Raw genomic sequence first — 60,948 nt, 5'->3', positions numbered from 1 at the left:
TTCTCGGTGTTGGCTGTGACCACTGACTGTTTTTCATTCATCTCCATTATTTTGTTAAATGGAGTTTCTAACTTGATTGGAGTTTTTGGTGAGGATGATGATGATGATGTTGTCATCTTTTCTTTAATCCTCTGAATTTTTCCTTTTATGTTCTTTTTTCTTTGTTGAAGAATCTGAATTTCTTCATCTATGTCAATCAATTGTTCTTCTAATTGATTTAATTGCTCCATACTGCACAATAAAACATATATATATATATATATAAATGGTTAGAAATTTAACTCTTTTTCGTGAGTAACTCGGATAGTTTTATTATGCGTATCATTGCATTTATGAAATTCTTTTGCAAGAATTGAATCAATCTTCATAAATGAGATTGATTGTCTTTACTCATAGAGTAATTCATGTTTCTGAATATAAATCTCATTTTCATCAATTTATATTTCCCATACTTTCTGAGGCATATTCGGATGACTGAAAGTCATAAAATAATTCATGTCTCTGAATATAAATCTCATTTCATCAATTTATATTTCCCATGCTTTCTAAGGCATGTTCGGATGACTCGTGGTCATTTTATGGATCACTTAGGATCTCTTTTGTTATTTCGTTACTACGGATAGTATAATTTGGATGAAATTCTCTGGTTAATGCGTTGGATAATGAATTATCCGTTCCTTTGACATGTTGGATCTCGAACTGATAATGGTTCAATTTCAATTGCCATCTTATTAACCTTGCTGCATTTCTCCCTGTATTTCTTGATATTTTTCTTGTCTTGAAATATGTTAAATTCATATTATCCGTTCTTACTAAAAACGGTTTAGAAATAAGATAAATCTCATAATTTCTAATTGTATATATTAAAGCTAATAATTCTTTTTCATTTGAATGATAATTTATTTGTGCACCTTGAAAAGTTCCTGATGTATAATTACATAATTCTTCATTATTCCTAGTAGCTGTTTTAGTAAGTTCTTCTAAATTTCTTTCTCTTGTATAAGCTTTTAAACATGCTCCCCAGTATTCATCTGAGGCGTCTATTTCAATTATTATTATGTCTTTATTTGAAGGAAAATATAATTCGGGAAGATTACTAATTATATTCTTTTTAATAGTGTCAATATAATTAGTATCTTCTTTAGACCATTTCTACTTATATTCTTGTTTAAGTTTTGCCTGAAGAGGTTTTCTGATTTCTGCAAGTTTCTTAATGTAATTTTCAGAATAAGTTAATAATCCTAAAAATCTTCTTAATTGATCTTTATCCTTGATTTCACTAGAAAAATCGTGAATTTTCTTAAGTATATGTTGTTGTAAACAATGTTTTCCATCTTCTATTTGTAATCCTAAATAATTTATTTTTGTTTTAAACAATTGTGCTTTCTTTTCAGAAAATATAATTCCATCTTTATGACAAATATCTAATACTGTCATGAGGTCTTTATAATGTTGATCTAGTGTTTTTGAATAAATTAATATGTCATCTATATTAACACAACAAAAATCTACATATAATTTAAAAGATTCATCCATATATCTTTGAAAGATACCTGGTGCTTGTTTAAGTCCGAAAAATAATACAGTCCATTGATACTGTCCTTTTGAACAACTGAATGATGTAAATAATTATGTTTGTGGTTCTAGCTGAATTTGCCAGAATCCTGATTTACAATCTAAACTAGAGAAATATTTCATTCATCCTATATAAGATAGTAAATCATTCTTGTTTGGGATGTAATATCCATCCATAATTGTTTGCATTATTCAATTTTCGATAATCAATTACCATTCTTTTCTTATCAGTGTCTTTCTTACTGACATAAAAGGCTGGTGAAGAGTGTGGACTCTTGCTTGGGATGATTATCTTAAGTTTTAGTAATTCTTGAACCTCTTTTTCGAATATTTTTACATCATTCATGTTGCATCTTCTTGGTGCTTCACGAATTGTGATATTAGGGTCTTTAAGTTTTATTGAAGCAATGAATTGTTTTCTTTTCTTAATTTTGTCCTGAGGATTTTCAGAACAAATATCATGAAATTTCTTCATGATTTCTTTTTCATGATTAATTGTTAAAATATTTTCTATTTTTAGTTCTATTGGATTTGTATTTCGTTTATGAAAATTCTTTGTAAATCCTTTATTTCCTACACGAAATGCTGTTCGTATTTTAGAATATAAATCATTGATGATCCTTTGTTTAAAGTTATGTGATTTTCAAATTGTGTAAAGGGCAGATATTCTCTTAAAAAGTTATTTTCTATTATAATGTCCATTCCTGATTCTATATAATGGGTATTACAAATTTTGTTTCTTCTATTTCTATTTTTAATTTTTCTGCTACTGTATTAAGCATGATTATTGATCCATCTCCTATTCGAACTTTTAATCATTTGTCGTATTTCTTTCAATAATGAGTTGGGAGTATGTGCTTACTTGCTAGACACATACTTGCTCCTGTATCAACATAAGCATGTATATGATATGGTTTATGTTTTTTGATTTTAATTTGAATTTTTATATAAATACTATTTGGATTTGTTTTGTTTTTAGTAACCATTCTCTCACTTTTTTTTTTCTTAGTGATTTATTAGGATTTTTAATAGATAAGGGTAGAATTGGTATTTTTAAACAAAATTTTCTCTCTCCAGGAAGTAAAAAATACGTTTTAATGGATTAGGTATTAAAATATAAGATAAAAATATGTTTGGGTATGAATTTATAATTTACCCTTTTATAAAAACCCCAACTCATCTACTTGTGTCAGAAGACTCAGAACCAAAAAAGGCCCAAGCTGATCAGACGAAATTAATAATTTAAAATTTGTAAACCTTTTGATTTTAAGGCACAATTCAACTTTTAATATTGATAAAAAAATGATTAAATATATAAAATACATTTTTTAATTTTAAAACAGAAACTAATAAATTAATGTATAGTACTTTCATATATAATCAGATTAATAATAAAATTCATCGGTTGATTTTTCAAAAACAATCAATCGTTCTGTTCCATTGAATTGGAATCCCGGAAAACCAGTATATTATATAAAATGATATATAATATAGTAGATAAAATATTTAAAATTTTAAAGATTATAAATGTGTAAAAATAAAAATATATATTAGTTTAAAAGTTAAGCAACAACAAATAAATCAAAATAAACTAAAATACTATTAAAATAATATTTTAAATCAAAATAATCATATATATACATATATAACTAAAAATATAATTCAAATAAATTAAAATAAATATTTTTTGGAAAAGATATAAGAAAATATCAAATTCTAAAAAAAATTATTTTTTTAAAAAAAAACGTATAGGTCGAATTAACTCCAAATACAACCTGTTTGATAATCGAAATGAAATAAAATTTAAAATCGCTAAATTTCAAACAAGTAAAAAAAATTGATAGAAGAAATTATATAATTTTATATGAAAAATAAATATTATTAGACTCTCAAAGCTGAATTCTCACAAATTATTGTGAGAATTTGGTGTTACACATCCCAAAACTCTGTCAAAATAAAGGTCTTAATTTGAATAATCTTATTATAAAATTATTTAAAATTTTGAAACCATTAATTAAATTTTTCAATAAAATTTTCGTGAACTCTTTGTTGTTAGCAGTTTAAATCAGATCAGACCAACCGATTTTGACTGAAAACCGGTGATAGTCCGGTCCGATCAAGTTAATAAGACATTTTAACAGTCAAACTTAATTGTCTTTAAGAATTTTATTTTTTCTTGTTTTATTTTTTTATTTTTATTTTTTTGAAAAAAAATCATATTTCTTTTATTTAAAATTTTATTTTTGGTTAAATATATTTATAATTATTTAGATTTTAAAATTTTTTAGAAATGTTGTTTTACATTTGAGCATATTTTAATTTATATTTTCTTTCTAAAAAATATATAATATTTCATATTATGAATATATGTATCCTATTGTTTGGATTTTAAACTTGCTAAATATATATTTTTATTATTTATAAACATATTTAAAATTTTAAATATATTTAATATAATATATTAGTTTTCAATCGGACCGTCCAATTGAATCTGTTGAACCGGTTGAACTATTTTTAAAAGATTAACTGAAACGGTTATTGACAGGGATGAAGTTAAGAAATTAAAACAAGAGAGCAAAAATTATATTTTATTCGATTATGGCGGACTACGTTAATAAATCATTTAAAAATGAACTATTATTGCAAATTCGAATAATATAATACTAAAGATTAAACAAAGTTGACTAGTTGAAGGGTGACTGATCCAATTATGAAAACGTAGATTATTAATATATTATATTCTTATTTTAAAATTTAATAATATGATATATATTTATTTATTTTTGCATCGATAATAGTGGCTTTTTTTTGGCAAAGCATTATTTTTTAAAATTCGAATTGTGTCTTCTTTTTTTTTTTTTAAAAGAAATCTTGCAATAATATTAAGAGAGTGAAACATCGTTTAATACAAGATTTATTAATCAGAAAGGAAAATTCCCAGATTCCCAAATACAAAGGGAGGGGAAGAAAGAGCAAATAAAGCAAGTTCATGAACAATTACATTCGCCGAACGAGGAACATAAATTAGTTTTAGTCCCGGAAAGTCATCCAGACGACATCGAATAGTCATTGCAATGGCCCCGTTTGGTTTCAAAAGCCAGACCAAAAAAACATTTTTTTAAGTGCTTTTCAGTTAACAATGTGTTTGGTTGACCAAAAAAGTGCTTAAATAAGCACTTTTTAAGTCAAAATTAGAGCTTTTTTAAAAGCCAAAAATTGTAGCTTTTAAAAGCACTTATTTTAAAAAAATCTCTACAAAATCCAAACGAGCTCAATATCTCCAGTATAGCTAACATCATCTACTGGGTTGGTAACTTCTTGCGCCGCCAGAAGAGAATCAGTTGTGATTTCATGAATTTCCATACCTCTATCTTGCACCAAGCAGATTCCTTTATTAACCGCCGCTAAATCCCCATAGATAATGGACTGAGGTTTTGAGATAATATTTAATTAATGAATTGTGGCTAAATTTGGAGGTGACGAGTAAATCTTTTTATCCAACAAAATATTGTTAATCAAAGAAATATAGGGAGATGCCAAAGTGAAAGCATCACAAACTCAAAGCAGATACAAGATACAGATACTCACAAAATCCTAAAATAAATCAAAAAGTACAAGGAAGACACTTCAATTCTTCAAGGTAAAAATGTAAAAAAATGCACTCAGAACCAACAAATTTCCGGACCAAAGTGTCCAATTAGCAGTGGACAACTCTACACATTGTCGAGAAATAGCAGAATCGAGATTAAAAAAATCAAAAGCATCACATTCTCAACAACTCACGTTGCATCCAAATTACAAAACAAGGAGAAAATAAAAACCCATCAAAGAATATCCGTAAAAATACGAGATCTTTTTGAAAACAAACAAGAAAGACAATACCTGATGGAGAGAAAAAGATGCGTGCACAAACACGGGCTCTTAAAAAACCAACGAGTCGTTTACAACCTGGAAAATTTGTAAAGAAACAAATTACGGTGAAGAAGAAAGATAAGATAAAACGAAAAAATTCAGTCCCGGCAAGAAGGCATAAAATTACACGCCGATTGCGGGCGGGTGAGTGGACGTCGACGGCGAGGAAAGCGGCACGAGGACAAATTATGTTGACGGCGAGGAGAAGCGACGCGAGATAATATGAATCTTGCTTAAGAGTGAAATTTGGCCAAACAACAGAGGTGGGCGAAGAGCAGATGAACGAAGCGGGAAGAAGTTTGTCTTTTGAAATTTTTTCGGGTTAACCATGGTTAGCAATATACAATTTCCTTTTCTAAAAAAAAAATTAAATAACCATTGACACGTGTCAAAAGATGTGTCGTTCAAGGCAGTGCCTTGAACGGCAACATCGAATCAGCCCTTTGGGCTCGTTCTATTTCCTTAAAATTTTTATGTTTGTTATATTTTCTTAAATTATTCTTAAATATATAATAATTATTTAAAAACCCCATTATTGAACGTGTTAGGAATCCACGGTCCTCGTCGTGCGATTATCCAGCCTCAATAGAAACTATCACCAGCAAAACAAGAACACACCGAAAGCAACAGGCAAGAAACCAAAGAAAATAAATTAGCAATAACGTGAATAAACTCAAGGATTTCGGGGCTCAGACGCTAAAACTCTTCAATCTACCGGCAATCCACGACGAATACCACAAAGGCTTCTCCCAATCCAAACTCACGCCTACACACAGTAGGAAATCCCAAAACACTGCCCCACTCTTTCACACAGATCGGCAGCCTCACAAAGAAGCCGATGGATTGAATGCTCACACAAAAACGAGGACGAGAGAGGGCATCAACACTAAGCCTGGCCGCCTCACTCTCTCGCCCCTTAAATCCTCTCAATCTCTCGGCCTCCTCTCATTTTCTCACGGGCGGCTTCCTTTTTCACGGGTTAATCTATGCTACACCGGGATTGTTTCTCCCCCTATTTCATTACCATTAGATCACGTGTGACCCATATATTTTTATGAAAATTGACATATGTTTTGATAATCCAATGATTGATATTTGACCACATCATGGGGGAGAAGTACTCAGGTATAGCATAGAATAATCCCTTTTTCACACAGCAGAAAGCCATCAACACACAGAGGAGGTGCACCCCACTTACTGATTGAGGATAGGGGATTAATATATTTTGGGTAGTGGACTGGGATAATAAGGATAGTTGGGCCAAAGCCCAACATAACGGATCAAAAAAAAAATCAAACCATTCAGACAAAGACTAGAATAAAATGATACGTATTTGACTAAATGAAGCTAATGATTACAAGATAAACTCAAACAAAATACTAATAATAACCATAATAAAAACTAGATAAATTATATTCCACCGCCACAGCACCAACACGGTTTCTATTTCGCCGCCACAGCACCACCAGGACGACGGTAGCGAGAATAAAATTTTGATCTCACCACCAGTAAACATAGAAACAACGAGACCAGTCCAATGAGTACATAAACCATAACCAGAACCCTTTTTTGGTAGGGAAAACGTCGGTACTAAAGAGTCAGCCGGAAGAAAGCTCGCACTCCTCGAAATTGGGGTCGGCGGTGGTGATAAAACATGCACCTTGTTGCATGACTGTGGTAAGTATCGGGGATAAAGCATTTACCACCGGGGCGAATGGAGAAACATTCAACAGTAGTGGCGCACGCCTCGTCTAGCAAAATCTGCAAGGTAGAATCTGGCAGACCCCACTGGCTACGCACCAAGCCTTCAAGTGGTTGGAAAATGATACCCATGTAAAATATCCAGGGTTATCACCAAACCCGAGTGGTTGTCAAAAAGCCGGTGCAGAGTGGTTCCGAGATTGATGGGTAAAAGAAGACCGTGAAGAACTAGAACCCAAGAGAAATAAGGAAGAGGTGTCTTCCTTTGCCTTGCCAAGAGGTGTCTCCCCTTGCCAAGAAGAGGTGTCTTCCCTTGAATTGCCAAGAGGTGTCTTCCCTTGCCTTGCCTTGGCAAGAGGTGTCTCGCCTTGCCTTGTCTTGCCAAAAGTTCTTCCCTTTCCAGAGAGCCCTTCCCGGGCAGAAAGATCTTCCCTTTCCAGAGAACCTTTCCCGGGCTAGAGAGCCCTCCCCAGGCAGAACCAGAACACGGGTCCCACAGCATGGGCACCATCTGAGAGTTACAAAAAATAGTGATGAATAAGTATGGGCTTTATCCAGAAATTACGGGAAACATCTTGTCACATTTAAAGCTGTAAAAAACCCATGCCATACAATCATTAGAATTTCTCCTGAATTCCTATAAATATTAGGCTCATGTGCCTGTCTACGGTACGTTCTTCACGTCTTCTTACGCTTTTTATGTCTTCATACGCACACTCAATTTCTCAATCTCATAAGCTCACTCCACTTCATATATCTTAATCTAACTTAAGCATTAGAGTGGCGACGCCGGACAACCCTTCGGCGCCCCACTGACGAGTTTTCTTGTTTTTTTATGTGTAATTTTCCTTCTCGAGACGACAAGAAGGCTCAATGATTTATAGTCCGGGGTCATACCCACCACCTGAGATATCATTTTATGATCTTCGCATCAAAAGAAAATGCATTTTCGAAAAACAGAAAAATGAGCACCAAATAAATTTGAACGTAAGAGATGATTTACATAAAGATTTAGACCAGTAGTGACAGCCTTATATAAAGACATGGATCAAGGGCGAAAACAGCCAGCAGGCAAGTCTGCAAAGGGGGATGCATGTGCCCGGGGACGAGGATGAGGAAGGGGAAGGCATCCCCATCCCCGACCCGCCCCATTGACACTCTAATAAGAGCATGTTCAATGGTGAGATGATGTTGGTGAGATGAAGTTGGTAAATTCATTGTATGATGATGTCAACGATGAAGACTTCATTGCTTGGTTCTGCGAGGGTGAGATGATGTTGTAGAGAGGATGTTGAAATATTAATTTTTTATTCTATTAAATATATTTTTATTGAAACACAAAATAAATTTGCACAATTAAAAAAAATTAAAATTACACATAATTAAATTTTAAATATTACAAAAAATTAAGAAATACAAAAATAAATTTTTATTTCATTACATATATGGATAATTCAACACAATAAAATTTCATATTTAAAATTTTATATTACACATAATTAAAATTTAAAAGCTTACACTTTAATTTCAAAACATAATTTTAAAAATCACACACGTAATTAAGAGAAAAAAAGATTATTAATTATTTATCTCCATTAAAACTCCAGATATTGAATGCTAAAATAATATTGACCATTGATCTACAATAGGCAAATCATCTCATCCACTCTTTTATATTTAATTTAAAATTATATTATTATAAATTGTATTTTAAAAATATTTTTAAATTATTTTTAATAATTTAAAACGGCCAGATTAATCTGGACCGTTGGATCTCGAATGGCCAGATTAATCTGACCATGCAATTTAAAAAAAATTAAAAAAAATAAAAAAGAAGAAAGTCTCTTGATAAATTTTTACAAAAAAATTTAAAAAAATAAAAGAAAGGGCATCAGGTCTCTGTGCGGATAACATTCTTTACCCTTGAAGGGGGCGAGAGATGATGTGGGCTTGATCGCTCCACATCTTCGGCCATTGTACATGGCCTTAACAAGTAGTAATTCACGTGTGTGTTTTGACTTTTGGCGTCACATGTATGAACTAACATGCAATCACTTTCATTTTCACTTTCGTCATCTATCGACTTTTATTTATATTTAAAATTTACTTTTTGGAATATTTTAAATCTTTTTTCAAAATTAACTTTTACTAATAACAAATTTGATAAAATAGATGTCCAAAAAACTTCACATTACTAAAAAACTTAATAATTTATTTTGGTAATATGAGTTAGAGAGATATGAGGGTCAGCGTTTTGAAGTTCGGACAAATTTGGCACAAAATTCAAGGATAAGTGGGGAAATTAAGCATGATAAAAAAACAAAAAATAATTATAGATTACCAGAGTTAAAAATGCAAATAAATTCCTCTGAACAGTGTGGAGTGCGGACTCAATAATATGTTTACCTTAAAGCTTTTACTAGTAATAAACTGGGCTTAAATACACTACCCTTGCAAACAATAAAAATGGGCTTTATCTTCTATTTAAAGTAGTAAAGATTGATAATTGTTTTTTAAATTTATTCAAATCGATCCATTATTTATAATTTTTATTTTATTTTATACAACATATATATGATTTAGAAATTTTTTCTCCAATTCAGTTTAAATTTGAAAAAAAAATTACTAGTAGTTATTACGTGATGGTTCAATTTGGGGTTTTTTAAATAATTATTATAATTTTAAAATCATTTAAACAAATATAACAAATATAAATTTTTAAAAAATGTATAACTAAGAAAGGTCCTACACCCCATTTTATAAACCCCAACTCATATGCTTGTGTCAGAAGATTCAGAACCAAAAAAGGACCCAAGCTAATCATACGAAATTAATAATTTTTAAATTTATAAACCTTTTGATTTTAAGGCACAATTCAACTATTAATATTGATAAAAAAATGATTAAATATATAAAATACATTTTTAAATTTTAAAACAGAAACTAATAAATTAATTTATAGTACTTTCATATATAATAAGATTAATAATAAAACTCATCGGTTGATTTTTGAAAAAACAGTCAATCGTTCCGTTCGATTGAATTGGAATCCCGGAAAACCACTATATTATATAAAATTATATATATTAGATAAAATATTTAAAATTTTAAAGATTATAAATGTTTAAAAATAAAAATATATATTAGTTTAAAATTTAAGCAACAACAAATAAATCAAAATAAACTAAAATACTATTAAAATAATATTTTAAATCAAAATAATCATATATCTACATATATAACTAAAAATATAATTCAAATAAATTAAAATAAATATTTTTTGGAAAAGATGCAAGAAAATATCACATTCTAAAAAAATTATTATTTTTTAAAAAACGTATAGGTCGAATTAACTCCAAATACAACCTGTTTGATAATCGAAATGAAATAAAATTAAAATCATTAAATTTCAAACAAGTAAAAAAAATTGATAGAAAAAATTAAATAATTTTATATGAAAAATAAATATTATTAGACTCTCAAAGCTGAATTCTCACAAATTATTGTGAGAATTTGGGGTTACACATCCCAAAATTCTGTCAAAATAAAGGTCTTAATTTGAGTAATATTATTATAAAATTATTTAAAATTTTGAAACTATTAATTAAATTTTTCAATAAAATTTTCGTAAACTCTTGGTTGTTATCAATTTAAATCGGATCAGACCAACCAATTTTGACTGAGAACCGGTGATAGTCCGGTCCGATCAAGTCAATAAGATATTTTAACAGTCAAAATTAATTGTCTTTTAGATTTTTATTTTTTCTTGTTTTATTTTTTATTTTATTTTTTTGAAAAAAATCATATTTATTTTATTTAAAATTTTATTTTTGGTTAAATATATATATGATTATTTAGATTTTAAAAATTTTTAGAAATGTTGTTTTACATTTGAGCATATTTTAATTTATATTTTATTTCTAAAAAATATATTATATTTCATATTATGATTATATGTATCATATTATTTGGATTTTAAATATATATTTTTATTATTTATAAACTTATTTAAAATTTTAAATATATTTAATATAATATTGAATATGTTGAACCGGTTGAACTATTTTAAAAGATTAACCGAAACGGTTATTGACAGGGATTGAGTTTAAAAATAAAAACAAGAGAGCAAAAATTATATTTTATTCGATTATGGCGGACTGCGTCAATAAATCATTTAAAATTGAATCACTATTGCAAATTCGAATAATATAATATTATAGATTAAACAAAGTTGACTAGTTGAAGGGTGACTCCATCTTTTATTATTGGTCCAATTATGAAAACCTAGATTATTAATATATTATGGAAAAAATTGCTTTTTTGGTCCTGTATGCTTGTCACTTTGCGATTTCAGTCCTTTATATTTTCAGATTTTAGTTTTGGTCCGCTATCTTTATTTTTTTTTGGCAATTTTAGTCATTTTTCCGACGTGGAGCTGACGTGGCACAAATTCAGTGCTGATGTCGAGCTGACGTCTACGATAAATGACATATTTGGGATTTTTATATTCAAAAGATACCAATCAAAGTATAATTGGTTATGCTGGATACTTATCTGATCCACATAAGACACGTTCCAAAGTCGGATATGTATTTACTCGTGGGAGCACTGCAATTTCTTGGCGTTCACAGAGACAAACACTTGTAATAACATCATCAAATCACGCCGAGATTATTACACTACAGGAAGCAAGCCGTGAATGTGTGTGGCTAAAATCAATGACCCAACATATCCAAATCTTGTACGGGTTATCATTCGACAAGAAGCCTATGACATTATACGAAGATAATGTTGCATGTGTTACTCAAATGAAAGAATGATATATCATAAGCGACATAACTAAACATATTTCCCCTAAGTTCTTCGCATTCACCCAAGAGTTTGAGAAGAATAAAAATATTGATATTCGTTACATTCAATCAAATGAAAACTCATCAGATCTCTTCACAAAGGCACTTCCTATGACAATATTCAGAAAACATATACTCTATCCGTCCCAATTATATTGTCCACGTTTTTTTTTGTTTGTCCCAAATATATAGTCATATACCATATTTAGTAATATTTTTTTACACTTCTTTACTAATATACACTTATTAACTACACCTTGAAAATTGTGCAATCAATTTTTAATACATTGAATAGGGATAAAATAGGAAGTTTATATAAAATTTGATTTTCCAATACATTTTCCTTAATCTGTGTGAAAATCCAAAGAGGACAATATATATGGGATGGAGGGAGTATATCATTTAGATGTCCAATCTACGAAATGTGTGAATAATAGTTCGTGTTAACATGAGGGGAGTTTACGTGACTGCACTCTTTTTTTTTACTATGATTTTTATCCCAATCAGTTTTTTCTAGTTAAATTTTTAATGAAGCAGTATAAAAAACACGTAATGAAGACAATCATTGTATTACGATCACCACCACAGGAGGGAGTGTTGAAAATAAGAGTTGAAAATATTAAAAATAAAACGTGTAAATAGTAAAATTATAAAATGTGTATTTTTGAACTTTTCTCAAATGAAATTATATAAATAGGCATCGTCATTTATGAATAAACACACAATTGAGTGAATTTTTTTTATAAAATGTGAAATTTGATTTATAAATTTAATTTTTTTAAATGTATATATAAAAAAAGTGAACGTTTTTTCTTAAAGAAGAAAGTTTTTTCATATATATATATAAAGTAAATATTATGAATTAGTCCAAATTAAAATTGAGAACAAGTAGTTTTGAAATCCTGTAACAAAACAAAACCATAAAAAGAAAAGAAAAGAAAGAATTAGGCTGACTTTGGTTGACTAACTGCTCACGTTCACCGAACTCAAGTTGCCAAGAACAGGAAATATTTTGAGATAGTACGGTTTTCCTAAAAAACACTTGACGTCAAAGTGTATATTGATTGATTCATGAAAATAGAATAACACTTCGACCGTCGATGTTTTCACACAAAAAGGATCAAGGAATCAACTGAAATAGACAAAGCAACTCATTCACCAACTTATCATCTATGTCGAACCACAACCGCAAGTAAATGCAATACAGCTTGAAATTACTCGAAACGATTCGATGACCCGATAACATACATTAATCAAACTTCTGGACTGCAAAAGACGGTCGACATTTTGTATGATTAAAAGTCTAGTACGCCAATGAATTATCAGTCCTACCCAGACATTAGACTTTTGCCTCCAAGGCAAGAAGAATTTTCTTTCTTGGACCCTGAAAAATCAATAGCAAACCACTAAGTTGGACTACAAATATTCTTCAAGAATAACAATGTTACAGTTGCATTGTTCAGTCCTTGACTAAATCATTTCTGATACATTTATGCAAGAGATGGGTAGAAGGGAGTGGTTTATCATTGTGTTTAGGGAACATGGAAAGATGGAAAAAACACAACAGATGCAGCAACTTTTATACATGAGAATTGTCAACAGAAACTCCTTTCCCATTCTCTGTGAATTCATCACTTATCGTAGAGCTTTTAATTATACCTAAGTATTAATATCATAGCCCTTTATCACCCTCATAAAGGCCAACCCGACAAATTTTTCAACGCTTGAATACATGAAATGAATGCCCTCCCAGGAAAGGAAATATGTGCATACTACGAGATATGTCGAGAAGTCAATCCTGTCAATGGAGCTACAGGTTAACCAACAATTGATCAAAGTTTTATTTCCACAATCCAGCATATTATTTGTCCAATCAAGTGAAGTTCAAAGATTAATTAAAGAGGCTATTTACTCCATGAGGTCAGCTCACGAAAGCTAGAACCTACAATCGACTTGACAATGCATTACTCAAACAGGCATCTATATTCAATTGTCTTCTCAAGTTACTCACAGATTAACCACAGAGTCAATTTACTTCAACGAAACTCGCATGCCGTGCTATTGATTTTACACCATGCGCCACAAGGACCCAGACTCCAACCAGAAACATGAAGTATCGCAATGTCACGACAAGGAATATATATTTCTCTACAGAGATTTTGTTAGCCTTCAGTTAAACTCCTGTCTGGTTCTACATCAGAAAGTATATTTTAGAGCGACAAGATGGTTCTATAATCCGATGTAGATATTGAAAGAACATGGTGCCTATAGCTGGTTCCAAATATAGAGATGAGGTCTGGCTAATTTGGAGTTGGATGACAAAAATTATTTCAGGAAGTTCAGGATATGCCAAACACAAGGTAGATCAAATTTCATGCACACATCTGAAGATGAATTTGTGTATGGTCATTGAATTAATGTCAGTTGGGCAAGGTATGATTGCCACAAATAAGGCTTTAGCACTGATGTCTATGATAAGATAGACAGACAGATGGGAAAAAATGTGTTTAGCATCCTAAGGAAGAAGGAGCTATCTCTTATCAAACTTTAAATTCTACATGAAAAGGAGCTATTCCTTATCTTGCATGGACCTACGGTCCGCTTTTTGTAATTATCCCTCTTTTTTTCACAATCTAATATTATATATCATTATTTCTGATCAGAAGAAAATTCCATAACAAATACATAAAAGACATGAAGTTAATCAACAAAGCAAAATAACCAATGAGTCAGCACCGACCATCGGTATTCCCAAAGCTTTAAGATCTTCATCACTCATATGTGTGAGGGCTGTCATATCAACCTGTCAAAATAAAGCAAACCATGCATAATGGTAACATTCTGAAAACATTATCTACGGAGAATATCAAACTGAAACAATAAGCCAACTTACTTCTTCTGCCTGAAAAGTAATTGAATATTTCTCGAGGCCAAGGGACTGTAGGAAGTTATCCACCGACTCAACCTGCATGCAAATTTAAGGTGGTGAAACACATTGCTGCAGGGGGTTTAATCAGCATTTCCAATATTTCTCCCAGGCGAGAGTGGATGAGGGAAAAGTTTTCATGACAGGAAACATATATCAGAAAAGAGATGATGGTACTTTTCCAACCATTTGTTTTGCCTTCTTCTTGGGTACAGCGCTAGCAACTTTCTTGGCTTCTGAAACAGGGGCAGCTTCAGCAATGGCACTTCTCCTGGTAGGTTTAGCGACTTCAATTGGTTTTGGTCTCACTGGAGGAGGCTCGAGCTCAACAGGCCGAGAATATGATGTACCAGAGAGTTTCTCACGTAAATCCCTTGTGACTCCTGTAATAGATCCCCGCACATTTTGAGTAGCTCGTTCCATATTCTTCCTTTGGAGCTTCAAACGAAGATCTTTATGACCTATCCGGCGATCTATTGAGCCCATAAATGCAAGGGTTGAGTTAATAATATATATTATGAAACATATATGCAAAACATCATATTTAATAGCACTTTACTACAAAGCTCCATACTTGAGACTTGAGGTCCACCACCATCTTCAAAAAGATCATGTTCCCATTTGTCATCATCTTCTCTTTGCCTGCATGAAAATTCAGAGTCTGCTAAAATAAAGGGTCTATATTCTCAAAGAAAGAGAGAGCATTGATTTTGTTATCTTCTGGATACTTCTCCCACATGTAAAAATGTCTGCATTTATCATCAAATGTGAATATACCAGCAGCTCTTTAAATGATAACAAAATGCAACGAAGAAAGGGGTTCCTAAAAAAAACCCATCTTAAGTTTCAACCCCAAAGGCCTGGCAGATAACAATTCTATCGCAGACTACCATTGGTTTCTGTAAACTTTTATACCAACACGGTAGGAAACCAGGGCTTCACATAATTTTCTTCCAACCAAAAAAGAAGCATTCTCAAATTATAACATCTAATAGTCAGTTGCAGTTAAACCAAACGAGTAAAACTAGCTTCACAGCATAAAAATTGGAAATAAAAAAATAGAACAACAAATGAAGCATCAGATCAGCGTATAGAGACACGAAAAGCAATTCATCTCTGTCAAAAGCAGAAGCACACAACATAACCTAGAAAAATAATATAATATTCAGCGAAGCGACGCAAGCAAACGTATCGAACGGGGAGGAGGTTAACCTCTTGCGGGGAACTGGTACCCGACGACCAGAATCTGCGGTGGTAGCTCCGTTAAGTCGCTCTCTAATTGACCTATTGGATTGAGCCTCGACTTGATCAGCGTACATGGTGAGGCTACAGCCCAGTTCGCTGTCGTTATGCCACAGCAAAAGGAACCAAACCCTAACCCTAACCCTAACAAATGATTTCGCGAGCCTGCGGGGAGATTGTAGTCTGTGGTTAATGATTTTGCAGGGAAGAGTGCTGATGTCTCAACTCTGCGTCTCTGCGCTGTAATGTAGAAGGGAAACGGAAACCGGCTCGAACCGGGTTTTATGTTTTTTCTTTTATTTATTTTTTTAAAAAAAAAATAATTGAAATTCATATTATTATTGTTACTATTATTATTGAAAATTTCAATAATGATATTAACTCTCTACATGTTATGAATTATAATTTTTATATTGACGAGATATGTCGCGTCAAATATACAAAATACAGAGAAGACGAATGGAAAATTTTAGATTTTTATATTCTGAAAGGTAAGAAAAATGATTATATTGATGAGTTATGATAATCTGAATAAGAAACTGATTTTAGAACTTGCAAAAAAGTTAACACAAAAGTTCGCGAGAGAGTATACGTATCAATTTGTGATAAGAATTTTTTTTTTTGGATCACATATGAAAGACATTATTTTTTTTATGTCAATAATATTATTTTCTTATTATATCCGTAAAACCATTTCACAAAATATATTTATTCAAAAATTAATGAATGTAATAATAAATCAGATTTAAAAATGAGAATAATATTATGATATTCTTAAATATTTTAATTTCTATCGTAAAAATTATATGCACTTAATAACACATACCGTAGTAATATAGATACTTTCATCTATTGTTCAACTGAATTTAAAATAGATCTTGCTCCCAAGCGTATTGCTTTATTGTAGTAAGAATGGAAAATTGAAAAACAGAGAAGTAATTCTAGTTATCTTCTGCAATGGGTCATATTTTATATACTTTATTTTAAATGTTAAATATTTTTTCTTTTATTGTCCATCTACCAAGCTTTTCATAATTTTCGATTTCTTGAGACTCTCGGCAAGAAGAGAAGAATGTATGAATTACATCAAACAATCTGCAGATTTCATCTGTACACAAGAAACAGTTTCACATTTCAATTGAACAGGAAATCAAGGCGAATCTTATGTAGACAGGAGTCCAAAGAAAGGGTTCGTTAGAGCATTCTGCAACTCGTTCCCAGCTATTTTTAATCTGTCCATGTGAACATTTTCTCGGGCCAGGCACAAAAACTTGCCTCCCTCGACTATCTCAAACCCGCAGAGTTGAAGGAACTTGATACCTTCCTCGAATTTACCAACTCTGTCCTGTTAAAAAGTGAAGAAACGACGCTGATTTAGAGGTCAAGAAACTTGATTCAAGGTTATTACCAGTGGACTCGCGTTGTGCTTTGGATAACTGGATGGCTTGTAAAGTGAAATAATCTGAACATCGTTCTTTTATATGCATGCATGTGTTCGACAGAACACGCCTAACCTGGAATGCTGCGTTCTTGATGCGGATCTTCCTGAACTTTTCTTCATCGGGATTGTTGACAACATTTCTCACGTAAATGAAGAGAGTGTGGAAGGCCTTTATGGCTTTAGCATTATCTTCCTATCATATCATATCAAATGGCTAGGACGTCATATTACATAAAAGACGTTAAGGTAACAAAAGGAGGACACGAGATCGGATATGATATTAGGGGGAGGGGGGGTGGGGTGGGGGAAGGGTACATTATCCACAGACATGACATTTTTTGATGATTTTACAAATAGAGAGGCAAATAAAGTTCACTCTCAACATTAGATCCACCTTATCTTTTCTTCCAATGAAAAAATCCCAGAAGTTTGCAAATACTAAAAGAACAACACCAACGCCGATGAGGCCTTAGCCAATGGCTAAGGTTGAGGCCCTGAGACCCTTTGGTCTCAGGTTCGATTCCTGCTGACCTCGGGCAGATACGTTATATGGTTGTATTTTCCCACCCCCGAAAAAAATAACATTGACCAGCGAGTGAATCAACTATTCAACTCAACAGTATGCATGTAATCCAGAATATTTAAATGTCATAAACATGGAAAGAAATATAAAGAACTTTTAACAAAATTATATAATCAAAGTTGCTAGCACATTTGGTTTATCACTTATTTCGCCTTGCAAATTTCTTGATCACTGACAAAAATCATTATTATCCTGATAGAAAAACGGGGCATGCAGCAACACTTTCCGTGTTATTACATGTCATCATTAAACTAAATAAAACCAGTTGAAGGCATGGAATAAAATGGATGAATCTTTCTTCAAGTGGCATCCTTCTACTGTTCCTGTTTATAAGATAAGAAATCCGGATAAAGTTGGCAAAAATTTCTCGATCATTTGCCGGTCCTTTGAAATGTGTATAATGAGTTGGTTGTAAATTGTAATAGGTGCATATTGTAGTGGTCCAGAATGAAACAGACCAGTCTCTTGCAGATACAAAGATTATAGTCTGAAAATAGGATGTTTTGGCAGAGTCGCCTGAAACTCAATAAATATAGGTGATGAGATGAACTTCACGAGGTTAGAGTAAAAACTGTCGAGGGTTTTAATATTTTTGAGACCATCGTAATTCTATCCAAAAACATCCTCGGGCGCAGAAAAAAACAATTGCAGGACTACTTTGCATCTCTTAAAAGTTAAAAGCTTAAAAGATGATTACAGAAAAATATAAAATGCAAAACTGAGCCGTAACAAATTAATGAGTAAGCTATAGGTTCAGATACCTTGTTTCGAAGCTTGAGATGCCGCAAGCATTCTCTCATGATTTCTCTTTCTGAAGTATGCTTAAAAGGTAATAAAGCAGTGTCACCTATCGACAAGTTTTGTAGTAATGCAGTGGCAGGATTCATTGATGTTGAACCTTCACTAGGCAATCCAAACATACCCCTTCTTTCCAGCTAAAAGAATCAAGGAAATGTTCTATAAAGCAAGGAAATTCTTAGAAAAACAAACACAAACTGTAAACAATCTCAGGACATTGGGACATATTCCAGAGTACAACAAAATATGATGTCAAAAGGGGAAGAAGATCCAGAGAATAAGCAGGATCATGCCGTGATGGAGGAATGTCAAACTGATACTGGAGGGGAATATACAATCAGGATTTTTTCGATAAAATATGCTCCTCTTTGTTTCTTTTAGTTTTACAAGTTGCATCATCCCGAGACATTCATGATCTGCATTGAGAAAACTTGGTAGACAAAATGTACCTTGTCTTGCTGCAGCTTCTGAAGAATTCTCTCCCTTGCTCTTCTCTCTTCCTCTTTCTCTAATTTTCTTTGTGCCGGAAACCTGAGACTTGATCAAAGGGTGCATCATAAGCATAACTAACAGAATATAATGCAGAAAAGTACGTCGAAACAAACAGTGGAATCAAAATCAACACCAAACCGTTTCTTGTCCATTTCTTCCGCCAATCGCTTAGACTCTAAGAGTTCTTTACCTGCTCGAATCCTCTCCTACATTTGACAAAAGACCAAACAGCAGGATATTACTTATATTAATAGATGCAGTACATAACTTTGTTCTTACTTAACTTCTACTAAAAAATACATGGATAAGAATATTCAGAAATGCTAAAATAAAAAGAGGTACTTAACCAACAATCCAATCGCATGTATGATTTCTCATAGTACGTACATATTTACAATCCAAAACCTGTGTGAGTCATTGTCTATCAAACAAAACATTAAATGTTGTTGCTTAGAACAAATCATCAAGGCATAACATCCAGTCCACAGTCACTCACAGGTAATCCAAAAGGTTTGATCCAACCTGATTCCAGATGGTCCTTTATATCAAGTCAATGGTAGATCTTCACGACTATATTCTTTGCCAAATCATACAGACAGGATTACTTCAGCGAAAGACCACAAAAAGCTAATGAAAATTTATTTAAAGGAGTCACATTCAAATTTCAAACTGTACAAAAAATAAAATGCCAAATATGTAGAACACGACACAACCAGTAATAGCCCAATCCTCAGAGGCCCACCAGTACAAGCCCAATCCTCAGATGCTATTAACCAAAAATTAATGAACCACACAGTTATATGGATGAAGAATTCATCACAAGATAATAAAAGTGAAAGAATGTATGGAAAAATAACCTTCTCCCCTTCTCTTTCCAGTTTCCTTCCTTCATCCGATTTCTTTTGATGTGTCAGTTTTCTAAATATATGAACTTATAATATAATTAGCAAGAAGATCAAGAAAATGTGGCAACACGGTCATATTAACTATTTGCTAATGTATCCGTTATGCGATGGTGAAATCTAAAGAAAGAGCAGAAATTTTGGTCATAAAACGTGTCAAAAAGCACCTTAATGCCTGTGCTCTCAGCTTAATTTGTTCAGAAATAAGACTTGAATCAACTGCTTCAATAGGAATGTCAGCTGGAACCTGACACCACTAGCATAGACAGGAGAAAAATGAATTAATGTGACAAATTTTATCTCATTATGAGGTTTAAAATTCCCAGGTCGTTTTAGAGAAGAACTACCTTATTCTAGGAGTAACAAAAGCACATTGCTTACAAACATGACATGGGAATGCCAGGATAAATCTGGAAAGTGAACTTACAATTTTATATTCATGTTTAACTTATCAATGAATAATTTTGACTAAAAAATAAATAAAGAAAGAGGTAGTACATCCATTCGTTTTATACATTAAATTTTTCCTAGGAGCATTAATATCAAGGTACGTAATCCATATTTACTCCATTAATGACTGGATAAAAGATTCAATGTACATGAGTAGGTACAAGAGAAAATTTGACAGTGATATAATGGTGTACCATTCGTCTATAAACAGATTTGCTGTAAGAATTGGTAGCATGAAATAGAGGATGACCCCCGGAAGATGAAGCAACTAACCATTGGCATCTCACTACTGGTAGTATCATTTTCATGATCAATAATCCAATTTATAGCATCCTCAATACTTGAATTACCTGAAGAAATTTAGAAGTCGATGGTAACATGAATAAATCCGTAAGCAACACAAAAGATGAAACTCAAAAGAACAGGTGAAGATTGAACTATTCTTGTATCTGTAATGAACGAAAATCTAGAAAAAGGAAAAAAACTTTCTCCAATTATGTCATTAATCTCCAAAAAATAATCTAATGTCTCCCAGAGATGCAGTGGATAGAGAATTACAGATTTTTTTTAGTGTTTGAACATCAAACAGAATTCAGTACATTCAACTTATTCTTGCCGATGTTTATGTCGTTTCACCGTAAATCAGTTATATTTTAGTCCAAAAAATGCTTAGAATTTGGAACTGAGTAATGTATAAGAGAATTTTGAGAAATGCACAACACCAGCTTTGGTACTTTCTTTCCAATACCATCCCTCAATCTGTAAATCAATCTTACATAAAAGTAAACCAATGAAGAAAAAAACAATCTGGCAACAGAGAAATCATGAATTAGGATTCTCGACGATATCGACAATAAGACACATATTTTTTTTTCATTTTCACAACAACTAGCAAATAGGCATACATGCTGGTACACGTCATAGCAAAAAAGATTTGGACATATGAAAAAAAAAAAATATTGAAAAACAAAAGTTGAAACATATACATGCAGGGAAACTGGATTTCAGTGAAAGTTTTTATCAGGGACTGATATACATTTATCTGTATATGCAACTTCAGCAGAACTGCTTACCAGAGCAAAGAGCTTTTGTGGCTTGAGCCTTTGAGAAACCCAATGCTTCAAGCTCGGTCATCAAATTCAAATCCATTTCCATTTCCATTTCCATTTCTGAGGTAGATTTAAGATCCACATTAACCATGAGAAAATCATGTCAACTAACTCATACACATGACAATCTAAGGAAGGAAGAAACAAACAAACAAAGAAAAACCAAATTGATGGCACAGTTGCAAAATCGAATTTAAAAATGAGAACTTGCATAGCATAGGCAAAAGATCGAGACATTAATGCCAAAATATCACAAGCCATGATGACATAAAACCGAAGCACAGAAATGACATTGTTAGTTTTGGGTACAGAATAAAAAAACTCACAATGGGAAAGACAAAATTGAAACTTTGAGCAGCTGCTCCGGAGATAAAAACGATTGAAGATGGAAGTTCACTTCCGCCATTGGAAGTATGCTGCAGATTCTTTGCCCGCGTAGCTCGTTAACACCTTTCCCTTCTTGTGCTGTTTCACCTTTCGTTGGTTTCCACGCGAAGTCCTATAAAAAAACACTAATAATAATAATAATAATAATAATAATAATAATAATGAGGCGGAAATTGATCTGGTCGTAGGATTTTGTTGTAGGTGAGATTAAATTAAAGATAATTATTGAGATTTTATTGTTGTATTTCGGACTATAATTATTGTACTAAATAGAATTTCATCTAAATACAAGTCATTGCTACGAAGAAATTGTGTTTAAATATGTTTGTTTGTATCCAAATTTGATATGCTATATTATCCCATTTTTGGTATTAGTATAAAAAATTGAGACACAAATAATGCATGCACATGAGTCATGTATCACATAAATTAAAAAAAAGACCCACCTAAATAACAAATTGAAAGAAAAAAAGAACAAGGAATAACAAGGAATAAAGAAATATACAAAGATGTTGATAAATGTTTTTATAGTTTTAAATAAATTATATATGATAATTAATTTTATCAAAGAAATCTTTTGTGAGACGGTTTCATATATTTTTATCTATTAGACAGGTCAACACTTCACATATTTACAATAAAATAATTACATAATTTTGATATAAAAAATAATATATTTTTATGAACCCAAATAAAAGATCGGAAATGTCTCACTTGAGTTTTTGTATTAAAGTGAAAAAAATGTAATTTTGATTTCGATCTCAATCTATTTTCCTTTTTTAATAATAACAATATAAATGAATGAGTATTTTTATATAGCAGATTTATAATTCGACATAGATATCACATTGACTATCTAAATCGGTGGATAAAGAATAGAAACTAGCAGCCGCGCACACAACTTGCGCGTGCAATATAATATATAAATATTGGATATCAATACTTTGACATTAATTTTATTGACATAAAATTCAAATTTGTAAATAATTAAAAAAATTCAAAACTCGTTTATTTTATTCAACAATTAAGTTAATTCTATGCAAAAGCATCCATCAAATTTTAATCTATGAAATACAAATTTTTTAGAAGTTGTTGACTGAAGAAATCTAAAACAAAAAACATATTTAATTGGTTATAATCTTATCGTCCCAAAAACAATAGCATATAGACTTAAAAAAACTGTAAAAACGTTCACCAAACCTTTATATTGAAATCGAAAGTTTTGAATTAACCTGCCAACATATAGATGGAAAACAATCATAAATCAATAACAAACTCATTCATGCATTTCTTCAAATTTTATAATAGTCCAAGACGCAAAACAAACACAGAAGACATATTCAAGTTTCTATCTCAAACAAGTTTGACAGAAAGGGAAACAAGCATTTTGTCAAACATATTGTAGGCGGAAATTAAGTGAAGTGTATATCAAATGTAATATTAAAACAATAGAACTCTTCCACCAAAAAGCGGAAAAAAACATGAATCATACGACATTAACCCATTGTAGTTGGATTTCATGTTTGATTCCTACCGTGAATGGTTGAAATAATTAGAAATAGAGAACATGAAATGCTATGCATAGTCAATTTAAATATTTCTTTTCTGAAATTCGCTCACTAATTATAGTTATCTATACTATATATAAAACAAGATCACCTTAGTGGTTTCTTGGTATGCTCATTTTAATTTTTTTTTTTCCCAAAAACAAAACCCCACAAAATTATCAAATTACCAATATATATATATATAATACTTAAAAAAATTAATTATATTATAAACACTATGAACATAATATTTGTATATAATGTTACACACACAATGCATGTGTGGAGCTGCTAGTTGTTGCATATGAAAAATGAGAAATGTGGAAGGAGAGGAAGTTCCAAACATGTTATTGAATGAACGAAAATAAATTTAAATTCCAAATGAACTAAAATTCCAATATTACTATTACCATTAAACCCTAAACTGAATTTTATATAACAAAAGATTTAAGGGCAAAGTTGGCAAAATATATTTTAGTGTGACTTGACATATCAAAATCAGTTTTTATATAGGCTCAACTTTAATAAAATAGAAATGATGCCTCAAATTCTATGACTATAGATGGTATCTGTTAATTTTCTATTTTATCTTTATTTGGATGCATTAGTATTCATTATTTTAATAACGAGAAATAATAATATTTATTAAAATATTTTTTTGTCGAAATGAGTAGGGTGTCAATTAAGGTGAGTCAGGTGGGTTCAGGTCGGGTTGATAAAAATAATTTTTTTTTTAAAATTCTCGATCCGATCCCGAACAAACCTAAAAATGGCTTACCCAAATCCGAACCCGGATAATCCGATCAATCCGATTTTATTTTTTAACAAAATAATTAAATAAAAATTCAAAACACACAATAATAATAATAATATTTAATTTAATAACATAATAACAAAATCTAAGCTTATATATAATTTAATTTGAAATTTTAGTTGTAGAAAATTTAAAGTATATTTATTACAAAAAAAAAAATTTATTTTGTAAAAATAAAAATTGTACAAAATAAACCTTAAATGACGAAAATCTATTATATCAATATACAATAATTTTTTTTCAAACATACAATATATAAAAATGCAATAAATATTTTAAAATTTTATATAAAAATAATAATAATTAAAAGTTTCGGGTCAACTCGGATTGACTCAAACCCTATTAATTTTTTATGGTTAGTTTTTGGATCAATTTGATTCGACCTAAATCCAAAAATCCCCAACCATAATTTGATATTTTTCGTATGGACTCGTTCGAGGAGCCTAGTTTCAAAGTCTGGCCCCTCGAAAATTAAAATTTGGTATTATTATTATTTACGGTAATTTAAAAACCCCTTTGGAAGTAGGGAACAATGTGTGGATACTACTGGAATCCAGGGGACCGAAAGAGGAAGAAGGAAGACAGAGATAGGAGCTAAAAAATCTCTAAATAATTCCAACTACAAGTGAAACTGCTCGGAGTATCCATGGCAGAAGCGGCGATGGAAGAGAGAAAAAGAACCGTAAAGCTATTTTGCCCATCTGTCCCCAAGATTGTGCAGATTATCGAACCTGAAGATAAGAGGCTGGACCTCGGATTCATTGCCCGGGCTTTCGGGCTCGACCCGAATACCTTGAAGCTCAACGGTCACTTCATCAGTCGAGGAGTTGATTTCATAGCTTCTTCGGTGACCTGGAAGTCTTTGATTGGCTTCTTCTCCGCTCGAGGGTTGTCCACCGGCGGCACTCATTCTGATGCTCTTCTTGTTCATGGCAAACTATCCACAAATGCACCCAAAAGTATGCTTTGTTTTTCCCACTTTAATTGATTAATTAATTAAAGCCATCTGAAGCTAGATTCTTGGTCATCTTTTATGTTTTTTTGGTTTTCACTTTTGTTCAAGTGATTATGCATACAGGGAGCCTTGATGATGGTTCCCAGGAAGCAATATTCTGATTAAAAGATCAAGTTTTTGAGGAGCCAGTTGAGGCATTACTCTAATGCATTCATTTTGGAAAGAAATAGTTCTTTTATAGTGCTATAATATGACTTGAGAGAAGTTTGATGAAGAACTTCATAGTGATTCATTCTATCATGGTCAATAGGGATAAATAATTTCATAGAACTAGTTACACAGCTATTTAATCTAACTCATGACTCTCGTGTTTTGCTACAATTCATTCAATCATATAGATTAAAGTTGGAAAATTTGTATATGTTATACTAGTAAATTTTGAGTGCGCAACACTTTCGATGGGGTTTTTGACATCTCTGTTTGAACAAAAATGTTTTTTTGATTCATCAGGAAAACATGACCTTGAAGATGCCGAAAGCGGGATCCTTGCCACCAACCAACAAGGTTATGTCAGAAATAGTAAAAGGCAACAGCTGGAGTATACTAAAATGGTCAAAAACGACAGTAGGGAGATTAAGTCAGGTGAAATAAAACCTGCACTAGCCTTTCTCTTCAAATTCGTTTATATATAAAAACAAAGAATTGGGATCAAACTCGTTGTTGTCCGGGGAGATTCTTTTTCAGTTCCTTTAAATTGGATCCATTTTGTAGATACTCAAGATGACCTAAGTTTGATCCATTTCTAAAGCAGTTTTGTGCCTTGTAGGAGCAGTAGATTTGAGTATTCAAACAGCTTGGTGTAATGGACCTAATGCTTTCGGTTTGAAGAGGAGGTTATGGTTGGAAGATGATAGTCGCTTGAAGAAATCTAAAACTTATGAAGCCTTTCCAGGTCTGCTGCATATTTTGAGATTTCCATATTTTCCCTCTATACTGTTAGCAGGAGCAATATTCTATAAAAGCGCTAGACGGGCGGACCGCCTTATCGGTTTCTTCTAAGCCTAAATAATAAATAACCTGAGATATTCATAATTTTACTATAAAATATAATTTTGTCTTATTTTTTTGTATAACATTCTTATAAAATTAAAATTGTAATGATGATGATGATGGTAATAATAATATTAATAATTATATATATATATCACTAATATCAATCAACCACCATATCATGCTTACCTGTTACTACAACCTTCGTAACATGAGATTTAAACATCTTCAACATATTTCCAACATTTATGAAATAGATATCAAGTCTAAACTTCTAATTTTTCATGTTTATCATCATATTTTTCCATCACCTCATCTGTATCGGATTTAAACTCAAAGTCCATGATATGTTCCTCTTCTTCATCCAATACAAATTCTTCTTCGTAAAGTTCCATTACATCTTCAACATTTGTTTCAACATCTTCATCTCCACCATCAACAATCCATCCTTGTGCCATAGCTGTTTCACTATCAAGTAGCACATTCATTCCATTTTTCTTCTTTTTAATGATCTTGGCATTGAATTGAACATAGACTAGATTATTTAAACCTTCCTGTATCTGGTCTATTTATTTTCTTTGTATGGATCTACATTAAAGAAAAATATTATATTGAATACACACTTAAAAATTGAATAATTAGATTTTAAAACACAATAAGTAATTAAGTATTTACCTCCTTGAAAGTGCTTCAATTTCTCTCACAACCGGAAGAACTTGTATCAAAAGAAAGGATTCTTCTGAGCATTTTTCGCAATTTAAGTTCACCGTTTCCATAAAAGATGCCTCCATCCAATTAAAAAAGTAAATCAAACAATAACAATTTGTTAATTCAGAAACAAAAAACAACAATAGAAATTACAAGTAAAGTAAGCAATTATTACTTAATGGTTAATATTTAGTTCTTATATGGATTATATTTTTCATCATTTTTTGCGCATCCCGCCTTAGCCAATGCTCTTCTAAATCCATCCTCTTTGTTGATATACTTCACCAACTCCACATTTACCACATCCACTTTGTCTATCAATATCATCGGGAAATAATGATTCAACACATGTGAAAAATCCATCCGTGAGCACTGTCCTTTGCTCCGGTCATTGAAAGAGTGAGTAACAATGGTTCAAGAGGCCGTAGGCGGCCAAATTTAGTAGAGTATCAAACCCGTTACGACTTTTCTCATCAATAATATCAACAATCGTATGATAGTGAGCTCTTGATTTTTTAATGTCACTTTCATCTCGTCTCTCACTCTAAGTAATTCACCATAATGAAAAAAAAAACCATAAATAGTTTCTTATCCTCATCAACAAGACGAATCACCTTAACTGGATCAAACACGGTCAAGCAAAAACTTACCACATTCCAAAAAGAGGCACTCAAAGTGGTATTATATATCATCTTCCTTTTACTCTCTTTGAATGTTTGTATAAATTCCATTATTCATCACTAGCAACCATAACACTCAATTCAGTTTTCTTCTCCACCAAGCTTTGCGAAGTTAGAAAAGCGGCCACAAATATTGTTACTCCGGGCCTCACATGTCTCTTTTTTTGGTGAGCTTCCTCATCATTGACAATGTCTTGTGATGTGCATAAATAAAAATGATGAAGTCTTTTGCCGTCTCAAGCACCCTTTTGAATTTAGGTTGGTTTTCAATTGCTTGAAGCATAAGATTCATGGTGTGAGTTGCATATGAAGTCCAAAATATATGTGACCTCTTCTCCTTCAACAAATCTTTCGCTGTCATATTATTTGAAACATTATCCGTTACCACTTTAACTACATTTTGTGGCTCAACTTCTTCAATACATTTATCCACATATTCAAAAATATAATTCCGGTGTGTGCTTCATCCAATTCTTCTCTAGAAGAAAGGAAAGTCGGTGCCGTCCTTGCAATTGACACAAATTCATGATATTTCTTATTTTCCCATCTGTCCAAGAATCGGACAAAATTGAGCAACCATTCAAAACTCATTCTTCTTCATATTTTTCAATAGAGTTTAGTTCTATCTACCTCTCCCTTCAATAAAGGCTCCCTTGATAGATATTGAGTTGGAGGACATAACCAGAGCCAAATTGACCAACCTCTTCTACAAACATCTTGAAACTATCATTATCAATGATATGAAATGCAATATCGGACCGATACACCCATTGAGATAAATATTGGTGTACGATATGTGTTCTTTGCTTCCGAAGTCCATCAATAATATTTTTTTTGTTGTTTTGTTTTCCCACTCAATGAAGAATTGAGATAAATGGCGGATGTAAATCGGTCCATATGGCCAAGAGTAACTGGGTTCTTCTGGTCCTTACTCCTTAGACTCTCTTTTTTCTTCCTCATATTTTCCAAGAACTTCTCTCACACATTCTCTTTTTTTTTTTTTTTTTTTTTCTTCAATGGCATTCTTAAACTTTTCTTTATCGCCGTCCGATGATTTCGGAGACGGGGCAAGATTTCCCTTGATATGTGCAACATATTGTCTCATCCGATAAATTTCACAACTAGTAATTTTACCACACACAACTTACATTTCAATCTTAGGATCCACCAACTCCGCAAATTCCCATCCAGTAGCTATCAAATTACGCTTCAAAGAGTTATCAATCTCCCGCATTGAATTAGACGCTTCGGAAAAAAATAGTATCCGTCATTTTCCTTCTCAAATATTACTTAAGCCAACCTACAAGATATAATGTTAAAACAATAAATATTGATTATTAGACTAACACAGATTCTAGATTCAAATCCGAAATTTTACGAGATTAAACTCAATCATATGAAACAAATTTGAGATTAATTAAACTATTCAATACAATCAAATTTAGCTTAACAAAAATTTGAAATTCAAGAAATATAGCTGTGACTGGCACTGGCGAGGGATGAAGAGTGAAGCCTGCGTTTTTTTGCGTTCTATTCTTAATGTGTTTTCTGCCTTTTTTTTTTTTTTTTTTCTTTCTGCTTCTAACTTTCTCAATTCTCCCATCTCTCTCTTTTATTTCTGATTTTAATTATTTTTTATTTTTATAATAATAACTGCTTAGGCAGCTTGGGCGCGGCCTAGGCGGACGATTAGTTTGGCGACTCCACTAGCAAGAAAATGGGGCGGTGGGCTAGGCGGTGTCTTTTAGAAAACTGAGCAGGAGTGAGTTCTTGGTATTGTTCTAAAGACTATAGCAGATGATAACTACACCATTCAAATCCGTATAACAATTAAGTGTTACTTTTTTTACCATGCCATATATAGGCAACTACACATAACCGTTAGCATGGTTGAATGTTAATACCTTTTTCATTGGGAAAAAATATTGGATTTTGACTCCCCTTGAAAATACGTTTGTTATGTATATATTTTGGCTTAAATATTAAATTTCAAAAATTACTATTTGGAGGTTAGATTTCATACTATCCCTTAAGATAAATTTAGATACCTAATTCGAGCTTCCAAATGAAAATGACAGAAGTTTGTCATCGACGTCTTCTGGAGACTGGATGGAAATGAGAATACCACATCAAGCAAAAGCTCGCCTTGCCGGTTTTTCGGCAAAAACACGGAAAGGATGTGGGACTAAGAAACCGTCGCTGCCAACCCTTTAAAGAAAATAAGATGACTTTTATTATGACAGAGGAGCGTGATACGATGAATGCTTGTATGGTTTTAGTAGGAGATATTTTTATGATTTTATGGTTACTTTACATATCTACATGGACTTTGGACCACCATGCAAATAGCAACTGTTTATGAACATTGCCTAACTAGTCAAACTCTGATAGTGTTTGGAGGAGTTTTTAAGAAGCATTTGTCAATTTTTCGTTAACAAAATTTTAAAATTTTATTAACGAAAAGCTGAAAAATGCTTCCTAGAAACTCTTCCAAATACTACCTTTGTGTCCTCTGTTTACGGCTAGCTTAGTCAATCATAATAATGTCAATAGCTTGTCGTACGAAAGCTTCTCAGGATGAGTTACTTATATCCCGTTACTATTATCACTCATGCACATTTAATCCATCGTATGCAAATATGTATTTCAAAAACACATATGTCAATATTATTAATTATAATTAAATTCGTATCAATTTGTTAATAAGTCATTTTTTGTTGAAATTGTACACGCGCGTATATATATGTCTGTAAACATAGGCCATATTAATACATTGTAGAATTAATCTCATTTCGATTAAAAAAAACTTAAAATTATTTTGATTCATTAATTTTTTATTAAATTTCTAATGATTTAATTGGTATATTATATACATGTCAAAATAGAGTTTTTTTTTTCGTTTTTATGAAATCCAGTTAAGATCTCTATTTTACCCCTTATCACTTATATTAAATTTTTATTTAGATAATATGTAATGAATCATATATTCGTTACATATTATCTAAATCTAAATAAAAATTTAAATAAATATATTGGATGAATATATAAATAAATTAAAATTTTTTAATCAGTTAAACTTTTTTTTAAAAAAAATAGTTAAAATTTTATTTATGCATAATTTGTAAATTTTTCATGATGTATTTTTTTAAAAATATTTAAATAAATAATAATTTCGATTAAAAAAATTAAATTTTTTATTAATTGAAAATTTCGCTTGATCAAAAGAAAAATTTAGTTAAAAAACCATGTTAAAAATTGAATATTTATTAAAAATATTTTCTATTTTTATCAATTTAGTTAAATATATTTTGTTTGTGTGCATAGTTTGCAAATTTCTCATTTTGTGTTTTTAAAAATCACTCAAATAAATATTTATTTGGTCTCTGTGGAATCTCCGCGCCAGTCTTTACCTAATCCCTCTAAGAGGTGACGGAAAAATCAAAGGTATAGAGGCTATAGGAGTTCAATAAACCAAGCTTCTCCCCTGGGTCACGAAGATTTAATAAATAAATATTTTAGCTAGAAATTTTCATTATCTAACGAAATGTCCAAGTAAAACAATTTTGGTTGACTGAAAGATTAACTTACCCATTAGTTATGTCAAAATATTCTTCCCACCAGGTCATAGTTTATCGAAACAAAATTCTTATTTTAAAATAGGTGTTTTAAATTGAATTATATAAAAATTGAAAGAAAATTAACACACACACATATATACTAATAATTAATTGAGACTTTAATAAAATTCCATGTGTTGATTTGATATTTAATCAAAAAAATCATATACCAAAATGTTTTTTCCTCTTAAAAAATTAATTGTGTTGCAAACTTCACGGGTAAAATGATTTTAGCGAGGGTTCTAAAATCGTAATATAATATAGCGTAATATGATTTATCATATATTATAGTTTCTAAAATCGTAATATGATTTAATTTATTCTAACATATTTTAAAATAAAATCACAAATAAATTTACTCTAATATATATTAGGAATATAATCTTGGTAAAATGAATGCCATGTAAATGAAATTAAAATAGCAACTTACATGATATATTGAATATATTCTTGGTAAAATAAATGTCATGAAAATGGAAATAGCAAATTACATGATATATTTAAAATGAGATGTACATTATGACACATTTGTAAAATAATTGATTGTAACGTTTGACTGTAATATTAGGAATATAATCTTGGTAAATAAATGCCATGCAAATGGAAATAGAAAATAGAAATAGCAAACTAGATGATATACTTAAAATGAGATATAAGTTGTGACACGTTGGGTCATATATGATATTTGAAATATAAAATTTTCATATTCGAAAAAAAAAAAATGTTTAAAACGCATTATTTAATCTAATTCTAATTAATGTGTGATATTCATGATGCACGCACTAATTTTCTTGTGTGTGTGTGTTTTTTTTTTTGGCAAAAGCCTTATGTAGTAGCGGGGGTTAGGAAAACTTCTACACATTTATTAGATATGAAAAAAAATACAAGAGAGGAGAATTAGACCAAAACCTCTCAAGAAAATATTAAGCCAAAAACAACATGAATAATTTTCTTAATAAGAAATCACTAATTTTCTTGATGATGATTTCATAAATTCGAAAGATTATTTATGGCATAATCTCACGGCTATTTAAAGCCAAATAAATTATTTACAAGAGCTATATTGGATAAGAAAAATGACAAAGAAAAATATATATTTACTTATTGTTTTAATTTTTTTCTCGCAATCGTTGCTTCAATATGTCAAGCACAAGGGTCAGTAAGTAGTCATAGTTCGATGATGATTAATGAAGTTAAACTAACTTTATATATATATATATATATATATATATAGGGGCGGAGCCAGGATCACGCAAGAGGGGGGCCAACGAAGAAGGACTGAAAGCGTAAACATGATAGATTTTTGATTTTTTTTAAAAAAATAGAGATATATATTATTAGAAATCAAAAAAAGAAAAACAAGAGAGGGGGAGCAAGCTCAAACCTCTCTCAAGATCTAAACAATTAAATAAGTTTCGAGCGAGTTTTAATATAAAAAAATTGTCGAACATGATCATAATGCTCAACTTGGATTTTTAATTGCAACATCTCATGTTCTGCAAAGTTTTTGGATAAAACTTAGTAAATAAAACGAGATTCATTGCATTCAATTTTCTGCTAGTTTATTTAACACTATCTATTCTATGTTTATCAATTAAATTACAGTATGATTCATGAATATAGTAAAAATACGTTGTTATCCACAAATATTTTCGACCAATTATTCAACATATAAAAATAGTCAAACAAAAATAATCAAAAATGCAAAAATTAACAATGCTAATTTCATTTTTTACAATAAATTTTAGTATTTTTAGCATTGATATCGAATGTGTTGTCCCATAATTAAATGAAACAAAGATTTAAAATAAGAAAAAAAAAATAAATTGAAGAATTAGGAAATATATGCTCTCAAGAAACCAAAACCTAATTTTTTGAGAAAAAAAATGATTTAAAATACATGGTATGAAAAAAAATACACAAAAAAACCTGAAATCATTTACGAAATGCCCTTAAATCTTTTTTTTTTTTAAGGCAAAACGACCTTAAATCTTAATTGAGTGTTGTGTGTCACTGTGTTGGTCGTCCACTCGAAAGAGTCGAATAGAAAAAATAAATCAAATATCCCATAAAAAAAAAAAGTTTGGTCGCAACTTAAAATAAATTACTTTATTTTATTTTGGAAGCCAATTTATTATATATTAAAAAAAATGGGGGACAACCCATTAAAATTTATTAAAAAGAATACCAAACAAAACCAATATATATATATACTATATGTTTTTTTTTTTGGGGGGGGATGATTAATGTCATCCATGGGATGATTGCTACCTCATAGATGAGCATGGAGGTGGGCACGAGAGATGGGCATCATAAAAAAACTCTCTCTATATATATATATATGTTGAGTAAACTAGTATTCGTATAATATTTTCGTGCAAGTAAATAGGAAAAAAATCTTGAACTAGAATAACGTTATGTTCACATTCTTCATAGGTTATTAAATTCCTGTGTAAATCTAAAAACTAGGGTATTTAAGATTTGGGAACACGATTAACACAATTTTTAAAGTAATATTGTATATTTAAATTTAAGTCTTGAAGATGATCTAATTTATTTTTATGTTGATATTTTGCAGCTTATGGTAAATGTCGCTACGCGTAAAAGTGACAAGAATATGCATCGGATGGGACGACAGAGTGCTGAATGGTCAACAAATTATTGTGTGATTGATTGTATGCCATTTAAAAGTCATGAATGAAATATTAATTACTTTAATTTCATTAAACACAAAAGTGAGGTAGTACTTTCAAGAATTAATGTGCACTTTAGGAATGAGATAAATTATAAAGCAAAAAAAAAAAAAAAAAAAGGAGAGATAAAGGGTCGAATAACTAACTAAATGTATATTACAGTGTCTTATTATTGCAAATGTATGTCATATATATAAGATCTCTATTTTACCCCTTATCACTTATATTAAATTTTTATTTAGATAATATGTAATGAATCATATATTCGTTACATATTATCTAAATCTAAATAAAAATTTAAATAAATATATTGGATGAATATATAAATAAATTAAAAATTTTTAATCAGTTAAATTTTTTTTTAAAAAAAAATAGTTAAAATTTTATTTATGCATAATTTGTAAATTTTTCATGATGTATTTTTTTAAAAATATTTAAATAAATAATAATTTCGATTAAAAAAATTAAATTTTTTATTAATTGAAAATTTCGCTTGATCTAAAGAAAAATTTAGTTAAAAAACCATGTTAAAAATTGAATATTTATTAAAAATATTTTCTATTTTTATCAATTTAGTTAAATATATTTTGTTTGTGTGCATAGTTTGCAAATTTCTCATTTTGTGTTTTTAAAAATCACTCAAATAAATATTTATTTGGTCTCTGTGGAATCTCCGCGCCAGTCTTTACCTAATCCCTCTAAGAGGTGACGGAAAAATCAAAGGTATAGAGGCTATAGGAGTTCAATAAACCAAGCTTCTCCCCTGGGTCACGAAGATTTAATAAATAAATATTTTAGCTAGAAATTTTCATTATCTAACGAAATGTCCAAGTAAAACAATTTTGGTTGACTGAAAGATTAACTTACCCATTAGTTATGTCAAAATATTCTTCCCACCAGGTCATAGTTTATCGAAACAAAATTCTTATTTTAAAATAGGTGTTTTAAATTGAATTATATAAAAAATTGAAAGAAAATTAACACACACACATATATACTAATAATTAATTGAGACTTTAATAAAATTCTATGTGTTGATTTGATATTTAATCAAAAAAATCATATACCAAAATGTTTTTTCCTCTTAAAAAATTAATTGTGTTGCAAACTTCACGGGTAAAATGATTTTAGCGAGGGTTCTAAAATCGTAATATAATATAGCGTAATATGATTTATCATATATTATAGTTTCTAAAATCGTAATATGATTTAATTTATTCTAACATATTTTAAAATAAAATCACAAATAAATTTACTCTAATATATATTAGGAATATAATCTTGGTAAAATGAATGCCATGTAAATGAAATTAAAATAGCAACTTACATGATATATTGAATATATTCTTGGTAAAATAAATGTCATGAAAATGGAAATATCAAATTACATGATATATTTAAAATGAGATGTACATTATGACACATTTGTAAAATAATTGATGGTAACGTTTGACTGTAATATTAGGAATATAATCTTGGTAAAATAAATGCCATGCAAATGGAAATAGAAAATAGAAATAGCAAACTAGATGATATACTTAAAATGAAATATAAGTTGTGACACGTTGGGTCATATATGATATTTGAAATATAAAATATTCATATTCAAAAAAAAAAAACTTGTTTAAAAGCGCATTATTTAATCTAATTCTAATTAATGTGTGATATTCATGATGCACGCACTAATTTTCTTGTGTGAGTGTGTTTTTTTTGGCAAAAGCCTTATGTAGTAGCGGGGGTTAGACAGACCTCTACACATTTATTAGAAACGAAAAAAATACAAGAAAGGAGAATTAGACCAAAACCTCTCAAGAAAATATTAAGCCAAAAACAACATGAATAATTTTCTTAATAAGAAATCACTAATTTTCTTGATGATGATTTCATAAATTCGAAAGATTATTTATGGCATAATCTCACGGCTATTTAAATCCAAATAAATTATTTACAAGAGCTATATTGGATAAGAAAAATGACAAAGAAAAATATATATTTACTTATTGTTTTAATTTTTTTTATATATATATATATATATATATATATAGTTTGTTTCAAATGCCCACCACCATGCTCACCAATGATGTGTCACTATTATATTGGACCTACAATTTATCACATCTAATAGAATAGTACCACATCATTGGTGGGCATGGTGGTGAACATGATAAGTGGGCACTTGAAAGAAACTCTCTCTATATATATATATATATATATGTTGAGTAAACTAGTATTCGTATAATATTTTCGTGCAAGTAAATAGGAAAAAATCTTGAACTAGAATAACTTTATGTTCACATTCTTCATAGGTTATTAAATTCTTGTGTAAATCAGTAAACTAGGGTATTTAAGATTTGGGAACACGATTAACACAATTTTTTAAAGTAATATTGTATATTTAAATTTAAGTCTTGAAGATGATCTAATTTATTTTTATGTTGATATTTTGCAGCTTATGGTAAATGTCGCTACGCGTAAAAGTGACAAGAATATGCATCGGATGGGACGACAGAGTGCTGAATGGTCAACAAATTATTGTGTGATTGATTGTATGCCATTTAAAAGTCATGAATGAAATATTAATTACTTTAATTTTATTAACACAAAAGTGAGGTAGTACTTTCAAGAATTAATGTGCACTTTAGGAATGAGATAAATTATAAAGCAAAAAAAAAAAAAAAGGAGAGATAAAGGGTCGAATAACTAACTAAATGTATATTACAGTGTCTTATTATTGCAAATGTATGTCATATATATAAGGATCTATTTATGGTTATAGATGGGGAGGATTGATATTGGGTCATCCAAATTCATGAGTCGGAAATATATATCTGGTCCATCGATAGACTTACTTGATTTTATTAGGAATAGAATCAGGAGGTGTTTTTGTCACTTTTTTTTTTCTTAGTGATTAGAATATAACAAGTATTTGATTAAAGATGTATATTTTGATTTTCTTGAGATGAAGATAATAACTCAATTATTTCTAGCGTCTAAAGATATTTGGGGAATTATACTTCTATCTTTAAAAAAAACGATACTTAAAAGTCATAAATACAATATTACTTAATTTATTAATATTTATAAGAAATAAATAATAATATTTTAATTAGTATTTTATAAATAATAATAATGACAGATAAATGAATAAATAAATCATAATACTAAATGGTAAGACTCTTTTTATTAAATGGTAATGGAGCCAATATGGACTTTGCAGCCATGCAAATAGCAAAGCATATATAGTTCTGGTAGGAGCAGTGCCTAATTAACGTGTAAATCCGGGTACAGCAGCAGCATAAGATATCTGATATTGCAAAGTTGCTAGCGTTTGTTTATCAATTATTCTACAATAAAAAACATATATATTATTACGTAGCATGTTGGTCTATCACATCAAAGCATCATGTGATTCAATGTTACAATATTCCGTACAAGTCTACGTTGAAAAATATATTACATGGCATCATCGATCCATACTAAATACCTTTTTGTTTGCTTTTTTTCAAGTGAAGGATCTCAGCATGGGCGATTTGCTCCTCACGGGACAGTGTAAGAATGACATCTACATTTGGTCACCCTCCACAACCAAAGCCTCATCTCCATCGGCCTTCTCCTCTGCTCTTGAGTCGTTGCCCTTGTGGCACTCTCGCCTGGGTCATCTTTCTTCTAGCATTGTTAGTCATTTAATGTCTTCTAGGATTTTATCAGTGTCTGTAATGCCTCGTTTTTATCTTAATTGATGTTATTTGAGATAATCAGTGATTTCAGAATTCGAGATCGGACTTTTTATTAATCAGGGACCTTTTTGCAATTTTCGGAAATTTCAAGGACTAGAACGCAAAAAGTGGATTTGTTATATATTAGACTTGTTGACTAAGTCTTTCTTCCTTACCTTCATCACCTCCAAGTCACCCCTTCACCATTTTAGGCGATCAAAAAGCTTCCGAGCTTTTGTGATTTCGATTCTAGCTCAATCCGTCCGATAGAATTGAATTCTGACTTGATATCTACGATCACAGCGACGAGTGCTCCGTTTGGAAGTAAGTATATCTTAATTTTGGGAAGTTTGAATTTTTTGATGTTGTTAGAATTTGTTTATAATCGGAGAGGATGATTATGAGTTAGCAGTGATCGTATATCTAAGACGGTTCGAAGGTCTAACGACGATCGGAATTGTTATGATTTTTCTAGTTATTTTCGAAAACCTTGATTTTGTGATGTGTTGGGATTGTGTTGAAATTGAGGTTTGAGGATTGGAATGAGTTTATTGAGTTGTTGTTTTGCTGTCTGCGTTTCCGGTTTGATCAGTTATAGCCGTTATGCCGTCAGTTTGAGATTTAGATATCGGTTTGATGTTTTGAGTTATACCGAGTTTGATATGAGTTTTGATATCAATTTTGATCACTATGACTTCTTCTGATAGATTGATTTGAAGTCCTGGAAGTTGAGAGCCTTATAGCTTTGATCAGTTAGAAGAGTTGAGCCGGCATAGTGTCGATGTTATTTTTTATTTCTCGATGGATTTGGATAGATTTTAATTTTAGGAACTTTGATTGAGAATTGTTGTTTTACAGATCGACGACTGTGAACAACACGAAGAAAAGTATAAGATGACTTTGGAATGGAATAGGACGATTAACTCGAATCCGGATTGATTCGAGTGTCCTAGAAGAAATCACATATTGCATGTTTATGTGCTTATGTGCTTATTTGAATATATGTCTGAATTGTTATTTGAATGCATTAGATTCATGTGCATTCATATTGAGCCGAATTGATTATTCATTTTGAATTAAACAATCTAGAGATTGTAGTCGAGTGACTTGGTAGGCGATTTACTACTTCGTTGTTTAACTCACTATAATGCTCTGGAGTCTAGAGGATTAAAATATGCCTCGTCCACCTCGAGAGGGAAGTCGGTGTGATTGTAGGATGTTTTAACCTCGGGATCCCAAACCGAAGAAAGAAAGAAAGAATAGAAGAATTTCATTCGATTATCTGAGTCTGATAATCCAGAAGTTTTAAAGACATGCATATCATTTTAATTCAGTACTTGATTGGATTAATTGATTATATGAAGAATGAGTTCATATATGACTTGATATGTTTATTTGATAGCATATTAGTCTCTTTTACTAATAATGTCAATTCTCATCGAATTATCCGGCTGTTGTCTTTGTTTGTATGTGTACTTGGCAACAGGTGGGGCAGGTACCAGTCAGAGACCACGTGGATAGAGGATCGAGAGATTAGAAGTGAGGCTTGGTTTTTAGAAGTCGAATGTATTCGAACTTTTGATGTTTTGTAATGCATGCGAATCTAGTTATGTTTTGAAGTAATTACTAGACTCAAACCTTGGTTGTATCTTGTTGTATCGAGTAGTCGAGATTATGTTTGAATTTGGATTGATGCATGTTGTTTGATTATTTTTGGATTGAGTTTGTAAGGAAAGACATTCCATGTTCTGAAATTTTTTGGGCAAGGGGGTGCGCTCGATCCTAGGTTATTGCAGGATCGAGCACGGCCCCTGTGATTCCGAGGCAGAGAGTTTCACAAAATGGTGCGCTCGATCCTGGCTTTTTGCCGGATCGAGCGCGGCACACTGCTTTTTCTCGGCAGAGAGTTTTAAAATTTGGTGCGCTCGATCCTGGACTTTTATAGGATCGAGCGCAGCACTGTTCACCAAAAAAATAAATTTTTTTTTTATTTGTTGCCTTATCTTATAGATGGTGCATGATAATTGTTTATATTATCTTAAGAATAGAAGATTAGAACCGAGGCCTCACATTAAGTGGTATCAGAGCTATAAGTTTCTGAATTTTATTTCTAGAAGTGAGCGGGGTAGATCGAGTCCGCTTGACCTTAATTTCTCGCATGTGCTTGATTAATTCTCTGATTAAAAAATATGCGAGCATGCTTTATTGTTTGAAAATTATTTGAATTACTTGAATCGGTGATTTAAATAATAAAGCATGAGTTAATTGAGATATGAACTGTATTCATGCATTTGATCTGAGTTCCATCTTTGAATCGAATAATAAGATCAGAGGTTTTGAGACACTGAAATGATGAGATGTGAATTGAATTATCCGTGTTCTAACCCTGTCATTTTAGATGGGTACTCGAAGAAGGCTAGACATGAATACTCCACAATTATCCCTATGATAGAAACTCTACCGGTTACGACTCCTCCGTTGGTTCCGGGTAATAGAGCGGTGGTACAGATGGATGATTCGATCACGCCTATGGAAGCCTTACTGAAGAGGGTCCAATCTTTTAGACCGCCGTATTTGAATGGGAAGGAAAATCCGGTCGATTGCGAGAGTTGGTTGGAGGATATTGATCAGCTCTTTGAGTCGCTTGACTACTCGGATGACCGCAGAACTAGACTGGTAATTCATCAACTACAGGGTGTGGCAAAGAGTTGGTGGATGACTACCAAAAGAGCCAAAGAGAATCAAGGTACGACAATTACTTGGGCACTTTTCAGAGCAGAATTCTATAAGAGATTCTTTTCGGTTTCCTATCGAAAGGATAAAGGTGCCGAGTTTGCAAATTTGAGGCAAGGTAGCATGAGTATTGAGGATTATGTTACAAAGTTTGACAGTTTGTTGAGGTTCGCTCCGCATATTGCCGACAACGAGGAGGCTAAAGCAGACCAGTTCATTAATGGTTTGCACCCTGATACCTTTATTCTGGTAAATACAGGGAGGCCAGATAATTTTTCTGATGCGATGGATCAGGCTAAGGGAGAGGAAGCGGGACTGATGAGAAAGAGGGAGAATCAGTACTAGCCTCAACAGCAGCAGCAGAGGTAGTATCAGAATCAACCACAGATGAATGAGGGTGGTAGCAGTAGTGGTAGCAAGAAGAACTATTTCCGTCCCAAGGGGAAGCAGTTCAAGAAGTCGGGAAGCACTTCTTCGAGCTCGAGTGGCTCAAGACAGTTCAGTTCTGGACAGGGTTCAGGATCATCTGGAGCTTTGTGTAGCAAGTGTGGAGGACGGCACTCCAGTGAGCAATGCAGAGGAATTTTTGGGAACTGTTACATTTGTCAACAGACAGGACATTATGCCAGACAGTGTCCTCAGAAAGGTTTTGACCAGACTCAAAGTGGGAATGCCTCTCGACAGTCATCTCAGCCTGGGAGACAGGCTACTGCAGTTCACTCCTTCCAACCACAACAGCAGAACCGTCAGGGAGGTAATCAAAGTTCGAACCAACCTTCCCGACCGCAGGCTAGAGTGTTTGCTCTGAACGAAGATGAGGCTCAAGCTGCACCGAATGATGTGATTACAGGTAACTGTAAGATTTTTGGTTATCCTGCGTTTATTCTGATAGATACAGGTGCATCTCATTCTTTCTTATCTGAGAACTTTATTGTGATGCATGCCTTGCCTGTGGAGCCTATGTCTGCTTTTGTATCTGTTACTTCACCTTTGGATGAAGGTTTTGTGTCGAAGAATTTGGTTAGGAACTGCGAGTTGAGTTTTGATGGGAATTCGATTGAGTGTGACTGTATTGTACTTAGTCTGTCTGATTTTGATTGCATAGTTGGAATAGATGTGTTGACTAAATACAGGGCTACCGTGGACTGTTTTCAGAAAGTAGTTCGGTTCAGACCCGTTATGACAGATGAATGGAGATTCTTCGGTAAGGATTTTCGTTCTAAAATTCCTTTGATATCTGTCTTATCTATGACTAGATTATTACAGAGAGGAGCCGAAGGATTTCTTGTTTATGCGATGATATTCTGAAGTCTAGCCCTAAGCTGAACGATGTACCAGTGGTTAGGGAATTCCCTGACGTGTTTGCAGATGAAATTCCAGGATTGCCACCGATTAGGGAGATTGAATTCGACATTGATTTGACGACAGGTACTCAACCAATTTCGAAAGCTCCGTACCGAATGGCTCCGATCGAATTGAAAGAACTGAAGGAGCAATTGGAAGATTTGATTGCCAAGGGATACATTAGACCGAGTGTGTCGCCTTGGGGTGCTCCTGTTCTATTTGTGAGGAAGAAGGATGGCTCTATGAGACTCTGCATCGACTACCGCCAACTGAATCAAGCGACGGTGAAGAACATGTATCCTTTACCGCATATCGATGACCTTTTTGACCAGTTGCAGGGTTCTTGTATCTATTCAAAGATAGATTTGAGGTCTGGGTATCATCAACTGAGAGTTCGTGAAGAGGATGTTCTTAAGACTGCGTTTCGAACGAGGTATGGTCACTTTGAATTTTTTGTCATGCCATTCGGTTTGACTAACGCCCCAGCAGTCTTTATGGGATTGATGAACCGAATCTTTCAGCGTTTTCTTGATGAGTTTGTGATTATTTTCATTGATGATATCTTAATCTATTCTAAGAGTCGTGCCGAGCATGCAGAGCATCTGAGAACAGTTTTGCAGATTTTGAGGACAGAACAGTTATTCGCCAAGCTTTCGAAGAGTGAGTTTTGGCTTGACAGAGTTGTCTTTCTGGGGCACATTATTTCAGGAGAGGGGATTGCTGTTGATCCCAGCAAGATAGAAGCAGTAATGAACTGGCGAAGGCCGACTTCGGTGCCTGAGATCCGCAGCTTTATGGGTTTAGCAGGGTACTATAGCAGATTTATTCAGGGTTTTTCTTCTATTGCGAAGCCTATTACCCAGCTAACTCAGAAGAATGCTCCTTTTCTATGGACAGATGATTGTGAAGCCAGTTTTGTTGAGTTAAAGAAGAGATTAACCAGTGCTCCGATTCTTTCTATTCCATCTGGTTCTGGAGGTTTCACAGTTTATTGCGATGCTTCTCATCTAGGTCTCTGATGTGTTCTTATGCAGAAGAAGCACGTGATATCATATGCGTCGAGGCAGTTGAAACCGCACGAGACTCGCTATCCAGTTCACGATCTTGAACTTGCTGCTATTGTTTTTGCCTTGAAGATCTGGCGTCACTATTTGTACGGTGAGTCTTTTGAGATATTTTCTGATCATAAGAGTCTTAAGTACTTATTTTCACAGTCTGGGTTGAATATGAAACAGAGGAGATGGCTAGATTTATTGAAGGACTTCGACTGCAAGATTAAGTATTACCCAGGTAAGTCGAATGCAGCTGCCGATGCTTTGAGTCGCAAGCTTTGCTCTTTATCTCTTTCGACGATCGGTGTTTCTCGGTTGATCGATGACTGTTGCACTTCTGGGTTGGAGTTTGAGTCAGATAGAAATACGATCAGAGTTTGTGCGATTCAGGCCGAGCCAGAGTTGTTTGTGTCGATCAGAGAAGCACAGAAATCAGATGAGAGTATTCAGAATTCGATAGAGAAGGTGAGATCAGGACACCAGTCTGAGTTTCAGGTCAGAGATGATGTTTTATTTGTGAATAGCCGTATTGTTGTGCCTGAGATTGATGAGTTAAGACAGCGTATTCTAAGAGAGGCGCATTGTAGTCGGTTCAGTGTTCATCCCGAAGGCCGAAAGATGTATAACGACTTGAAAAGTCAGTTATGGTGGAAGAAGTTAAAGAAGGATGTGGTGAGGTTTGTATCCCATTGTTTGAACTGTCAGCAGGTTAAAGCCGAGAGAAAGAGACCAGGCGGGCTTCTGCACAGTCTGTCTATTCTAGAATGGAAGTGGGATCACATTTCGATGGATTTCGTCACGAAACTACCCCGATCGGTTCGAGGATGCGATGCTATTTGGGTAGTGATTGATAGGTTGACGAAGTCTGCTTGCTTCATTCCTTATCGGATGACGTACCACCATGATCAGATGGCCGATTTGTATGTCAGAGAAATTGTCAGATTGCACAGGGTACCGAGATCGATTGTTTCTGACCGAGATCCTAGGTTTACTTATCATTTTTGGCACAGCCTGCAAGAGGCTCTTGGTACTAAGTTGCATCTGAGTACAGCTTATCATCCTCAGACCGACGGTCAGTCTGAGCGGACGATTCAGACTTTGGAGGATATGTTACGAGCAGTGGTGCTTGACTTTGACACTACTTGGCAAGATTCTTTGCCTCTCGTCGAGTTTTCGTACAACAACAGCTTTCAGACGAGTATAGAAATGACACCCTTTGAAGCGTTGTACGGAAAGAAGTGCAGATCTCCTCTGTACTGGGATAAGATGTCTGAGTCCCCAAACTTGGGACCAGATATGATTCGTGATATGGCTGAGCAGGTGAAGATTATTCGGTTGAGAATGAAGACTGCTCAGGACCGACAAGCGAAGTATGCAAATATCCATCGCAGACCTCTATCTTTTGATCAGGGAGACCGAGTATTCTTGAAGATTTCTCCGTTTAGAGGTACTGTTAGATTTGGGAAGAGAGAAAAGTTGTTACCAAGATTCATCGGTCCGTATGAGATTTTACAGAAGATAGGCGATCTAGCCTACCGATTAGCACTTTCTCCTTCTTAAATTCTTAATTTTCTTCTTATGAGTTGATATTGATGATTTCGAGGACGAAATCTTTTCTTAGAGGGGGAGAATTGTAACGCCCCGTCTTTATCTTAATTGATATTATTTGAGATAATCAGTGATTTCAGAATTCGAGATCGAACTTTTTATTAATCAGGGACCTTTTTGCAATTTTTGGAAATTTTAGGGACTAGAACGCAAAAAGTGGATTTGTTATATATTAGACTTGTTGACTAAGTCTTTCTTCCTTACCTTCATCACCTCCAAGTCGCCCCTTCACCATTTTAGGCGATCAAAAAGCTTTCGAGCTTTTGTGATTTCGATTCTAGATCAATCCGTCCGATAGAATTGAATTCTGACTTGATATCTACGATCACAGCGACGAGTGCTCCGTTTGAAAGTAAGTATATCTTAATTCTGGGAAGTTTGAATTTTTCGATGTTGTTAGAATTTGTTTATAATCGGAGAGGATGATTATGAGTTAGCAGTGATCGTATATCTAAGACGGTTCGAAGGTCTAACGACGATCGGAATTGTTATGACTTTTCTAGTTATTTTCGAAAACCTTGATTTTGTGATGTGTTGGGATTGTGTTGAAATTGAGGTTTGAGGATTGGAATGAGTTTATTGAGTTGTTGTTTTGCTGTCTGCATTTCCGGTTTGATCAGTTATAGCCGTTATGCCGTCAGTTTGAGATTTAGATATCGGTTTGATGTTTTGAGTTATACCGAGTTTGATATGAGTTTTGATATCAATTTTGATCACTATGACTTCTTCTGATAGATTGATTTGAAGTCCTGGAAGTTGAGAGCCTTACAGCTTTGATCAGTTGGAAGAGTTGAGCCGGTATAGTATCGATGTTATTCTTTATTTCTCGATGGATTTGGATAGATTTTGATTGAAGGAACTTTGATTGAGAATTGTTGTTTTACAGATCGACGACTGTGAACAACACGAAGAAAGGTATAAGATGACTTTGGAATGGAATAGGACGATTAACTCGAATCCGAATTGATTCGAGTGTTCTAGAAGAAATCACATATTACATGTTTATGTGCTTATGTGCTTATTTGAATATATGTCTGAATTGTATTTGAATGCTTTAGATTCATGTGCATTCATATTGAGCCGAATTGATTATTCATTTTGAATTAGACGATCTAGAGATAGTAGTCGAGTGACTTGGTAGGCGATTTACTACTTCGTTGTTTAACTCACTATAATGCTCTGGAGTCTAGAGGATTAAAATATGCCTCGTACACCTCGAGAGGAAAGTCAGTGTGATTGTAGGATGTTTTAACCTCGGGATCCCAAACCGTAGAAAGAAAGAAAGAATAAAAGAATTCCATTCGATTATCTAAGTCTGATAATCCAGAAGTTTTAAAGACATGCATATCATTTTAATTCAGTACTTGATTGGATTAATTGATTATATGAAGAATGAGTTCATATATGACTTGATATGTTTATTTGATAGCATGTTAGTCTCTTTTACTGAGAATGTCAATTCTCATCAGATTATCCGGCTGTTGTCTTTGTTTGTATGTGTACTTGGCAACAGGTGGGGCAGGTACCAGTCAGAGACCACGTGGATAGAGGATCGAGAGATTAGAAGTGAGGCTTGGTTTTTAGAAGTCGAATGTATTCGAACTTTTGATGTTTTGTAATGCATGCGAATCTAGTTATGTTTTGAAGTAATTACTAGACTCAAACCTTGGTTGTATCTTGTTGTATCGAGTAGTCGAGATTATGTTTGAATTTGGATTGATGCATGTTGTTTGATTATTGTTGGATTGAGTTTGTAAGGAAAGGCATTCCATGTTCTGAAATTTTTTGGGCAAGGGGGTGCGCTCGATCCTAGGTTATTGCAGGATCGAGCGCGACCCCTATGATTTCGAGGCAGAGAGTTTCACAAAATGGTGCGCTCGATCCTGGATTTTTGTCGGATCGAGCGCGGCACACTGCTTTTTCTCGACAGAGAGTTTTAAAATTTGGTGCGCTCGATCCTGGAATTTTATAGGATCGAGCGCAGCACTGTTCACCAGAAAAATAAATTTTTTTTATTTGTTGCCTTATCTTATAGGTGGTGCATGATAATTGTTTATATTATCTTAAGAATTGAAGATTAGAACCGAGGCCTCACAGTGTCTACTAGCTTGCTAGTTTTCATTGTACTTCTTGCAGTATCAATAAAAATCACAAACTTCCCTTTTCTAACTCCACACCGATGTCCACTGCTCCTCTTGAATTAATTTTCTCTGATGTTTGGACCTCTCCGGTCATTTCTATAGATGGATATAAGTATTGTGTTATTTGTGGATCACTTTACAAAATAAATATGGTTATACCCCCTCCAACGCAAATCCGATGTACTCTCTGTTTTCACGGGCTACAAATCTCTCGTTGAAAATAAGGTCAATCGTAAAATTATTACCCTATATACTGACAATGGTGGCGAATTCATGGCTCTTAAGTCTTTTTTGGTGACTCATGGAATTTTCCATCTAACCACACCTCCACACACCCCTGAACACAATGGTTACTCCGAGCAACGTCATCGACACATTGTCGAAACTGGTCTTACACTTCTTCATCAACCATCCCTTCCTCTCAGCCTTTGGCCATTTGCATTTGCCGCTGCAACCTATCTTATCAACCGTATGCCTAAGAAAAATCTAACCATGATGTCCTCCTTCGAAAATCTCTTCCATCAGCCTCATAATCTTCTTAAGCTCCATATGTTTGGTTGTCTATGTTATCCCTGGTTTCGTCCTTATACTCATATATCTCAAATTAGAGCCTAAATCACAACCTTATATTTTCCTTGGGTATTCACTCACCCAGAGTGCTTACATTTGTCTTGATGTCTCTTCTAACAAGTTGTTCATCTCCCGCCATGTCCTCTTTGTTGAACATGTTTTCCCTCCTTATCCTCCTAGCAACCCATGTCCACCCTCCCCTATTCCCTCATTGGATCCTCCTATATTTCATTTCACATTCCTCAGTCTGTGGATGCCTCCTCTGATACTGTCCTGGTCGACGAACAGCTGATCGCACGTACTGCTCCCTCATCACATGCCTCAATCCAATCCACACACCCCAATATTGCTCACCCCATGGTTACTCGCTCCAAAAATAGGATCTTCAAACCCAATCCCAAATACTCTTTACACACCTCCTCTAATATTTCTATGGATTGTGAGCCCACTTGTGTGACTGTTGCCCTTCGGGATCCGCGCTGGCGTGTCGCGATGTCTGATGAGTTTGATGCGCTCTTGCGCAATGGAACCTGGGATCTTGTCCTTCCTCATCACTCTTAGAATCTTATTGGTTGCAAGTGGGTCTTTCGCATTAAGCGCAAGTCTGATGGATCTGTGAACCATTTCAAAGCCCGTTTGATTTCCAAGGGCTTTCATCAGCGTCCTGACCTTGATTATCACGATACATACAACCATGTTGTCAAGCCTACCACAATTTTTGTCATTCTAAGCCTTGCAATTCATGATGGGTGGTCATTACGACAATTGGACGTCAATAAAGCCTTCCTTTAGGGGACTCTTGACGAGGAGGTTTTTATGGCACAACATCCTGACTTCATTGATCCTAACTTTCCGGATTTTGTCTTCAAACTCCGCAAAGCTAATTATGGCCTCAAACAGGTGCCACGCGATTGGTATCAGGAACTGCGTGCTTATTTGTTTACACTTGGAGTTGTTAATTCTCGGTCTGATGCTTCTCTGTTTATTCTCCGCAGCCATGGTCACACTGTCTATTTTCTGGTGTATGTTGATGACTTAATTATTACTGGTGATAATGTTCTCTTCACTGATTCCATTATTGGGAAACTAACGAACAGGTGATCGGGTCCTCTGTCTTTCTTTCTTGGCGTGGAAGTTATTTCCAGTTCCAATGGAATCATTCTATCTCAACTGCAGTATAACATTGATATTCTAGCTCGCTTCAATATAAAACACTCCAAGCCTGCCCAGACTCCTCTTGCCACCAGCATTACCCTCTCGGTTCATGATGGTGCACCACTTGCCGATGCCACCCTATATTGTCATGTCATTGGGAGTCTTCAGTATTTACTTCTCACCTGTACTAACATTTCCTTCGTTGTCAATCAACTCTCTCAGTTTATGCATGCTTCATCTGACCACCATTAGGGTGCGGTTAAAAGGTTACTTCGATATTTAAATGGGTCTCTCCATTATGGTCTTCACATTCGGTCACATGCCTCTCTCTCCTTGCATGGTTATACTGACTCCGACTAGGCTAGTAATCCGGACGATCGATGTTCCAGTGCTGCTTATGTTATTTTTCTTGGGATGAATCCTATCTCGTGGAGCTCTAAGAAGCAGCGATTGGTTTCTCGTTCATCCACTAAGGCCGAATATCGTGCAATTGCCTTTGGTGCAGCTAAACTCTCTTGGTTAGGCTCCCTTCTTCTTGAGCTTGGAGTTACTATCCCAGGAGTTCAGAGTTCTGGTTCTTTACAGTGATAATATTGGCACCACCATACTTATGTGCGAATACTGTTTTTCATTCTCGTATGAAACATATCGCTTTGTACTACCACTTTGTTCGAGAACTTGTGCAGGCCTCGAAGTTATGAATCTCACATGTCTCTTCTGATGATCAATTAGTTGATGCCCTTACCAAACCATTATCTTGTCTTCTCTCTCTGATTTTCAAGATTGATGTTTCTCCAGAACCTCCATCTTGAGGGGGCATGTTAGAATATTTTGTATTCTTGTAATTATCTATTATGATTTGTTTCCTCCTTTGTAGATTAGATCGTGATCTCTTTCCTTGTATTTTGTTTCTAAGATTAGTCGGTTATTTTGTGTAAATCATTACGATATTCTAGGATTGTAAATTGTATACATACGCTCTTGAGTGATCAATAAATTAAGTCATTCTTTACACAATTCTACAATAAATGTTTTTACGTTCCAGGTTTCATCTCAAATGTTTCTCAAAAGTTTCCGATTTGATCCCTCCATCTACTCGTGGGTTAAAACTAACATAATATATCAGGTGTCATTCACACGTTTTAAAAACCCCAAAACCCCAGATTAAAATCTTTGAATTTCGTTTTATTTGTTCTATAGTTTTGTTTCTTTCTCAAAGAAATCGAAAAATTCCTGGTTACAAATGGCCTCTGGCCTTCCGTCAAATGCCTTCCTGGTTATTGGTGGTCCCTCGGAGACAACGTTCAAGGACTGCAAGCTGAAATCCGTTATTTGGAGAGATAAAGACACGATATGGATCAAAGGCTTGAAGAGGCTCGGCTTCGTGCGAAGAGAGCTATGAACACTGTAGTCGATTGGTCAAATTAAGGAACTCTAAAGCTCAAAGAGGTCATGGGGATCTTGAAATGTTATGATGATCTTAAGGTTTGGAGTATAATCATGTGGTACTCGATGGACATGAATTCCAAGAGGATTGCACAAGACATTGAAAAACTCCGAAAAGATAGGAATTCCGTCGTTTATGCTTCTCCCGCCCCTTCACCATCCATGGTGTCCATCTATGAAAAATCATCTATGGAGTTTAAATCCAGAAAACAGGTCAAGTAAGAAATCATAAAGTCTTTGAATTATTACCATGTTTATGTGATATCCATTTGCGGTGTAGGAGGAGCCAGAAGACAACCATGTCACATAGAATTGTGAAAAGAGTGAGAAACAAAACTATAGAACAAGTGAAATGAAATTCAGGTATTTCAATCTGGGGTTTTGGGACTTTTACAACGTGTGAATGACATGTGATGTATTCTGTTAGTTTTAACTCACGAGTAAATGGAAAGACCAAATCGAGAACTTTTGGGAAACATTTGAGATGAAACCGGGAACGTAAAAACATTTAGAAATGAACCAGAAATTTTTGGGAAACATTTGTGACAAAACTGAGAACTTAAAATATTTATGACTAAACCGGGAACTTTTGGAAAACATTTGGGATGAAACCGGAAACTTTTTCACATTTAAGACTGAACCGAGAATGTGTCCAAAAATTTAGGACTGAACTGAGATTTTCCCCACAAATTTTTATTAATGAATAAATTGGTATATCCATATATACATGTCAAATTAGCGTCAAATAAATATTACTTTGTCCTTTTGGATTCTTTGCTTCGTTTTTCATGAATTCCTTTCAGGGGTGAAGGAAAAATCTGGTGCTATCGCACTGCCTAAAAAATTTCATTGGCATGGACGAGAGAAGAGTCAAAAGGATACAGGGCTCGGGAAAAATGAGTTAGAAGTTCAATAATCCAAGCTTCTCCCTTAGGTCACGATGATTAATAAATAAATATTTTAGTTAACTAAAAATTTCATTAAATCTAAAGAAATGTTCAAGTAAAACAATTATGTTTGACTAGAAAATTAACATATCCAAATGAGTAATAATTATGATAAAACATTTTCGTACATACATTATGTCAAATTCTCGATGCTACAAAAACTAGGTCATAGTTTATCAAAAAAAAATATAATTTGTTTCGAAAGGGCAAAATAGGTGTTTAATTAAGTTAAATTTTTTAAAAAATTAAACAAAAATTAACATATATATATATATATATATATTTATTAATCGAGCCATTAATAAGAGCACGTGTCAATTTGCTATTTAATTAAAAATTCATATACCAAAATGTTTTTTCCTCTAAAAATAAAATAATTGTGTTGCAGACTGTTGGGTCTGTTTGTACATACCAAACTTGATTTTAGTAATAACAAAACTTATTTTTTTTTTGTTTCTGACATATTTGTTCGAGTGTGCAGCTTAGTAACTTACCAAACTTGGTATAATTGGACATTGCAACTGAGAGTTTAGGAGAATTCAGGAAAACTAAAGGCATAGCAGTCGAGAGTAGATCAGTTGGGTTAAAAAAAATTCAAGAGAAAAACTGAATTGGATGGTCATGAGCCTAACTGAAGATCCAATTGGACCAAACAACAATCAAGAAGATCAAATTGGAGCCACTCAGCTGAAGGTAGCTAAACTAGTCCCCAAGTTTCTCGAACTGAAGATATTAAAGTAGATAAGTTTACTGCATTCCCAACCCAGAATCGAACTGAGATGTTTGACAAGCCAATTGGAGGCACTCAACTGGACAAACACCTGAACTACAAAGTGGAATAACTCAACTGGACTTTAGTTTTACATTCTACTGGACCAGTAGAATGTAAAACTGAATAAAACCAAACTGAAAATGAAAAATGCCGAATGCCAAACTAAACTGAATTGATTAATTGAATCAAGTCAACTGAAGTCCATTGTGATCAACAACTCAAGTTGTCAAGTGAACTACACTGAGCGAAAAAATTAAAGTTATCAACTTAATTTAACTAATTGGATTTAGTCAATGGAACTCGACTAGAACATCTAAATGAATCATATAGTTGAATAAAGAAACCATTTGATGGAAGCCAAGCAGTCGAGGGAAGAAGATCAAACCAGTCGAAGAAGAGCTAGTCAGGTGCCCTCACATGTACGTTCTCCAACTAAAGTTCACTCGCTTGGTCAAGCACTCAACTGATTGACAAAACTCTCAAACAGTCAACTGCTCACCTAGACTAATATCCAGTCCACTTCTCACCAATTTAGCGACCTCTTCTCCTGCTTTCACCACTCGACCGTTCACCAAGTTCAGAAGTCTATCACCTGCTTTTCACCTTTCACTTGATTGTGTCTAACGCTCAGATTCCCTTTCAAGGATATAAATTCAACATCTTTCAGAAAAGCAAGAGAATGGAGAGGGCCGTCTAAATAGATCTATTAGCTAGATTATAGAGTTTTTCCTTGGTGTGAAGAACAAGCAGATTTTTTGAGTGTTCATAGTCATCTTCTTCACACTAAACCCATTTTTTAGAACGCTCTTTCATGTTCAATATTTTTATATATTAGTTGAGGATCGGAGATCTCACTCACACATATATGAGAGATGTAACGTCCCAATTTCTCAATCGGAGCGTTACTCAATATACATACTTAAATTTTTTGGGAAAAATAAAAACTTTGCGGAAGCATCATATTCTTTATTAATATGCGAAATAAAAGTGCACAAAATAATGGAAAATAACATTCAAAAGACTTCGCCGAAGATGGCCATCAAAGAAATAATCAACTTGTTTTTTTTCATCAAAACATAAATATTGTTTAAACAACTCTCATCCATAAAGCTCGCATTCATGCATCGCCCGTTGGACCGACCCCTGCCTCTTCTTCATGTCCGCCCACGATCATCAATGAATGTATCAACATCGTCATTACCTGCATCATTCAAGTATAGTGAGTCTAAAATCTCAGCAAGAAAAATGCATAAAAAATATTTTCTAAAACTTTAAATGAGAAAAACATTATCATAACTTTCATGCTAAACGTAACATAAATGCATCTAAATGAAGTCATGGCATAACACTTAAGGATGATGAAGTATGTGAATTGTGGTAACCGTCATAATGAGCTATTCATAGGTTCCTATTGTACAACAAGCATATGACATTACGCCCGTAAACTTTCATTCTTTGGATAGCCGCTCCGGAGCTCATCCCGAAGTGCATATCCCGTAAAATCACCACAAGACGCATAAATCATCAAAATATTTACCATACATCATACCATTCTTCGTATTATACTTCATAGTCATAATCATCCTTTTTTCATAATTGTGAACTTTCATAAAACAATGTCGTGCATGCATAAACCAATGTGAGAACCATTCATGCATAAAGTACTTCCTACATTTCATTATTTTCATAAAAGAAAATAGCATTACATTGTATAATCGGTCCGCGTGAGTCGTTCCGTCCATCCCGAACGATTCATTTTGAAACTTTCTCCAATAAAATGTCTTATAAACACTTAAAAGAGCTTAGAAGATCATAAAATTTAATTTTGGACTTTAAATGCGAAAACATAAAAATTTGGACAGAACATTTCCCGCCTAGGCAGTAAAAATTTTCCCCCAAGCTGCTACAGTTCCTGCCTAGGCGTAAAAAAAAACCGCCTAGGCGTGAAGCGTGCTGCCTGGGTTTTCCAAGCAGTCCAATGCTGCGCGAACTGGACGAAAAGATGGCCATTCAAAGCTCTTTCCAACCCTTTTTGATGAAAATACACACCCACACCTTTAAAAGAAAAATGGCAAGCCATAAAAACTTCAAAAACGTAAAAAGATTCAAACAACAATTCATCTCTTCAAAAGTTGAATCAAAACTCTCTACACACACCAAAATTCCAAAACCTTTAATCTAAATCCATGAAAACATCAATAAATTACACCAAAGACATCAGGAGCACATCACGCATCACGATTCTACATCATACTCCTAAAATATTTGTGAATCATGCATCAATCAACCAATATGCACATAGGGTTTGTATCAAAATATCTATTCTCTTGAACGAGTTTTCAAAATCTTAAAAACTTGCCTGATTGATTTGGTTGGGATTAACCTGGATGAAGAGATGAATTAGCCTTGGGAAATCGAAGAACCCTAGCCTTGATGCAGCGTTTGAACGAGGGAGATTTTGAGAGGAGAAGGGAGCGTTCAAAATGAAAATTCAGAATAAAATTCTGAACGCTTATTTCTTTTCTTAACTTGTGTTTAATGGGCTCCCAACACGGCCCATTAATTACACTTAAAAATATTTTAAAATTTTACTCTCTCTCAATAAATAAAATACACTGCATCCAGTTAAAATTTAATTAAAATAATTTTCTTGACTTGCTCGAAGGCTAGCCTCGTCCCTACGTACCCAACTTAATTACCAACCTAAAAACTTTTAAAAAAATCACATCACATCACATAAAATTTCAGGCATTAAAATGGTTCACATAATTAAACATAATAATTAAATACTCTAAATAACATGCATTAAATCATATAATTTAAATAATTTAACATGATTCAGCTAGTTGACTTTTGGACCTTACAAGAGATGTGTTTTCAGATACTAGTTGAGTGAGAGTATTTGCACAAAAACATTAAATATTGTTTAATCTTTGCATCTTTAGTGTTGTGTCATTTGAGGGATAGAAAGTCTAAGAATTCCGAATTAGGCAATAGGATAAGTCTTAAGGTAGGAGTGGACATATTAAAATATGTTATAATAAAAAAAATTAAAGCCTTTTAGTGTATCCTTTCTTGTGAGGAAAAAATGGCGACGTAGAGTGGTTGAGTCTCCAAACATCCAGAAAAAAATCTAGGTATCCCTACCCTTTTGCATCTTACTTATTGTCACGGTTTTAACTTGTGCATGGTTGAATAGATGTTTGATAAAATGCTTCAACCAAACGTTTTTATGATATATATCAACTTGCATATTTTCAAATGATTTCTCAAACGCATAATCAGATTTTACAGGGATTATTTCGAGTATTTTCCGCTTGGTTTTGTAACCAAACTCGATATAATTTCTCGGTGCTCGCTTCATTTTTGAACTTTTAAAAAATGAGCTATTGTAGCTCAAAATAATTTTTAAAAGTGTGTATTCAACCCCTCTCTACACACGTTTCCGAGCCTAGCACAAAATTAATGAGTAAAATGATTTTAGTAATGGCTTCTAATTAAAATTGTTATATGATTATGGTTAAAAAAGCATAATATGATTTATAATATAATATAATTTATAAATTGTAATATGATTTAATTTATTCTAACATATTTTAAAAATAAAATCATGATAACAAACTTTAATATTGGGAATATAAACCTTGGATAAAATAAATGTCATGCAAATGAAAATAAAAAATTACATGATATATTTAAAAATAAATGAATGTTATGACACACGTTGAGTTATATATTACCTTTTAAATTACAAAATTATTCATGTTGTACTTTAATTATTTGAAAAATATTTTTAAAATCATGAATATTATACATTAGATTACACAATATCTTTGAAATTATAAATCATATATATGATTTGTAATTTCAAAGATATTGTATATGATATGTAATTTCAAAGATATTGTGTAATCTAATGTGTAATATTCATGATACAAATAACATTTTTCTTAAATATGATTTAATGAATTTGAAAGATTTATGTCATTAATCTCATACCTATTTAAAGTCAAATAACTTGCAATACTATTTACGAACAACTATATTAGATAAGGAAGATGACAAAGAAAAATATATATTTACTTGCTTCAATTTTTTTCGTAGTCATTGTCTCGAAATGTCATGCACATATAGTAAGTCGTCATATTTCGATGATGCATGATTCATGAACATTTTAAATTAATTTTGTTATATGATTTCGTGTAATTCGACTTATTATATCGAAAAATAAGATTAAAACTTTGTGATTTTTTGTATGTCCTGTGAACAATCTTTTGTTATTCTATGTCTCTTTTCGAGTCATATAATTATAGTTTATATCATATTTAACGATAAATTTTTATTACAGATAAGGCAATGGTGCGTTTCAAGCCCCCAAGCTTCCTTAGCTGATTTGCAAGCATTTATATCTTCCTCTTGTGGAAGTATAGTAAGATGCAACCCCATTATACCAGGGGGCATGTGCTATGAGCCCAACAACATCAAAGACCATGCAGATTATGTTCTCAATTACTACTACCGTATCACAAACAATTGTCAGAATGGACTTGGTCTTAAAGTTGTGACAGATCCATGTACAAATTTTACCTCTCGATTTTGTTATTATATTCATTATTATTTATATAGTATGAGAACATCTTAGAGTAATGGTAGATTTTAAAATAATTCTAATATTCTACAATAGGGAAAATTGCTTTTTTGGTCCTGTATATTTGACACTTTGAGATTTCAGTCCTTTATATTTTTAGATTTCAGTTTTAGTCCGCTATCTTTATTTTTTTGGCAATTTTAGTCTTTTTTCCTACGTGGCGCTGATGTGGCATCAATTCAGTGCTGATGTGGAGCTGATGTGTACAGTGCCACGTAAGCATTTTCGAGTAAAAAGGACCGAAATTGCCAAAAATCAAAACATGCAGGACTAAAACTGAAATATGAAAACATAGAGGACCAAAATCGCAAAGTGACAAACATAAAAGACCAAATTTGCAGTTTTTTCTTCTACAATATGATATTTTCAGTCAGTAAATTTGAAAAGTTCTTGATTTGGGTATATAGTAGGAGGGATTTCAGATTTGGGGACATGATTAACGTACAATTGTTTTTTTTTTATTAATATGGTATATTTATATTTAAATGATGAAGATAATCTAATTTTATTTTTATGCTATTTTTGCAGCTTATGGTACATGTCATTTCATATAAAAGTGACAAGAATTGTGCAACAGAATGGATGACGGGGGTGCGTCTGAATTGGATAAATGTTCAAATAACCCAATATGCATGTATTATGGCGTGTGATTGATTTATGTCATTTTAAAATTCATAAATGAAGTATTAATTTATTACTTTCAAAATGATGCGTAGCAATTGTCTATTGGCTTCGTACCAAATTAAGGTTATATTGGTCGACGAGCATCAACCACTTTTGGTTTAATTTCCTTAGCTTCTTAATTTTCCGTCAAGCAACGTCAGATTAAGAACGGTTTTTTAATCACAAAAGTTGGTCAACGGTTTTGAAAGTTTGTTGCTAGGATTCATAGATTAAACTTTAGTAATCAGAACAATACCAATAAATACTACCACCAGTAGATTCATTAGCTCCAAGATTGGTACCACTTCTATTAAATTTCATGTTTTAGGGGTCAATATAATTCCTTGACCAGTACTCACGTTTACGAGTATATATCACAACACTCGTTAGAGAAGACTCATGAAACAAGAAACACCATTATTAGAACTGTCCGTTGCATCTCAAGAAAAGTACATTGTCAAGAGTACAATGTACTACGAACAAGGAATCAAAGAAAGCAAAATGTTTTCCCAAAATTCTCAATGATAAACTTATATATGATCAAAGACTACTGTATGTCGTCTTGACCATTGTCTTGTTGATTAGAAAAGAGTCAAATCCCGTAATTATTAATTAAAATGTATAACTACACATGAAGAAAGGAAAACATCAAAAGTGCCTTTGTATGAATGATTTTCGATCATATTAGGGTAAAGTACATATTTAGACGCAAATGACGTTATAGATATAGATTGCATGAAGAGCTAGAGAAGAACAAGTACTGATCCTCAGTTAAAGACCTCAAGCCCAATCTGTTAACCCATGGAGCAAAGCCCAAATAGTTGTGCAGCCCAATTACTAGACTCTTCTAAATAATTATTATTTTATTTTATTTATTTAAAGTTGTTAGATTTGTTGTAACTGAATCACTAGATCTTCTCCAAGTGTCTCAAGATCATGCGTTGTAATAGGGTATTTAAGTTGATACTATTCATCATCAACATTCAAGGAATGAAATCACATTTCTTCATCCTCGTTCTTATTTTCTAACTGGGTTCGACAGGATCAACTCCTCTTCTCTTTTCTTTTGGCTTCTATGAGTGAATCAGTTCAAAGTCAAATGATAGGTTGTCAAACCTTAACACAACTCTGGTCACGAGTTGCTCGCCTCTTTGCCACTCGATCTAAGGCGCGAGTGATGCAGTACAAACTGCAACTCCAAACCTTGAAGAAAGGTAATCTCGGCATGAAGGATTACCTTGGTAAAATGAAAGGATATATTGATATTCTTACTGCTTGTGGTCATACCATTACTGAAGAGGATCAGATCTTATATGTTCTTGGTGGTGTTGGACATGAATATGAATCTGTTGTGGTTAATGTCACCTCTCGAGTAGATGCACTCAATCTCTCTGAAGTAGGAGCTCTTCTCATGGCTCACGAGGGCAGACTTGAAGCTTACAATATCACCGGAGACAACCCATCGCTTACTGTCAACACTACCACTTTTTCACAGCAAAAGAAATCAGATAACTCATCTCAATCCTCAGGTTCATCATTTCAGTCTCACGGATCTACCCACAGAGGTAGAGGCAGAGGACGAAACAGTCGTGGGGGTCGGCGATATTGGCATCAAAATAATGGTCGGCCAGTATGCCAAATCTGTAAGGTACCTGGACATGTTGCTGAAATCTGCTACTATAGGTTTGATCAAGAATTTGCTCTCAAGAACACTACAAGTTCACGATCCAGCCCACAGGTTTCCAATCGATCATCCTACTCCTATCCTGCTACTGCCTTCACTACTACTCGAACTGAACCAGTGCATGAGGATTGGTGGTATCCTGACTCAGGGGCTTCTCATCATGTGACCAATGAATTTGGAAATCTTGCTGTTGGCTCCGAATACTCTGGTGGTGGTAAGGTTCATATTGAAAATGGTGCAGGTTTGTCAATAGCCCATATAGGACATTCTAGGTTCCACGCACCCACTTCTTCACGTTCATTTTTCTTGAAACATCTTCTTCATGTTCCAAGTATTACTAAAAACTTGATTAGTGTAAGTAAATTTGCTCAAGACAATCAAGTTTTCTTTGAGTTTCACCCTCTTTTTTGCCTTGTCAAGGACCTAGCAACGCGAACAACACTTCTCCATGGGACTTTGCATGATGGCCTTTACAAATTTCATCTTGGCTCTCCAGTCTCGGCCTCTCCCACTCCAGCAACCTGTCTCCAGTCTACTTTTTCTCCCACAAGTGCTTCTGGTCAACACATTCAGTCCTCTTTTTCATCAAATGCTTCGTCCACCACTTTAGATCAATGGCATCTTAGACTAGGCCATCCCACTCTAGCTACTGTTAAGCAAGTTTTACTCAATTGTAATGTCTCTACTTCAAAGAATGATGCAATGAAATTTTGTTCAGCTTGTCAACTTGGCAAGAGTCACCAATTACCTTTTTCTGCTTCTATCACTAAGTTTTCTGCGCCTTTTGAATTAGTATATTCTGATTTTTGGGGACCAGCTTCTACACCTTCTCGTAATGGTTCACGTTTTTACAATAGGTTTGTTGACGCTTTTACACGTCACACTTGGATTTACTTTCTTAAACTTAAATCTGAAGCTAGCCGAGCCTTCTTTAATTTTCAAAAATATGTTGAGGTTCAATTTAATTCCAAAATCAAAGTCATACAAACTAATGGGGGAGGGGAATTTAGACCTTTACACAATTATTTTCAAACCTCTGGTATTGTTCATCGTTTATCATGTCCTTACACTTCTAAACAAAATGGTGTAGTTGAACGTAAGCATCACCATATAGTCGAAACCGGAATATCTTTGCTAGCTCATGCTTCTATGCCTTTCGAATATTGGGAAGATGCTTTCTCTACAGCCGTGTATCTCATTAACCGACTCCCTTCCTTGAGTCTTGGTGGGGCTGTTCCTTTAACTCATTTATGCAACAAAGTTCCTGATTATACTTGGCTTAAATATTTGGGTGTCGTTGCTTTCCTTGTCTTAGACCCTACAATCATCATAAACTAGCCTTTTGCTCTACTCCTTGCACTTTTATCGGCTATAGTGACCTCCACAAGGGTTATAAGTGTCTCAGTTCTGATGGTAGATTATATGTTTCGAGGCATGTTCGATTTGATGAAACACTTTCCCCTTCTCTCGGCAGTCCACTTCATCTCCTTTATGATCCTTAAGTCATCCCTCCAATCTTTTTCTTCCTATTCTTTCTGGTTCTGGTCCTATTCATTCCTCCACATCCTCTGATTTTCCTACTCCACCTACTAAAGCTCCTTCTTCCTCTCCTTCAGATTTGTCTAGTTCACCTTCTCCTCAATCTCAAAATGCTCCTTCCTCTGGTACCCTCACTGCTCCATCTCCATTGAACACTCATAACATGATTACTCGGGCCAAGGCAGTGACTTTCAAACCAAAGGTCTACATGGCTGATGTTCCTCTCTTTCAGGAACCTTTGACAGTTAAAGAAGCCATGCTTCATCCTCAATGATGTCAAGCTATGCAGATTGAATTTAATGCATTACTTGCTAATGATACTTGGTCTCTTGTCACTGCTCCGGCTGATACACCACTTATTGGTAGCAAATGGGTGTTTAACTCAAAACCAATCCTGATGGTTCCATTGCTCGTTATAAGGCTCGTCTAGTGGCCAAAGGGTATTCATAAACTCCAGGCTTGGACTACACTGAAACTTTTAGCCCTGTCATGAAGCCT

At 33.2% G+C, this 60,948-nt stretch overlaps 4 protein-coding genes and 1 long non-coding RNA gene across 19 annotated transcripts; 2 read left to right on the top strand and 3 right to left on the bottom strand.

The window, feature by feature from the left end:
• Window positions 1-13,141: 13,141 nt before the first annotated feature.
• On the bottom strand, window positions 13,142-16,460 carry LOC140883015 (uncharacterized). 2 transcript variants are annotated; one of them, XM_073289304.1, is made up of 6 exons: window positions 16,177-16,460; window positions 15,539-15,606; window positions 15,142-15,437; window positions 14,932-15,003; window positions 14,779-14,841; window positions 13,142-13,422 (listed from the first exon to the last, which is right to left on the bottom strand). In XM_073289304.1, the coding sequence occupies exons 1-6, from the start codon at window positions 16,281-16,283 to the stop codon at window positions 13,378-13,380; spliced, it is 651 nt and encodes a 216-aa protein (XP_073145405.1). In that variant the 5' UTR covers window positions 16,284-16,460; the 3' UTR covers window positions 13,142-13,377. The 2 variants fall into 2 exon arrangements, with proteins under 2 accessions (XP_073145405.1, XP_073145406.1); XM_073289305.1 differs by having other exon boundaries at window positions 15,151-15,437; window positions 16,177-16,459.
• Window positions 16,461-17,222: 762 nt separating this feature from the next.
• On the bottom strand, window positions 17,223-23,969 carry LOC140880867 (uncharacterized). 4 transcript variants are annotated; one of them, XM_073285712.1, is made up of 11 exons: window positions 23,903-23,969; window positions 22,308-22,480; window positions 21,946-22,041; window positions 21,146-21,222; window positions 20,590-20,678; window positions 20,378-20,438; window positions 19,659-19,726; window positions 19,478-19,559; window positions 18,992-19,165; window positions 17,721-17,840; window positions 17,223-17,551 (listed from the first exon to the last, which is right to left on the bottom strand). In XM_073285712.1, exons 3-11 carry the CDS (start codon window positions 22,037-22,039, stop codon window positions 17,369-17,371), a joined length of 948 nt encoding a protein of 315 aa, XP_073141813.1. In that variant the 5' UTR covers window positions 22,040-22,041; window positions 22,308-22,480; window positions 23,903-23,969; the 3' UTR covers window positions 17,223-17,368. The 4 variants fall into 4 exon arrangements, with proteins under 4 accessions (XP_073141813.1, XP_073141815.1, XP_073141814.1 ...); XM_073285714.1 differs by having other exon boundaries at window positions 20,590-20,669; XM_073285713.1 differs by having other exon boundaries at window positions 21,946-22,035.
• A 1,275-nt stretch (window positions 23,970-25,244) lies between these two features.
• On the top strand, window positions 25,245-30,708 carry LOC140881521 (uncharacterized). 8 transcript variants are annotated; one of them, XR_012149976.1, is made up of 5 exons: window positions 25,245-25,688; window positions 26,195-26,326; window positions 26,511-26,636; window positions 29,784-29,895; window positions 30,201-30,707. XR_012149976.1 is itself a non-coding variant. In XM_073286899.1 (5 exons), exons 1-4 carry the CDS (start codon window positions 25,376-25,378, stop codon window positions 29,868-29,870), a joined length of 654 nt encoding a protein of 217 aa, XP_073143000.1. In that variant the 5' UTR covers window positions 25,245-25,375; the 3' UTR covers window positions 29,871-29,884; window positions 30,201-30,708. The 8 variants fall into 8 exon arrangements, 6 of the variants coding, with proteins under 6 accessions (XP_073143000.1, XP_073142999.1, XP_073143002.1 ...); XR_012149977.1 differs by having other exon boundaries at window positions 29,784-29,884; window positions 30,201-30,226; XM_073286899.1 differs by having other exon boundaries at window positions 29,788-29,884; window positions 30,201-30,708.
• Window positions 27,001-29,570, bottom strand: LOC140881522 (uncharacterized). 4 transcript variants are annotated; one of them, XM_073286902.1, is made up of 3 exons: window positions 28,093-28,231; window positions 27,410-27,519; window positions 27,001-27,202 (listed from the first exon to the last, which is right to left on the bottom strand). In XM_073286902.1, exons 1-3 carry the CDS (start codon window positions 28,171-28,173, stop codon window positions 27,001-27,003), a joined length of 393 nt encoding a protein of 130 aa, XP_073143003.1. In that variant the 5' UTR covers window positions 28,174-28,231. The 4 variants fall into 4 exon arrangements, 1 of the variants encoding a protein (XP_073143003.1); XR_012149980.1 differs by lacking the exon at window positions 28,093-28,231 and adding an exon at window positions 29,271-29,555 and having other exon boundaries at window positions 27,189-27,322; XR_012149979.1 differs by having other exon boundaries at window positions 27,189-27,322; window positions 28,093-29,546.
• Window positions 30,709-45,098: 14,390 nt separating the features above from the next.
• LOC140877571 (uncharacterized) lies at window positions 45,099-46,666 on the top strand. The gene is made up of 4 exons (XR_012149288.1): window positions 45,099-45,237; window positions 45,621-45,683; window positions 45,772-45,800; window positions 46,399-46,666. It is a non-coding gene; the product is annotated as an uncharacterized lncRNA (long non-coding RNA).
• Window positions 46,667-60,948: the final 14,282 nt, after the last annotated feature.

The sequence above is a fragment of the Henckelia pumila genome, chromosome 2, assembly GCF_033568475.1.
Source record: "Henckelia pumila isolate YLH828 chromosome 2, ASM3356847v2, whole genome shotgun sequence".
Taxonomy (NCBI): domain Eukaryota; kingdom Viridiplantae; phylum Streptophyta; class Magnoliopsida; order Lamiales; family Gesneriaceae; genus Henckelia; species Henckelia pumila.
The sequence above is the reverse complement of the archived record's forward strand: the minus strand, read 5'-3'. Positions and strand labels throughout refer to the sequence as shown.

What these genes read in the sequence shown, in the direction of transcription:
- LOC140881522 (XM_073286902.1), bottom strand. Translation starts at nt 28,173, where the DNA reads ATGGAATTTATACAAACATTCAAAGAGAGTAAAAGGAAGATGATATAT. An exon ending in GTGCCTCTTTTTGGAATGTG is followed by an intron (nt 27,520 to 28,092) that starts GTAAGTTTTTGC and finishes AATTGGATGGAG; the next exon opens with GCATCTTTTATGGAAACGGT. An exon ending in ATTGAAGCACTTTCAAGGAG is followed by an intron (nt 27,203 to 27,409) that starts GTAAATACTTAA and finishes GCTACTTGATAG; the next exon opens with TGAAACAGCTATGGCACAAG.
- LOC140880867 (XM_073285712.1), bottom strand. Translation starts at nt 22,039, where the DNA reads ATGGAAATGGAAATGGAAATGGATTTGAATTTGATGACCGAGCTTGAA. An exon ending in CTGAGAGCACAGGCATTAAG is followed by an intron (nt 20,439 to 20,589) that starts GTGCTTTTTGAC and finishes TCATATATTTAG; the next exon opens with AAAACTGACACATCAAAAGA. An exon ending in TGGAAAGAGAAGGGGAGAAG is followed by an intron (nt 19,727 to 20,377) that starts GTTATTTTTCCA and finishes TGTCAAATGTAG; the next exon opens with GAGAGGATTCGAGCAGGTAA.
- LOC140881521 (XM_073286896.1), top strand. Translation starts at nt 25,376, where the DNA reads ATGGCAGAAGCGGCGATGGAAGAGAGAAAAAGAACCGTAAAGCTATTT. An exon ending in ATCCACAAATGCACCCAAAA is followed by an intron (nt 25,689 to 26,194) that starts GTATGCTTTGTT and finishes TTGATTCATCAG; the next exon opens with GAAAACATGACCTTGAAGAT. An exon ending in CAGTAGGGAGATTAAGTCAG is followed by an intron (nt 26,327 to 26,510) that starts GTGAAATAAAAC and finishes TGTGCCTTGTAG; the next exon opens with GAGCAGTAGATTTGAGTATT.
- LOC140883015 (XM_073289304.1), bottom strand. Translation starts at nt 16,283, where the DNA reads ATGTACGCTGATCAAGTCGAGGCTCAATCCAATAGGTCAATTAGAGAG. An exon ending in TGGTGGACCTCAAGTCTCAA is followed by an intron (nt 15,438 to 15,538) that starts GTATGGAGCTTT and finishes TGGGCTCAATAG; the next exon opens with ATCGCCGGATAGGTCATAAA. An exon ending in CAAAACAAATGGTTGGAAAA is followed by an intron (nt 15,004 to 15,141) that starts GTACCATCATCT and finishes ATTTGCATGCAG; the next exon opens with GTTGAGTCGGTGGATAACTT.